The sequence below is a fragment of the Macaca mulatta genome, chromosome 9 (assembly GCF_049350105.2).
Source record: "Macaca mulatta isolate MMU2019108-1 chromosome 9, T2T-MMU8v2.0, whole genome shotgun sequence".
NCBI classification, from domain to species: Eukaryota; Metazoa; Chordata; class Mammalia; order Primates; family Cercopithecidae; genus Macaca; species Macaca mulatta.
In genome coordinates, this window is record NC_133414.1 from 52392361 (window position 1) to 52464449 (window position 72089).

Genomic DNA, 72089 nt, shown 5'->3' on the forward strand with positions numbered 1-72089 from the left:
GATCAAAGAAAAAATACAAAAATTTGTTGATGTTCTTTTAGGAATTTTGTCTTCCTAAGAAAGGTACAGAGAGACTAAATGTATTTCCATATAGTCAAGCAATTTTAATGTCACAGAGGAAATCATACGTGACATTTATTTTCTTCTTCTAGATTATGTCTATTTTCTCACTGAGCTACAATTCCCGTTTATTGCTTTAACGATTTTGATGAAGTAGCTTTCCGAGGCACCTCCCCCTTTCCTCCGCTCCCCCCAAAGAATCGCCGATAGTGTCAGTCTTTTAAACTGAATCGAGATCTACTTCCTAACATTTAACGTGAAACTGACACGCACCTGTCCCTTCCTTGACGCGTCTGTGTCTAAACTGCACACTCACTGCCCACAGACCTCCCTTCAGTGCATCCCTTTGGGGCGCCCCAGGAGAGCCAGGGCTGCGGGTAGCTCCCGCACCAATTCAGACCGCATCCGCTCACTGCCTAACGGGGGCACCTCTCCGCCAATCCCGAAGGCCTGCTCGCGCTGCCTCACGGGAAAGTTAGTTTCCAGGTTGGGCGCCTACAGCGCCAGGCTTTGCGCGTGGGCTCTGCGCATGCTTGGGCCGCCGGCTACCTCTTCTGCGATTTTGCGTTTCCGTCTTTCCTTTTGTTTGTCTCAGGTTTTGCGTGGGAGGCGGTCCCGGGATTTCAAGGGTCTGTGCGCTCTTCTATGGCTAATGCAACCGGATGAGGAAGCGGGGTAAGCCTAGGCGGGTTGGGCAGGGACGGAGAGAGTACCTCGCGCGACTCCGGGGGCGGGCGGCAGGGGACCAGTGCCAGGTGGTGGCCAAGAGTACCGGGGACCTCACAGGGGAAGCCGGGGAGGGCGGGGCTGCAGCACGTCTGCCAGGACGCTAGGCCGGTTCGTCAAAGGCGCAGCCTCTGTACGGAGCGGGCTTCGCGGCGTGTGTTGCCCCGTTTGCTGGGGTCCGGAGGAGGGCATGTGCGCTTGCGCGATCCGCGCGCTGAGCCCTGCGGGAGGGGCAGTTGTCTGGTCTAGCGTGTGCGCGTGTGCTAGGGCGGCGCGGTACCTGGGTGGGGAAGGGCGGGTGCAGTCGCACCACCACCCCCCGACCTACGAACTCCCTTCCCAGTTCTGCATTCATCCTAAGTCCCAAACTGCCCTCCGGTCATGTCCATCACTGCATCTTGGTATTTGCTGTTCCTCTGTCCTGACTTGATCTTGCACTCAGGAAGGATCTTAAAGAATTACATAATTTTGGCCTGGCTGGGTGGCTGTCTCCTGTAATCCCAGCACTTTGGGAGGCCGAGGCGGGTGGATCACCTGAAGGCAGGAATTCGAGACCAACCTGACCAACGTGGCGAAATCCCCTCTCTACTAGAAAAATAGGAAAAGTAGCCATACATGATGGCGCATGCCTATAATCCCAGCTACTGAGGCGGAGAATTGCTTGAACCCGGGAAGCGGAGGTTGCAGGTAGCCGAGATCGATATCGCACCATTGCACTCCAGACTGGGCAACAAGAGCGAAACTCCATCTCAAAAAAAAGAAAAAAAAAGAAAAAAAGAGAATTTCCTAATTTTGCTTCATTTGTTAGAAGAAAAATTTTTTTTTGTTTGTTTGTCAGGGTTAATGACTTGTTCAGGATCACAGTTTGTTAGTAGGGAAGACTGAAAGTCACATCTCCTGACCCCTGAGCCAGTATTGTCTACTTTTCCACATGTCAAAGCAAGTTTAAAACATCCTTTTGAGAAATAACAAAGTTAGATGAAGAAATTAAAACTGATTTTTTCCTTGAAGCACTGCCGCTTGTGGCTTTCTGTGGAGTCACTCACCAGAGGTTAAGTAATATTACTGGAAAATCGATAGCTTAGTCCTATTTTTTACAATGGTTTTAGTGTTAATGTTCCTTCATTAAATGTATTAACTTGTTTGGCCAATATTATCATTTTGCATTTTTTTGTGAACACCGAGGCAGATTGAAATCCTTAAGGAAGTAAATATTTACTTTCACCAGGTGAAAAATCTTGTGCCCAAGAGCCACATGATTATGTTGGAGTTATATTAGGGTGGTCTTTCACTATTTCTACCGCCTATTCTGAAGTGTCAGAGGACATTGATATTTTCCCAGGGGGAGCATTTTACCTAGTGGGTGTGTATGGCTTCTTGGGGCAGAAGAATCTGGGAGTTGCCAGGCGGGCCTAATCTTTCATGACCCCATTCCTCTTTTTCTGACTCAGCTGTATCTTCAGAGTTGTCTCCATCTTTCCAAGAACAGAACAAAATGAACAAGGTAAGTTGTTTATTAATTCCCTACTTTATTTTGCAGTGGACTTTGTGAAATTTGTAAGAGTCAATAGGGTTTTTTGTTGTTGTTGTTGGTTTTTGTTGTTTTTTTTTGTGAGACAGAGTCTCGCTCTGTCACCCAGGCTGGAGTGCAGTGTCACCATCTCGGTTCACTGCTACCTTTGCAACCTCTGCCTCCCGGGTTCAAGCAATTCTCCTGCCTCAGCCTCCTGAGTAGCTGAAACTACAGGCGCACGCCGCCACGCCTGGCTAATTTTTTACATTTTATTAGAGACGGGTTTTACCATGTTGCCCAGGCTGGTCGTGAACTCCTGAGCTCAGTCAATCCTAGGCCTCCCAAAGTGCTGGGATTACAAGCGTGAGCCACCGTGCTGGGCCAAGAGCCAATGTGTTAAGATGAGAAATTAGTAATAGATAAAAATTGAACAGAAAATAACAGATCAATAGCAGGGCCAAGTTAGAGTCAGTAAGTTGAGCTTCATACGTTCTTATGTCTCCAACAACCGTGGCAGAAAGGAAGACACTGGATACAGACAGACTGACTCTTCTGAAGACACAAAGACTTCCTGGCAGATGCATAGAGACCCACAGTGAATAACCTTCCAGTGATAGCCCTGAAATGAGTACAACCTATTCAGTCAAACTGCTTTTTCCATTTTTACTTTACACAGGTTCCGATTTTCTTTTGTATGTAGTGTTTGATCAATTAAGTTAACATGTATTTTATTTATTTATTTATTTATTTATTTATTTATTTATTTATTTATTTTTTGAGAAGGAGTCTTGCTCTGTCGCCTGGCTGGAGTACAGTGGCGTGATCTTGGCTCACTGAAACTTCTACCTCCCGGCTACAAGCGATTCTCTTGCCTCAACTTCCCGAGTAACTGGGACTACAGGCATGTGCCACCACACCTGGCTAATTTTTGTATTTTTAGTAGAGATGGGGTTTCACCATGTTGGCCAGGATGGTCTTGATATCTCGACCTCGTGATCTGCCCTCCTTGGCCTCTCAAAGTGCTGAGATTACAGGCGTGAGCCAGTGTGCAGGGCCAATAAATTAAAATGTATATATTTATTTATTTATTTTTTGATACAGAGTCTCGCTCTGTCACCAGGTTGTAGCACAGTGGTGTGATCTCGGCTCACTGTAACCTCCGATTCCCTAGTTCAAGCGATTTTCCTGCCTCAGCCTCCCGAGTAGCTGAGATTACAGGCACACGCCACCACGCCCAGCTAATTTTTGTATTTTTAGTAGACACAGGGTTTCACCATGTTGGCCAGGCTGGTCTCAGTCTCCTGACCACATGATCCACCTGCCTCGTCCTCTCAAAGTGCTGGGATTACGTATTTTAATTTTTAATGAATCTTATTTCTACATGTGTAGCAGATAGATAGAAAACCCCCTAAATTTTAAATATGGAACTTAATGAATTATTACAAATCCATGGTGCAAGTAATGAATACATAGGTCAAAACGAACATTGCCAGCACTCCTGAAGCTGCCATCTTGTCCCCTTCACAATCCTGACACCTCTCTGCTCATTCACTCATTTACATTTAATCTGTGGCTTCAGTGACAGAGTTGACTAGTTGTGACAGGAACCTTTTGGCCTGCAAAGCCCCAAGTTTAATATCTCATTTTTTCTTTTTTTTTTTGGAGAGAGTTTCACTCAGTCACCCAGGCTAGAGTGCAGTGGTGTGATCTTGGCTCACTGCAGCCTCTGCGTTCAGGGCTCAAGGAATTCTCCTGACTAAGTCTCCCAAGTAGCTGAAATTACAGGCACGTGCCATCACACCCAGCTAATTTTGTATTTTAATAGAGATGGGGTTTCACTTGGCCAGGCTGGTCTTGGACTCCTGGCCTCAAGTGATCTGCCTGCCTTGGCCTCCCAAGGGATTACAGGTGTGAGCCACTGTGCCTGGTGAAATATTTAATGTCTGACTTTTTACAGAAAAAGTTTACCAATCCCTAGATTAGTTTATTAAGTTTATTTGTTGGTGTTGTGTACTATTTTAGATGACTTTTCCTACTTCGAGGTCATGAAGATAATCTCTTTTGTTATCTTTTAAAATATTTATTGTTTTGGCATTCATATTTACGTCTCTTTCATTGGAATGAGTGTCTACTTTTGTATGAGGTAGATGTCAGATTCCTTTTTTTCATACAATTAATGTAGAATTATTTTTGAAAACACCGTCCTTTCCCCACTGTTTTACATTGTGATATTTGTTGTCAATTGTGTGTATATATATGTCTGTGTGTTTTTTGGACTGTGTTCTGTTGGTTGGTTGTGCCAGTACCACACTTGGTGAAATATCTTAGCATCTACTAGTGGGTTTAACACATTTTTTTCTTCAGCAAGATCCTGGCTCGTCCTAGTTTCTTGCATTTCCATACAAATGTTGTTAGTATTCATAAAATAACTTGCTGAGCCTTTCTTTGGGGTTGAATTGAACCTATATATAAATTTGGGAAGAACTACTTACCTTTTTTTTTTGAGACAGAGTTTCCCAGGCTGGAGTGCAGTGGTGTGATCTCAACTCACTGCAACTTCCACCTCCCGGGTTCAAGTGATTCTCCTGCCTTAGCCTCCCAAGGAACTGGGATTACAAGCACCCGCAACCACGCCTGGCTAATTTTTTTGTACTTTTAGTAGAGGTGGGGTTTCGCCATGTTGGCCAGGCTGGTCTTGAACTCCTGACCTCAAGTGAGCCGCCTCTCTTGACCTCCCAAAGTACTAGGATTACAGATGCGAGCCACCGTGCCTGGCCTCCAATTCCATTCTTGATTATTTTTTTTCCCCAGTTTTCTGACAACCTTCTGATTTTCTCTTGATGGCTTTGAACACCCACTATATTATAAATGTCTCTGTAGTCCTTATTTCATTCTTGATCTTTGATCTTCATATTATGCTTCTTTTTTTTTTTTTTTTTTTGAGATGGAGTTTTGCTTTTGTTACCCAGGCTGGAGTGCAATGGTGTCGACCTCGGCTCACTGCAATGTCTGCCTCCCAGGTTAAAGGGATTCTCCTGTCTCAGCCTCCTGAGTAGCTGGGATTACAGGTGCCGGCCACCATACCTGACTAATTTTTTGTATTTTTAGTAGAGATGGAGTTTCGCTATTTTGGTCAGGCTGGTCTCGAACTCTTGACCTCAGGTGATCTACCTGCCTTGGCCTCCCAAAGTGCTGAGATTACAGGCATGAGCCACTGCACCCAACCTATGTGTCAAATTTAATATATTTAGGACATTTCTTGCTAGAATACTGTGTCCAACCTATTTTGCCCTAACTTTCCTGGTTTACATTGTGGCTCTTGTATCTGGGCAGCTGTTCATGGGGATAGGCAGAGGAAACATTTTTTTTTCTTAATGAATTGGTGACTACATTTTGTTGCTCTCTGTCTCCTATTATCTGTGCCCTATTTGCAACCTGGTTTCTTCTACAGTAGTTTATGTAAATGTTGTTTTGTTCTTTGCCATTCTCAATAGAATTGGTTCTGTAAACAAAACCTGGTCACGTAATTTCAGTATATGCTCACATCTCGTCTTTGGCTCTCCCTTTTTCACAGCAGTGATCCCTAAAAGATGCGCCCTAGAGGATATCCAGAACAGTCCAATTGGATATCTTCTCCTATGTACCTTACAGATGTTTCAAGTATAGTAGTTCCAAAATCTTTCCATTTTCTACACATCCTTATTATTATCTCTGAATTAAAGGATTAGAACCCAGAATATGTATTGTGATGAAGAAAACGTCAGGCTCTTTTTCTACATTTTTAAATCCAAATGAAAATTAAATTAGAATTCATAATAAATGTACTGACAATTTATTTCTGTGATTTGTAAATACAAATCTGTAGTTCACAGTAATATTCTTGAAAATGGTAAATGATCAAATACTTTGGAGACCATTGGTCTAAAATTACTCTATAACCCATTTGCTTGGCTTTTCTTCTCAAGACAGCACCAGGCCATCTCCTGTGCTGTCTGCCCTTTTGTTGAAGTCTGCAGTGTGTTGCAGGCCCTCACTTTTGCTTGTGTCATCGCCCCACGCTTATAAAGAACATAACAGAGTGTTCTTCATAATTCAACCAACAGTTGTACTTCCTCAGTGAAGCTCAAAGCAGAGCTAACTTTGCTCCTAACATTAGTCTATTGGGTTTGTACTTTCACCTTAGTACTTATAACGTATTACCACATATATTTTCTTACCACTCTGTGTGTTCTTTGAACACAGGAAGATTTTTATTAATCTTAGTATTTCTAGCAGTGATGATAGTTTCAGGTACATTGTAGGAACTTGATTTTTTTTTTGCATGAATTAATATCTTAATGCATTAATGGCAGAATATTTCTGTTATGATCTTTTTTCCCTAAAAGTATAAAGCAAAACAAATACTCTGAATAATAATCATGGTAAGGATTAGCCCATACTTCTTTTTTCATGCCACCTAATTCTGAACATTTCAGGTAGAACAGAAGTTCCAGGGATCAGTATCATTTGAAGATGTGACTGTGGGCTTCAGCCAGGAGGAGTGGCAGCACCTGGATCTTAGTCAGAGGGCTCTGTATAGAGATGTGATGCTGGAGAACTACAGCAACCTTGTCTCAGTGGGTAAGGTCGGTTCACTGTATCATTCTAAATAGCATTTGTTTATTCTTTTGATTATGAAACATATGGGCAGTCTGTATAGTTTAATGATATTTAAGGTTAGGCTTCAGGAGTCAGTGTTGATTGATCACCTCTGAGCACCGGAAGATACTTGTGTTCACCTCTCCAGTGAAAATGTTCCACTGGCAACTTGAAGCAGCCCCAGAAGCTTCTTCCTGCTTCAAAGGCCTGAGGTCTAGACTGCTTTGTCCAAATCCTAAATTATTTCCTGTCAACAGGGTATTGTGTTCACAAACCAGAGGTGATCTTCAGGCTAGAACAAGGAGAAGAGCCATGGAGACTGGAGGAAGAATTCCCAAGCCAGAGCTTTCCAGGTGAGTTTAATATGTACTACACAGATTGACATCAGGGGATTTGTTGTTTCCCAGTAGTTAGTTCAGGGATTGGCAACTTTGGAACGTTTTTCAAGAACATCTCCATAGGGGTCCTAACCTCTGAAAGTGATGGAGAATACTGATACCTAAATCAAACCTCCAGATACGACTCACAAAAAATTTCTTCTTCTTGAATCATTTTTTGAATCATTTTTTGAATGTTTACCATTCTTACAACTGCCAATAGTTCAGTCTTTGCCCACCTTAACTTTATTATTGTTGGTTATTTTTCTCAAAGCACTTTCAGTGTCCCATCTTAACCTCCATTGTTTTGTGTTTATTCTGTCGTCATAATTTTTTTATACACTCATTTTTAAGCTCAGCAAATAAGTTTTGAGTACTTGCTGTGTGCTGAGGATAATGAAAAAAATTAGGCTGGGCCGGGCGTGGTAGCTCATACCTGTAATCCCAGCACAGGTCGAGGTGGGCAGATCACTTGAGGTCAGGAGTTCGAGAACAGCCTGACCAACATAATGAAACCCCATCTGTACTAAAAATACAAAATTACCTGGGCATGGTGGCAGGTGCCTGTAATCCCAGCTACTTGGGAGGCCAAGGCAGGAGAATCACTTGAACCCAGGAGGCAGAGGTTGCAGTGAGCTGAGATTGCACCACTGCACTCCAGCCTGGGTGACAGAGCGAGACTCTGTCTCAAAAATAAGTAAGTAAATATATATATATATATAAAATTATGTCTCTAAGTATATATACTTACATGTTTATGTGTATTAAGTGTTCTGTGGTTTTGAAGACTATGACAGAAATTAAAGCAAGTTAGATTGGCTGAATGTAGTACTTTCAGGAACAGTCGGGGGAAACCTTAATGAGGTCAACATTAGAGCAGAAACTTGAATGAAATGACTGTGTGAGCCATGAGGATTCTGTCCCTTTTCAGCAGGAGTAGTTGCAGCTTCTAGCCTTGGACAGGAATGTGCTTGGTGGTTTTCAGGAATAACCAAAAAGTCACAGTGACTGAAAGGAGGAGTTGATTGGAAGAAGGGCAGGAGGTGAGTTGAGGGAGGCAGCTAGAGTCCAAAGGTGAGCCTATCATAAGCCTTACTCAGTTAATTTTATTTTTAATTTAGTGGTAGATTTTCAGCAGATGAGCAACATCTGATTTATATTTCTATAAGATGTTTCTCACCTGTGTAGAGAAAATGTTGGGCGGGGCATAGGGCATAGAGAGCTCATTAAAGGCCTATGGTAGTTTTCCTTATGGTAGCTTAGACAAAGCCAGAAGGCAGGAGGGAATGGGATGAGGTTTGATTCTCTTGGTATTTGGAAAATGGGGCAATAACAAAAGAACTGACATTTGTAACATCAGAAAGAAGGGAAAGAGGTGTTTAAAGTATTTGAAGAAGTAATGGCTGGACCTTCTCAAATTTAGCAAAAGTTATAAAACTACACTTTCCCAAGTCTGAAGTAACATCAAATAAGTTAAGTCCATGGCAAACTCCCACTGTAATTAAATCTTTGAAAACTGAAGACAAAAAAAATATTCAAGGTAGCCAGGGAGAAGCAACACATTCCCTACAGGGAATGACTGTGGATTTCTCTTCTGAAACTGTGGTAGCTGGAAGGAAGTAGTATATTTTCTCAAGAACTGAAAGAGAAGCACTATCAAATAAAAATTCTGTATCTTTTGAAACTATATTCATGAATAAAGGGGAACTAAAGGCATTATTAGACAGGGAAGCTAAGAGAAAATGTTGCTAACAAACCTACCTTTAAAAATTGGCTAAAAGTTCTCTAAATAGAAAGGAAATAACAAAAGAAGGCTTGGAATTCAGGAAAGAAAGAAGATTGGAGGTTGGCAGAAATGGGGATAAATATATTTTTCTCATGAGTTTCTAGAATCATTTTCGATGGTTGGAGCAAAATGCTCTGTATGTAGGGGAAACACTTAACACAATTATATTTTAAAAGTGGGGAGGGTAAAGGGGCCTAAGTGGAATGAAACTTGGTACATTTCACTTGAAGTGGTAAAATGCCTGACGGAGTGTGGTAAGTTACATACGTACATTTTTATACCTGGAACAACTACTGAGAAAACTATAAAATGTGGTACACTTAGAAACACTGTAAATAAACCAAGATGGAATCTAAAATTTAGGAATATTTATATTCCATAAAAAATATTTATAGAAAACAAAACAAATAGCAGCCTAACAGAGCAATATTTACCTTAAATGTAAAAAGTACACTAATTAAAATATATATTGGCAGAATAGAAAAAACATAAAGCATGATTCTAAAATTTTTAATTTTTGTGAGTACATAGTAGGTGTATATGTTTTTGGGGTACAGGAGATGTTTTGATACAGGCACGCAATGTCTAATAATCACATTAGGGTAAACTGGGTATCTATTCCCACAAGTGTTTATCTTTTGTGTTATAAACAATCCAGTTATATACTCTTTTAGTCACTTTAAAATGTACAATGAAATTATTTTTGACTATAGTCACCCTGTTGTGCTAGCAAATACTAGGTCTTATTCATTCTTTCTAACTATTTTTTTGTACCCTTTAACTATCCTCACCTTCCCCCTACCCTACCCCATTATCTTTCCCAGCCTCTGGTAACCGTCCTTTCACTTTCTACCTCATCTCCATGAGTTCAGTTGTTTTAATTTTTAGCTTTCACAAATAAGTGATAACATTCAAAATTTAATATTCTGTGCCTCCATTTCCGTCTAGGTTGTTGCATATGACAGGAGCTCTCATTTTTTATGGCTGAATGGTACTCCATTGTGTATATGTACCACATTTTCTTTATCGGTTTATCTGTGAATGTACACTTGGGTTGATTCCAAATCTTAGCTCTTGTGAATAGTGCTGCAGTAAACATGGGAGCAGAGATGTCTCATTAATGTACTGGTTTCTTTTCTTTTGGGTATATACCTAGGAGTGGGATTGCTGGATCATTTGATAGCTCTATTTATAGTTTTTTTAGGAACTTCCAAACTGTTCTCTTTCAGCCACATGAAGTGAAAACCATGGTCTGTAAGTGCTCACCTGACTTTTAGTTCCCGTGAAACTGCTTCTTTTGTGTATAGTTGCCAATCTTAGTCTTCCTGCAGGGGAGTGGGTATGATCGGTGGCGTTTTCTATTCTACCATCTTCCTCCACCCATCCTAAAAACATGTTTTCTTAGGAAACTCATAACATAGTGAACAACATAGGTTGATAAAGTATATAAAAAGATAAACTGTACAAACATTAATCAAAACAAAGAGTGTCACTATTAATATCAAATACAGTAGACTCCAGAGCAAAGAAAATTATTAGACAAAAAGAACATTATGTAATGACAAAAGGATCAATTCAACAAAAATGCAGTGATCCTAAATGTGTCTCTAGCAAACCTCAAAGTACATAAAACAAAACTGATTGAGCTGAAAAGAGAAAAGCACATTTTTAACTGTAGTTGGAAAATTCATCACTTCACTCTTAACAGTTGGTAGAATTACCAGCCATGATTACTGGCAGATATAGAAGAACAGGACAGCAACATCAGCCAACAGGACTGAAGCAACACTGTAGAACAGTGCTCAACAAGACTGGGTGCGGTGGCCCACGCCTGTAATTCCAACACTTTGGGAAGCTGAGGTGGGCAGATTGCTTGAGGTCAGGAGTTCAAGAGTAGCCTGGATAACATGGTGAAATCCTGTCTCTCCTAAAAATACCAAAATTAGCCAGACATGGTGGCGCATGCCTGTAGTTCCAGCTACTTAGGAAGCTGAGGCAGGAGAATCGCTTGAACCGGGAGGCGAAGATTCCAGTGAGCCAAGATTGTGCTACTACACTCTAGCTTGGGTTACAGCAGAGTGAGACTCTGTCTCAAAAAAAAAAAAAAAAAAAGAAAAGAAAAAGAATAGTGCCCAACAACAGCAAAATACAATTTTTTCCTGAAGTGTCCATGGAATATTCAGAAAGATAGATCATATCCTGGGCCATAAATAAGCCTTGACAGATTTAAAATAATTGAAATCATTCTGAGTATGTATGTTTTCTGGCCATAATGAAACCAAACTACAAATCAGTAATAGAATGACAATAGGTAAATATCTAATCATTTAGAAATTAAACCTCAGACTTCTAAATAAAGTCTAGAGTGAAGAAGAGGCCTCAAATTCAATAGTAGAAGTGCATAGACTTAATGAAAATGAGACCATACCGTATCAATATATGTGGGAGGTAGCTAAAGCAGTGCTGGTAGAGAAATGTGTAGCACTAAATGCTAACTCTAAAGAGGATAATAGGTCGCAAACCCATAATTGACTTTCTACCTTAAGAAACTAGCAAAGAGCAAAATAAAACCACTGTTAAGTGGAGGGAAGAAAATAATACTGGAAGCAGAAATCAGTAAAATTGAAAATAGGAAAAAGTAGAGAAAACTAATGAAACAGAGGGTTCTTTGGAAAAAAATCAATAAAATTGATAAACGTCTAGCAATATTGATTAAAAATATAAAATGAGATGACAAATCATCAATATCTGGAATGAAACAGGGAATATCACTCCACCATCCATTTAATAGTATAATAAGGAAATCTTGTCAACAACTTTATGCTCATAAATATGACAACATAGGCCAGGTGTGGTGGCTCATGCCTGTTATCCCAGCACTTTGGAAGGTCAAGGCGGGTGGATCACCTGAGGTCAAGAGTTGGCGACCACCCTGGACAACATGGTGAAACTCTGTCTCTACTACAAATACAAAAATTAGCCTGGCGTGGTGACGCATGCCTGTAATCCCATCTACTCAGGAGGTGGAGGCAGGAGAATAGCTTGAACCCAGGGAGTGGGAGGTTGCAGTGAGCTGAGATTGCGCCATTGCACTCTAGCCTGGGCAGTAGAGCAAAACTCTGTCTCAAAAAAGCAAAGCAAAACAAAACAAAATGACAACATGGAAGAAATGTATCAGTTCTTCAGAAATCACAGACTATTACAACTCAAATCAGGGTGATACAGGTAATTTGAATGACGCATAGATATTCATAAAGGTTGACATACTTTGAATAAAATAATTTAAATTTTAAATAAAAACCTCCAAAAAACCAGTTTCCGAGTACAAGAGAGCTGCAGTCCTCACTAGAGAATTCTAGCAAACATTTACACAAGAATTAATGATGATTTTACACAATGTCCTCAGAAAATAGAAGCGGGAACATTATTTTATTTTATTATTTATTTATTTATTTATTTATTGAGACAGGGTCTTGCTCTGTCACCCAGGCTGGAGTGCAGTGGTGCAATCTCGGCTCACTGCAATCTCTGCCTTCCAGGTTCAAGTGATTCTCCTGCTTCAGCTTCCCTAGTAGCTGGGACTATAGGCGCATGCCACCACACTCGGCTAATTTTTGTACTTTTAGTAAAGACGAGGTTTCACCATATTGGCCAGGCTGGTCCCGAACTCCTGACCTCGTGGTCCACCCACCTCGGCCTCCCAAAGTGCTGGGATTACAAGCGTGAGCCACTGCGCCCAGGCAAGAGGGAACATTTCTTAACACATTTAAAAAATTATTTTGATGTCAAAACCATACAGACAGTACAAAAATAATAAAACTACAGACCTATACCTCCCATAAATTTACTAGCGAAAATCTTTAACAAAATACTAGCAAACAGAAAACAGCCATGTAAAAAGTATACACCATAACCAAGTGGGATTTACTTGAGTTATGTAAGCAAGACTGGTTCAACATTCAGAAATCAATCAATGTAATTAACCCACCATAGGCTAAAGAAGAAAAATTATATAGCCTTAGTTAATGTAGAGAAAACATTTGACAAAATGGAATATCCATCCATGGTAAAAACTCTCCATACAAGACATTAAGAAGATCTTCCTCAGTTTGATAAATGAACATGCACAAAATATCTATAGCAAATGTATTTGCTGGTAAGTGCTTTCCCTGTAAAACTGGAAACGAGGCAAGGATGTTTGCTCTTGCCAATCTTATTCATTGCAGTATTGTAACTTCTATCAAGCACAATGAGGCAAGAAAATGAGATAGAAAACATATGCATAGAGAAGAAATAAAACTTTATATTTACATATGACATGATTGTATATGTAGAATATTACAAGGAATCTTAGAAAATAAAAACCTCAGGCCAGGCGCCATGGCTCATGCCTATAATCCCAGCACTTTGTGAGGCTGAGGTGGGTAGATCACCTGGGGTTGGGAGTTCAAGAGCAGCCTGACCAATATGGAGAAACCCCATCTCTACTAAAAATACAAAATTAGCTGGGTGTGGTGGCGCATAGCAGTAATCCCAGCTACTCGGGAGGCAGGAGAATCGCTTGAACCTGGGAGGCAGAGGTTGCGATGAGCCGAGATCACGCCATTGCGTGCCAGCCTGGGCAACAAGAGCGAAACTCTGTCTCAAAAACAAAGAAAAGAAAATGAAGACCTTCTAGAATGAATGAATGATTTCCAAAAAGTTTCAGTGTCCAAGATGAACACATATAATCAATTTCTCTCCACTAACAACATATGCAAATTTAAATTAAAAACATAATACCACTTATTCCATAGAAAATTAAATACTTTGGTATAAATTGAACGAAATATGTATAGGACTTCTGTGCTGAAAATTAAAAAATGCTGATGAAAGAAATAAAAGACTACTGAAATAAATGAAGACGCATGGTCTCTTGATAGATTGGAAAACTCAGTAAGTATGCTAGTTCTCTCCAAATTGATCTGTAGGTTTTTTTGTTTGTTTATTTGCTTGTTTTTTTGAGATAGAGTCTCACTCTGTGAGACTCACTCAGTGGCGTGATCTTGGCTCACTGCAAATTCCACCTCCTGGGTTAATGCCATTCTCTTGCAGTCCCAGTAGCTGCGACTACAGGCGTCTGCCACCACGCCTGGCTAATTTTTTGTATTTTTAGTAGAGACAGGGTTTCACAGTGTTAGCCAGGATGGTCTCGATCTCCTGACCTCATGATCCGCCCGCCTCGGCCTCCCAAAGTGCTGGGATTACAGACGTGAGCCACCGCACCCAGCCAGATCTGTAGGTTTAATGGCATTCCTGTCAAGATTCCAGTAAGGTTTTTCTCAGCTTTAAGCTCATTCCAAAATTTGCATAAACAGTCAAAGGAACTACATATATATATTAAACAATTTTGAGAAAATTTTTCTCAGAAGTTTTGAGAAAAAGAATAGTAGGAGGAATTACTGTATCCAGTGTTAAGGCTTATTACATTAATCTCCCCTTTTCTGTGGTTTTGCTTTCTGCAGTTTCAGTTACCTGAGGTCAACTCTGGTTCAAAAATATTAAATAGGAAACTTCAGAAATAAGTAATTCCTAAGTTTTAAATTGCACACTGTTGTGAGTAGCATGATGAAATTTTGCACTGTCCTGTCCCAGGACATGAGTCAACCCTGTGTCCAGCATACCCAGGCTGTATATGCTACCCATGAGTTAATTACTTAATAACTGTCTTGATTATTTACTCTCATGATATGTGTTCAAGTAACCCTTATTTTACTTAATAATGGCCCTAAAATGCAATAGTGATGCTAGCATATTGTTGTAACTTTTCTATTTTATGATGTTGTTAATCTTTCCCTGTCCCTAATTTATAAATTAAACTTTATCATAGGTTTGTATATTTAGGAAAAAACATAGTATTTATAGGGCTCAATACTATGTGAGGTTTCAGGCTTCCACTGGGTGTCTTGGAATGTATCCCCCTTGGATAAGGAATGACTACTGTATGTATATATTAATAGCTATAATAAGAGGACAGGATGTTGGTAGAATATACACATTAGTAGAACATACACATAGAACAATGGAATAGAAAACCTCAACACTGATTATGCTGTTATAGACTATATGTTCATGTAGTTGGAGCCCTCACCCCCAGTGTGGTGGTGTTTGGAGATGTGGAGCCCTTGGGAGGTAATTAGGGTTAGATTAGGTTATGAGGGTGGGGCCCTCACGATGAGGTTAGTGCCTTACAGGAAGAGGAAGTGAGAGCTTGCTCACTCTCTATGTGCACAGAGGAAAGGCAATGTGAACATGCAGTGGCCGTCTGCAAGCTGGGAAGAGGCCCTCACCATGGCTGTCTGCAAGCTGGGAAGAGGCCCTCACCAGGCCCTGGCCATGCTGGCACCCTGATCTCAGACTTCCAGCATTCGGAACCGTGAGGAAATAAACTTCTGTTGTTTGAGCCACACAGTCTATGGTATTTTGTTACAGCAGCCGAAGCTAAGACATTTGACAGACTGTTGACAAAAATGCAAAAGAAATTCAGTCAGGTATTCAGCAAAAGATGTCGAAGCATTTTGACAATATCTTGTTTTATGTGTGGTAGAATATATATAACATGACATTTGCCGTTTTAACAGTTTTTAAGTGTACAGTCCAGTGGCATTGCACTCACAATGTTGTATAGCCATTACCACAATTTCGAAAACATTTTCATTACTTCAAACAGAAACTCTATTGCCGTTAAGCAGTAACTACTCATTCCCCCTTCCCACCAGTCTGTGGCAACCTCTAATGTGTTTTGTCTCTGTGAGTATGACTGTTGTGAATATTTCATGTCAGTAGCGTGACAATATTTGGCCTGCATCAACTGAAAGAAAAGGCTTTTCTTTCTCCCAGTGAATAGAATTGACACCCTTGTCAAAAATCAGTTGGCCATAGGTAGTGTATTTTTGGGCTCTCACTTGTATTCTGTTTGTATGTCTATACCTATGCCATGACCACACTGTTTGGATTACTGTAGCTTTCTAATAAGTTGTGAAATTGGACATTTTGAGCCCTCTGACTTTGTTCTTGTTTCTAAAAATCGTTTTGGCTATTCAGGGCCCTTATAATTCCATGTGACTTTAAGAATCAGCTTTTTATTTTGGTAAAAATGCTGATGGAATTTTGATAGGGATTGTGTTAAATCTGTAAATCATTTTGGATGGTATTGTCCTTTTAACAATATGACATCTCTCAAACTATGAGCATGAGATACTGTTTCCTTTATTTATGCCTTCTTTAATATTTTTCATCAGTATTTTGTAGTTTTCAGTGTACAAGTCTTGCACCTTCTTGGTTAACTTTATTTCTAGATAGCATTTTATTTTAGATGATGCTATAGATAGAATTGTTTTCTTAATTTTCTTTTCAGATTGTTCTTTGCAGGTGTGTAGCAACACAACTGATTTTTGTGTGTTGATGTATCCTGCAACTTTGCAGAATTCATTCATTAGCTATAGTATCTTTCTTGTAGATTCTTTATAATCTATCTTTAGGATTATATCACCTGTGAGTAGACATAGTTTTACATCTTCCTTTGCAATGGATGCCTTTCTTTTTCTTGCTTGGCTGGAACATCTACTGCAGTGTTAAATAGCACTGGCAGAAGTGGGTATTTTTGTCTTCCTGATGTTAAGAGGAAAGCTTTCTTTCATCAGTGAATATGATGTAAAGCTGTGAATTTTCGTTTTTTTTTTTTTTGAGACGGAGTCTCGCTCTTTTGCCCAGGCTGGAATGCAGTGGCGCGATCTCAACTCACTGCAAGCTCCGTCTCCCAGGTTCACACCTTTCTCCTGCCTCAGCCTCCCGAGTAGCTGGGACTACAGGTGCCTGCCACCACGCCCAGCTAATTTTTTATGTTTTTAGTAGAGACGGGGTTTCACCATGTTAGCCAGGATGGTCTCGATCTCCTGACCTCAAGTGATCCGCCCGCCTCAACCTCCCAAAGTGCTGGGATTACAGGCGTGAGCCACCGCGCCGGTGTGAATTTTCCATAAATGCCCTTTGTCATGTTGAAGAAGTTCTATTCTGTTTTGTGTTTTCTGAATGTATTTATCCTGAAAGGGGGCTGGATTTTGTCAACTGCCTTTCCTGCATCAGCTGCGATGATCATGTCCTTTTTTTTACTTGTTTTATTAATGAAGTATATTGCATTGATTTTCTTTCTTTCTTTCTTTTTCTTTTTTTTTTTTAAACATTGATTTTCTTATGTTGAACCACACAAGCATTTCCAGGATAAATCCCCCTTGCTCACTTGGTCATGGTGTATAGTCCTCTTAATATACCATTAAATATATTTTACTAGTATTTGTGTGTGTGTGTGTGTGTGTGTGTAGCTTTGTATCTGTATTCATATGTATCATTCATTCATTTTATTCATTTGCATTTGTATTTTTTTTTTTTAAGAGACAGAGTCTCACTCTGCCGCCCAGGCTGGAGTGCAGTGGTACAATTATGGCTCACTGCAGCCTCGAACTCCCAGGCTTAAGTGATCCTCCCCACTCAGCCTCCTGAGGGGACTACAGCTGTACACCACCATGCCCACTATGCCCAGCAATCTTTTTTTTTTTTTTTTTTTTTGGTGGAAACGGGGTCTCACTATGTTGCTCACGCTGGTCTTGGACTCCTGGCATCAAGTGATCCAACTTGGCCTCCCAAACCTCAGGGATTACAGCTGCTATCTGCTATGCCCAGCCTCAGTCTAAAACTATTAACTGTAAGAACTGTCAGTTTCTCCCTTGGATTCTGTCAGTGTTTGCTTTACATATTTCAAGATGCTGCTTGGTACATATGTAGTTACAATTTTTATATCCTATAAAGTATCCTTCCTTGTCTCTTGTAACAGCTTATGACTTAATCAGTTTTGGGTGTAATTAGTATAGCCACCCCAGTTCTCTTTTGGTGGCTATTTTCTTGGAATATCTTTTATCAGCCTTTCAGTTTTAATTTATTTGTGTCTTTGGATCTAAAGTCAGTTTGTTTTGGACAACATGTAGTTTGATCATGTTTTTAAAAAATCTGTTCTGAAGCTAGGTGGTTCACAGCTGTAATCCCAGCACTTTGGGAGAATCTCTTGAGACCAGGGGTTGGAGGCCAGCCTGGTCTACAAAGTGAGACTCTGTTTCTATTAAAAAAAAAAAAAAAAAAAAAAAAAAAAAAGGTTGGGTGTGGTGGTGTGCACTTGTGGTTCCAGCTGCTTGGGAGGCTGAGGCAGGAGAATCCCTTGAGCCCAGGAAGTCAAGGCTGCAGTAAGTCATGTTTGTGCCACTGCACTCCAGCCTGGGTGACAGAACAAGACCCTGTCTTTAAAAAAAAAAAAAAAATCAAATCAAATCCATTCTGCCAGTCTCTGCCTTCTGATTGGTGAGTTCAGTCAATTATTTAAAGTAATCACTGACAAGGAAGCACTTCTGCCATATTGCATTTTTGTTTTCTGTATGTTATATACCTTTTTTGGTCCCATATTCCCTTTATTACTACCTTCTTTACGTTTCATTTTTTTTTTTTTCCCAAGACCAAAGTCTTGCTCTGTTGCCCAGGCCGGAGTGCAGTGTTATGATCTTGGCTCACTGCAGCCTCCTCCTCCTGGGTTCAAGCAATTCTCATGCCTCAGCCTTCCAAATAGCTGGGACTACAGGCACGTGCTACCACACCCAGCTAATATTTGTGTCTTTAGTAGAGATGGAGTTTTGCCATGTTGGCCAGGCTTGTCTTGAACTCCTGGGCTCATGTGATCCACCCCTCTCGGCCTTCCAAAGTGCTGGGATTACAGGTATGAGACCATGCCTGGCCTGATTTTTATATTTATTCCCTTCTCATTTCCTTCTGTGTATATTTTTTAGATATTGTCTTTGTAATTAACCATGGGGATTACTTTCATGTTCGTGACAATCTAGTTTAAATTGATTCCCTTGTAACTTCAATATCATATGAAAAACTTGCTTCTACCTAGCACCTTTCTCATCCCCTTTATGTTGTTGTCACAGATTATGTCTTTATACATTATGTGCCCATAATGTAAATTTATATTTAGTTCTTATCCGTTTATCTTTTAAGTCCTGCAGGAAGTAAAAAAAATGGAGTTACAAAGCAAACATACAATGATTCTGGCTTTTATATTTTTCTATATAGTTAACCTTATTGGAAATCTTTATTTTTTCATCCAGATTTGAATCTAATTTCTTTTTATTTCATCTTGAAAGACTCCCTTTAGTGTTTCCTGTATAGCAGGCCTAGTAACATCAAACTCTCAGCATTTGTTGATCTGGGATTATCTTCATTTCTCTTTCATTTTGAAGGATAGTTTTACTAGCTAGAGAATTCTCAGATAGTTGTTTTCTTTCAGCAATTTATATATGTCATCCATCTGTCTTCAGGGCTTTAATTGATCTCTGAGGAGATATCAGCTCATAATATTAATGAGGCTCTCTTGTAAAGTAAAAATGCCACAAAACTTTGCCACCATTTGAGGTTGCCTTTTTCCTGATTTAGCATTCACTTGGTTACTGTAAACCTTTAATTGTCTTCCAGAGTTCTAACAAGGTTGGTTTTTGTAGTTCTTGGTTTTTGGTGTTTCTGTGGGGAGACAGGTTGGAGCTGTGTACTCCACCATTTGATTATGTCACTCAACATTGTTAACTGAGTGGACCTGTTGTCCGTTCAAGAACAACAACAAAATGAGATATGCAAAGAAATAGGAAAAATGTGACCCATGCACGGGACTATCAACAGGCAACACAGTAATAACTGCCATTTAAATTGGCAGAAACCGGATTGTTTGGTGCAGATCAATGTATATTGTGTAATTTGAGGAAAAGCCAGTAAAATAATGAAAAATGAACAAAACCTTAGGAAATAGATATCATTAGTTGCACCAGCATATACAAATGGGAGTATCAATATGAGAGAACGGAAAGGGAAAGAAAAGTTTTTTGAAGAATTCGCAGAAACACCCACATTTTGTTGAAGAACACTAATATATTCATCCAAGAAGCTCAACAAACTCATAGGAGGATAAATGCAAAGAGGTTTATAGCCAGACTTGTCATAATGAGAGATGTTTTTATCATGCTCTTATTTGACCTGCCTTATAAAAGTGATAATACAAGTGCTGGTGAAGATTTAGAGAAATTGAATTGTTCGTACATTTTTGATGGTATGTAAAATGCTACAGTCATTCTAGAAAATAGTTTTGTCAGTTCCATTTAAAACTAAAAACAAACTTAGCATGTGAACCACTAGTTGCACTGTTAGACATTTATCCTTGAGAAATAAAAACTTATGTTCCATCAAAAAAATTTCATAGCAGTTTTATGGGTAATAGCCCAAACCTGAATAATCCAGATGTTTTTGAATGATAAATAATGTGTGGTGTGTCCATACCATGAAGTATTACCTGGTATTAAAATGGAATGAATGACCAATACATGTAACCTTATGGATGAATCTCAAGAGATTAAGCTGAGTTTTAAAAAAACCCAATCTCAAAAATTTACATATTTGTTCTGGTCCATCCCATAGAGTTGGGATGAACCCTCCTACCCCCCACGTTTGGTTTAGATATCAAAACTGGTAATGATATCAAGAGTATAATAAAGTTTATCACTTATAGAGACAGGTTTCTAGGGAGACCAGAGAAGGCTCCTAAGCAGGTCTAAATGTGGATTGAAAAAGAAGGGAGAAAGAATGGCTGCTTGTCATTAGGAATTTGGGGTGGGGTGAGCGCACACAGAAAGGATGGAGTTTGTTTGGTTTGAGTTTCCTACTGGTGTTGACGGAGGGACCACCTAGGCTTTTTTATTGGCTTGCCCAAATGTAGGGTAATAGGGGAGATGGGTGGGATTTGAAATCTATTAGCAACCAATTATCACAAATGCAGTTAGGCTGTTTATCATAATACCTCATGATTTTATTTGTGTAACAGTTTTGAATGACAGCATAGAGATGGGGAACAGATTCGTGGTTGCCAGTGTTAGGAAGGCAGAGAGGGTGGGAGATGGCTGTAGCTACCATGTGTGGGATCCTTGTGATGGGACTGTTCTGTATCACCAATGTTGTGATTTTCACAAAAATCTATACGTGTGGCAAAATTTATAGAACTAGATATATACATCTAATGCATGTGAAACTTGCGAAGTCTGAATAAAGTTGATTGAATGAATTAATGTCAGTTCTTGGCTGATATTGAACTGTAGTTCTGCAAATTGTTACCATGGAGAAAACTGTGTGAGGGATATACAGAATCTTCTCATTATTTCTTCGAGCTGCATATCAATTTAAGAATTGTGTCCAGGCTGGGTGCGGTGGCACATGCCTGTAATCTCAGCACTTTGGGAGGCCAAGGTGGGTGGATCACTTGAACTCCAGAGTTTGAGACCAACCTGGGCAACATGGTGAAACCCCATCTCTACAAAAAGTAAAGACATTAGCCAGGTGTGGTGGTGTGTGCCTGTGGTCCCAGCTACTTGGGAGGCTCAGGTGGGAGGATTGCTTGAGCCCAGGAGGTCAAGGCTGCAGTAAGCTGTGATGACACCATTTCACGCCAGCCTGGGTGACACAGTGAGACCTTGCCTCAAAAATAAAAAAGAATTGTCTTCAAATAAAAAGTTTTGTAAATTGCCTACCAACTATAAATAATTCAGCTTCTTAATCTTTAATAAAGGTAATAGGCTGGGTGTGGTGGCTTACGCCTGTAATCCCACCACTTTGGGAGGCTGACGTGGGCAGATCATGAGGTAAGGAGATGGAGACCATCCTGGCCAACATGGTGAAACCCCATCTCTGCTAAAATACAAAAAATTTAGCCGGGTGTGATGGTACGCGCCTGTAGTTCCAGCTACTCGGGAGGCTGAGGCAGGAGAATTACTTGAACCCTGGAGATGGAGGTTGCAGTGAGCCGAGATAGCACCGCTGTGCTCTATCCTGGCGACAGAGCAAGACTGCATCTCAAAAAGTAAAATAAAATAAAATAAAATAAAGGTAATGGCCAAAAACATTTTGTACACTATTTGTTGAAAAATCACAGCACACTTTCTATATGAGAGATGCTGGATCTCTTCTATCAGCAGTTTTACTGAATCTCATATAGGATCTACTGTCCATTACACAGACAAGAAAAAAATAAAGGTTGGGAAGTCAAATTCTCATTTTGTGTGCAGACGATTTGATTATCTGTACAAGCAAAAGTAAATGTTACACAGAAGTGATTTAAATTACTAAAATCAGTTAGTTTAGTGAAGTGGTTGGCTGTAAGAACAATGCATAATATCAGTTGTGTGTTATTTACACACCACGAAACAAGTATATAAGAAACAATTTTTTTGAGAATTATATGAGATATAATCACATACTGTACTCCACCAGTTTTACGTGTATAAATCAATCATTGTTAGGGTATTTGCAGGATTATGCAAACTTCCTGACAATTTTTTTTTAACTTTTTTTGAGATGGAGTCTTGCTTTGTTGCCCAGGCTGGAGTGCAGTGGCGTGGTCTCAGCTCACTGCAACCTCTGCCTCCCAGGTTTAAGCCATTTCTCCTGCCTCAGCCTCCTGAGTAGCTGGGATTAGACAGCCTCCTGAGTAGCTGGGATTACACGCACATGCCACCACACCCAGCTGATTTTATATTTTCACCATGTCGGCCAGGCTGGTCTCAAACTCCTGACCTCAGGTTATCCATGCACCTCAGCCTCCCAAAGTGCTGAGATTACAGGCGTGAGCCACCACACCTGGGCGACAACTGTTTTTTTGAGACAGAATCTTACTCTGTCGCTCAGGCTGGAGTGCAGTGGTGCGATCTCGGCTCACAGCAACTTCCACCTCCTGGGTTCAAGCAATTCTTCTGCCTCAGCCTCCCGAATAGCTGGGATTGCAGGCATGCAGCACTATGCCCAGCTAATTGTTTGTATTTTTAGTAGAGATGGGGTTTCACCATGTTGGCCAGGCTGGTGTGGAACTCCTGACCTCAAGTGATCTGCCTGCATAGGCCTCCCAAAGTGCTGGGCTTATAGGCGTGAGGCACCACGCCCAGCCGACAGTGTTTCTTAGAACATTGTCATCATCCCTGAAACAAAGCCAATATCCATTAGCAATTACTTTCTCTTTCCCCTTTCCTGTAGCCCTTGGCAACCAAAATTGAATTTTCTGTCTTTGTGGATTTGCCTAATCTGGATGTTTCATAAAAATGGAACTGTCTGTGACCTTTTCTGCCTGGCTTCTTTTTCTTAGCATAACATATTCAAGGTTCATCCATGTTGTAGCATGTATCAATATTTCATTTGTTTTTTATGGCCATATAACATGGTGTATGGATATACTACATTTTATGTATCCATTTGTCAGTGGATGGACATTTGGTTTTAGTTCTATTTTTTGACTATTATGAATAATTCTGCTGTAATTGTTCATGTATACGTTTTCACATGGACATGTATTTTCAGTCATTTCAGATATATACCTAGAAGTAGAATGCTGGTTATACGGTATCTCTGTGTTTAGCTTTCTTGGGAACTGCCTGATTGTTTCTCATAGCAGCCACAATACTTTACAATCCTGCCAGCAATACATGAATTTTCCAGTTTCTCCAGTTTGCCAACACTTTATATTAATATTATTATTATTATTTATTATACCAATCCAGTAGTTGTAAAGAGGTATCTCATTGTGGTTTTTTGCATTTCTCAATGGCTAATGATGTTGAACATCTTTTTTTTTTTTTTTTTTCTTTTTGAGATGGAGTCTCGCTGTGTCGCCCAGGCTGGAGTGTAGTGGTGCAATCTCGGCTCACTGCAACCTCTGTCTCCTGGGTTCAAGCAGTTCTCTGCCTCAGCCTCCTGAGTAGCTGGGATTACAGGTGCCCACCATCACGCCCAGCTAATTTTTGTATTTTTGGGAGAGATGGGGTTTCACCATGTTGGCCAGGCTGGTTTTGAACTCCTGACCTCGTGATCCACCTGCCTTGGCCTCCCAAAGTGCTGGGATTACAGGTGTGAGCCGCTGCTCCCGGCCTGATGTTGAACATCTTTTTACATACTTGTTGGCTATTTATGTATCTCCTTTGTCTATTTAAAACATTTACTTTATTTCATGACTTACAGAAAAATTGGGGAGATAGTAGAGAGAATTGCCATTTACCCAGTTTCTGCTGTTACTAATATATTAGGATGGTACGTTTGCAACAGCTGTTGAAACAACATTGGTACATGATTATTGACTAAAGTCTGTATTTTTATTTAGGGTCTGCTGATTTTTACCTAATGTCCTTCTTTGTTCCAGGATCCTTTCCAGGGCACCATATTACATTTAGTTGTTATGTCTCTTTAGGCTCCTCTTGGCTATGGTGGTTTCCCAGACTTTCCTTGTTTTGGATGACCTTGACAGTTTGGAGGAGTCCTGGTGAGGTATATATAAATCCCGTTTATTGGAATGTCTTATGTTTCTCTCAAGATAAGACTGGGATTATAGGTTTTGGGGAAAAAGGCCACAGTGGTAAAGTACCTTTTTTGTCACATATCAAGCATGCATACTGTCACCATGTTTTATGACTTTTGATGTTGGCCTTAAATGTCTCGGCAAACATACAGTTTGTCCGCTATGAAGTTACATCTTTTTCCTATTTTCCATATTGTACACATTGGAACAATGTTACTCTGCACAACTCACACATAAGAAGTGGAGATTTATGAATTTTGTTGCTGTTGTTTTTTAGAGCACTTTCTTTCTTTCACTACAAGATGGTCCAGGCTCATCTTATATATTCCCTTTCTGAAATCAGCCACCATTTCTTCATGTAACCCTGGTTCCTATTATTTGAGAATGGTGTTAGAAACCAAGATAGGGGCTAATGGTGTGCTAGGGTGTGGCCATCTCAGCTGACAGAACAGGGAAATATGCATATGTATAATCCATGTAATATACCTACTTATAAATAGTTCTACATGTAACCATCTGTATCTCTCTTAAGCTAAACATGTGTTTATACTTATACCTTCAACTCTTCGTTACCACATGGATCATTCTAACTTTCTTCCCTTGCTTCACTGTAAATTACCATATCCAACAGTAAGAAATCTGGCTCTAACCATCCATCATCCATTTACTTTCTTTCTTTTTTTTTTTTTTTTTTTTTTGAGGTGGAGTCTCACTCTGTCACCCAGGTTGGAGTGCAGTGGTGTGATCTCAGCTCACGGCAACCTCCACCTCCTGAGTTCAAGTATTTCTCCTGCTTCCGCTTCCGAAGTGGCTGGGGCTACAGGTGCTTACCACCATGCCCAGCCAATTTTTGTGTTTTTAGTAGAGATGGAATTTTGCCCTGTTTGACAGGCTGGTCTAGAACTCCTGATCTTAGGTAATTCACCTACTTCGGCCTCCCAAAGTGCTGGGATTAAAGATGTGAGCCACTATGCCTGGCATTCCATTTACTATCATTATTCTTTCCCTGTATACGTGTATAGCACTGTCAGAATTGTTAATCATACCCACGTGGAAAATAATTTTAAAATTTTGTCAACTAAAATACAGTACTTATGTGCAGATTTGCCTTTAGTCTCACAGACTTCTATCTCTTTCCGAAGTAATTAAGGTCAAGACTTCCTCCTGCATTGAAGGGGTTCCTTCATTGATACTATTTTTTTTGCGTTTGTAATGCAATTAGATAGTTTTGGTACAGGATGCCTTTATTCCTGGCTTCTCCTGAACCCATGACTTAGGTGAAATGGGTAATTCCTTGAAATACACGAACTACCAAGACTTACATAGAATAAATAAACCATTCAAACAGACCAATATCAGTAAAATAAATTGAATCCATAAAGCTTTCAGAAAAGGAAGAAAAGAAAGAAAGAAAATAAATTATCAGACTTTTTTGGTTTCATTGGTGATTTCTGTGCAACATTTAAGGAAGAAATATACCAGTTCCCCACAGTGTCTTTCAGAAAAGATATGCAAAGGGAATCTTCCTAACACTTTTTTAAAAAGTTGTTTTTTCTCTTATCCTAAAAGCATATGAAGACCTTGCAAAGAAGAAAAACCACACGCTAATATCCCTTATGAATATAGATGCAAAAATCCAAATAGAATCCAACATTGTATAAAAATAATTTGATGCCATGACCACTCAAGGCTGATCACAGTTTGAAAATCAATTAATGTGGCCAGGTACAGTGGCTTACGCCTGTAATCCCAGCACTTTGGGATGCTGAGGCGGATTGATCACCTGACGTGAGGAGTTGGAGACCAGCCTGGCCAATGTGGTAAAACCCTGTCTCTACTAAAAATACCAAATAAGTTGGGCGTGGTAGAGTGTGCCTGTATTCCCAGCTCCTCTGAAGGCTGAGGCAGAATTGCTTAGAACCTGGAATGCAGAGGTGGCAGTGAGCTGAGATTGCACCACTGCATTTCAGCTTGGTCAACAGAGCAAGACTGTCTCAAACAAACAAACAAAAAAATCAATTTATGTAACCTGCCACATCAACAGGCTACAGAAGAAAACCATGTCATGTCAATTGATGGACAAGAAGCATTTGATAAAATCCAACACCCATTCACGATAAAACTGAACACAATAGGAATAGAGAGGAACTTCCTCAACTGAATAAAAAAAAAATCTACAAAAAAATTATTACTAAGATCATAATGGTGAGACACTGGGTACTTTCTCCCTAAGATAAGGAAACAAGATGTCCCGTTTCCTTACTCTTACTCAACATCTCATTGGAAATTGTAGGTAATGCCATAAGACAACAAAGTAAGAGGCATACAGATGGACAAGGAAGAAATAAAACTAACTTTGTTCATGCCGCCATGATTGCCTAAGGAGGAAATTCTAAAGAACTCCCAAAACTATTAAGTCTTTATAGCAAAGTTGAAGGATAGAAGCTTAATATAGAAAAATCGGTTCCTTTTTTCTTTAGGTAGTCGTGTTATTTGTCCTTTTATTGTTGAGTTGTAAGAGTTTTTTACATACTCTGTGTACCAGTCGCTAATTACATATGTTATTAGCCAATGTTTTTCTCCCATTTGTGGGTTGTCATTTTATTGTCTTTGTACTTGATAGAAAAATAAGTTTTCATTCCATGAAGTCTAATTTGTTTTTTCTTCTGTTGCTTGTATTTTTGGTATGTTATCTAAAAGGGCTTTGTCTATCCCCAGAGCATGAAGATCCACTCCTGTATTTTCTTTAAGTAATGGCTTTTAAATGTAGACCTGTGATCCATTTTCAATTAGTTTTTGTATATGGTGTGAGGAAAGGAATAATTTTGATTGTTTTGCATACAAATATTCAGTTGTCTCAGCATCATGTCTTGAAAAGGTGATTTTTCTTTTTTCTTTTTTTTTTTTGAGACAAAATGTCACTCTGTTGCCCAGGCTAGCGTACAGTGGCGTGATCTTGGCTCACTGCAACCTCCGTCCTCTAGGTTCAAGCAATTCTCCTGCCTCTGCCTCCTGAGTAGCTGGGATTACAGGCATGCACCACCACGCTTGGCCAATTTTTTTGTATTTTTAGTAGAGATGGAGTTTCACCATATTGGCCAGGCTGGTCTCAAACTCCTGACCTTGTGATCTGCCCGCCTCAGCCTCCCAACATGCTAGGATTCAGGCATGAGCTACCACGCCCAGCCGAAAAGGTGATTTTTCAACATTAAATTGTCTTGTCTTGGCATCATTGTTGAAAACTAACTGAACATAATATATAGTAGTGTTTATTTATGAATTCTCAATTTTATTTCACATTTACCTCTATGCCAGTATCATACCATCTTGATTATTGTAATTTTGTAGCAAATTTTCAAATTGAGAAGTGTATGTCTTCTAACTTTCTATTTTTTTTTTTAAGATAGTTGTGATTATATTCAGTTCCCTAAATTTCCACGTGAAATTTTAGACCAGCTTGTTAGTTTCTTCAAAAAGGCAGATGGGATTTTGGTAGGGATTGTGTTGAATTTAGATATTAATTTGGCAGTTATTGCCATCTTAACCGTATGAACACTATTCAGTGCCTTTCCATTTACTTAGACTGTCTTTAATTTCTTCCATCATTGTTTTGTGGTTTTCAGACTATAAGCTCTGTATTTCTTTGATTACAGTTATAAGTATTTTATTCTTTTTGATGCTATTGTAAATGGAATTTATTTGTTTGTTTGTTTGTTTATTTTTTGAGACAGTGTTTTGCTCTTAATGCCCAGGGTGGAGTTCATTGTCACTATCTCGGCTCACTGTAACCTCTGCTTCTGGGATTCAAGCGATTCTGCTGTCTCATCCTCCCAAGTAGCTGGGACTATAGGCACATGCCACCATGCCTGGCTAACTTTTTTTGTATTTTTAGTAGAGATGGGGTTTCACCATGTTGGCCAGGCTGGTCTCAACCACCTGACGTCAGGTGATCCACCCACCTCGGCATCCCAAAGTGCTGGGATTACAGGCTTGAGCCATTATGCCCCGCCAGAATTCTGTTTAAAATTTCATTTATGATTTGTTTGTTGTTAGTGAACTTGCACCCTGCAACATTGTTGAACTCTTTTATTAGTTTTAATATTGTTTTAGTAGATTCTTTAAGATTTTCTATATGCACGAGGAGTCAACTGCAAATACAGATAGTTTCACTTTTTTTTTTTTTTCAATCTGAATTCCCATTCCCCTTGCTTTTCTTGACTAGAATCTCCTGTGTGATGTGTAACCAGCAAGAGGACATTCTTGTCTTTTTTTTGTTCTTAGAGTAAAATCATTGTACCTTTCATTATTTAGTGTGATGTTAGTGGTGGACTTTTTGTAGATGCCTTTAATCAGGCTGAGGAAGTTTAACTCTATTCCTGGTTTGCTGATAGTTTTTATAGAGAAGATGGGCATTGGTTTGGGTTAAATGCTTTTTCTCGATGCCGAGATGATCACGTGGTTATTGTTTCTTTTCTACTTAATGTGTATTAATTGACTTTCAAATGATAAACCAAACTTTCATTACTAGGATAAATCCCACTTGATCACTGTATGTAATCCTTTTTATATACTATTATACGAAATTTGCTAGTATTTTGTTGAGGATTTATAGGTCTGTAATCATGACACATGGATCTGTAGTTTTTTTCATGTCTGATTTTGGTACCAGTGTAGTATTGGGATCATAGAATGAGCTGGCAAGTGTTTCTTCTTCTTTTTTTGGAGTTTTTGAGTAATTGATAATTCTTTTTAAATGTTTGATAAAATTCTCCATTGAACCCATATGGATCTGTGTTTTGTTTTTGTTTTTGTAGTGGGAAGTTTTCTTGTCTGTATTTTGTCTTGAGACAGGGTCTCACTATATTGCCCAGGCTGCAGTACAGTGGTGCAGTCATGGCTCACTGCAGCCTGACTTCCCAGGCTCAGGCAATTTTCCCACCTCAGCCTCCCAAGTAGCTGGGACTACAGGCATATGCCACCACACCCAGCTAAATTTTTGTATGTTTTTTTGGAGAGATGGGGTTTCACCATGTTGCCTGGACTGGTCTCAAACTCCTGAGTTCAAGTGATCCGCCTGCCTTGGCCTCCCAAAGTGGTAGGATTACAGGCATGAGCCACTGCATCCCACCTGTAATGGGGAGTTTTAAATTTACAACTTCACTCTTTTTACTTGCATAGGTCATTTCAGATTTTTCTTTTTCTTCTTGAGTTGGTTTTAGTCGTTTTTGTTTTATGGATATTTCCATTTTGTTGAAGTTAATTTGTTGGCATACATTGTTCCTATCATTCTTTGTAATTATTTTTAGTTCTGTAAGAGTACTAGTAATAAATACATCGTTAATCTCTACGTTTAGTAATCTGAATCTTCTTTTTTTTTTTTTTTCAATGTCAGTCTAGTTAGAGGTTTGTATATTTTGTTGATCTTTTCCAGGAATCAGCTATTGTTTTTCTGTTCTCTAATTCATTAATTTTTACTCTATAATCTTGATGCTTTCCTGCCTTCTGCTTGCTTTGGGTTTGTATTGCTGCTCCTATCCAGTGTTTTAAGGTGGAAAATTATTGATTTGAGATCTTTTTTAATATGGTTATTACAGATACAAATCTCTCTCTAAGCATTACTTTATCTGTGTTCCATAAGCTTGAGTATGTCTTCATTTTTATCTCAAAGCATTTTTTAAAATTTCCCTTCTTATTGCTTGACTCTTTTTTTTTTTAACTTTGGAATGTGTTATATAATTTGTGCACATTTGTGCAGTCTCACAATTCCTTTGTCTTACTGATTTGTAATTTCCACTGTGGTCAGAGAATCGTTTGAAATTTATTCTGCGGAATGTTTCATGTGTACTTTTGAAGAATACTTTATTCCATTGTTTTTGAGTGGAATGTTCTGTCTACATCTCATAGATCTGGTTTGCTTTAGAGTGTCGTCTATATTTTCTGTTTCTGTGTTTATACTGTGCCCAGTTGTCCTAACTATTATTGAAAATGGGGTATTACAGTTTGCAGTTAGTATCGTAGACTTGTGTATTTTTTCTTTTAATTCTGTCAGTTTTTGCTACACATGCTTTGAGGCTCTGTTAGTAGTACATATGCTTAGAATTGTTATGTCTTCTTTATTGATTGACCCTTTTATTGTTATATTAATAAAATTCCCCTCTTTATCCCTAGTAAAATTTTTGTATTGAAGTGTATTTTGTGTGATATTAGGATAGCTACTCCAGCCTTATAGGTGCCATGTGCCTGATATACCTTTTTCTGTTTTCAAATTTTCAGTCTCTTATAGACAGCACATGTTTGGATTTTCACACTTTCAACAACCTGAGAATTATTACTTTTTGATTGGATTTTCAAATCATTCCCTTTTTCCTGTTGTTATTGCTATACAAATGGTTCCTGACTTACAGTGGTTTGACTTATGATTTTTTTTTAACTTTTCAATGAGTTTATTGGGTTGAAACCCCTTTGTATGTTCAGTATTTATGAAGGTTCAACTTATATTTTTTCTAACTTTACTAGAATGTATTCCCATTTTAAGTGGAAAAACAGTATTTTCAACTAATTTGACTATTATCAGGATGTAACTTGATTGTAAGTCAAGGAGCATCTATAGTTGGATTTACTTCTGCCATTTTTGTTTTCGGTCTTGTACTTTTTTGATACTTAATTCCTTTTACTTCTACTTTCTTTTACATGACATGAGTATATTTTATTTTATTATTTTTATAGGTTTTGAGAGTACAAGTGCAGTTTTGTTACCCAGACATGTCACATAGAGGTGAAGTCTGGGCTTTTAGTGTGGCCATCAACAGAATAGTATACATTGCAGCCATCAAGTAATTTCTTATCCTTCACCCTCCTCCCCACCCCTCCAAGTCTCCAGTGTCTCTCATTCCACTCTGTATGTTTATGTGTACACAACATGAAATGAATATATTTTAGTATAACGTTTTAATTTTTAAAATTACTGTGTCCCTTTGAAAATTTATTTACGTAGTGGTTGCTCTAGAACTTACCTAATAAATCTTACCTTATCAAAATCTACTTCAGATTTCTACTACCTTAACTCTAGTAAAATACAGAAACAGTACTTATACATAGCTCTATTTCATCTTCTCCATTTGTTATTTTTATATGTAGTACATGTATATTTAAAATCCAACAATATATTGTTATACAGGCTGAGCATCCCAAATCCGAAAATCTCAAATGCTCCAAAATCTGAAACTGAGTGCCAGCATGCTCAACATGCTCAAAGGAAATGCTTGTTGGAGTAATTCAGATTTTAGATTTCTGGATTTGGGAAGCTCAACCAGTAAGTATAATGTAAACATTCCAAAATTTGGAAAAAGTCCAAAGTCAGAAACACTTTTGATGCCAAGCATTTGAGATAAAGGATACTCAACCTGTAATTGTTACTTTATGTCATTTGATGTCTTTTTTTTTTCTTTTTTAACTTTAAGTTCTGTGATACATGTGCAGAACGTGGAGGTTTGTTGCGTAGATATATGTGTGCCATGGTGGTTGACCCATCCTCTTAAGTTTCCTCCCCTCGCCCCCAACCCTTCAACAGGCCCCAGTGTGTGTTGTTCCCTTCCCTGTGTTCATGTGTTGATGCCTTTTAAAGAAGCTGAAAGAAAGATAGGGAGTATCTATTCATAGAGTTTGTTATACTAACCTCTTTATTCATCATTTCTGCTTTAATTCATTTGTTTGTGTGGATTCTGAGTTACCATCTAGGGTAATTTCCTTACTCTAGCACAGATTTGTTCCTCTGTCTTTTTTTTTTTTCCCCGAGATGGAGTCTCGCTTTGTCGGCCAGACTGGAGTGCAGTGGCATGATCTGGGCTCACTGTAACCTCCGTCTGCTGGGTTCAAGTGATTCTCCTGTCTCAGCCTCCCGAGTAGCTGGGATTACGGGCATGCGCCAACACACCCAGCTAATTTTTGTGTTTTCAGTAGAGACGTGGTTTTGCCATGTTAGCCGGTCTGGTCTCTTAACTCCTGACCACAGGTGATCTGCCTACTTGGGCCTCCTAAAGTGCTGAGATTACAGGCGTGAGCCACCACACCCAGCCACTCTGTTTATTTTTTTGCTTTATTCTTTTTTTTTTTTTTTGCTTTATTATTTGTTTCCTTGTTTATAAATGTATTTATTTATTTTTGAAACAGAGTCTCTCTGAGTCATTGTGAGGCTAGAGTGTAGTGGTAGGATCACAGCTCATTGCAGCCTCAGCCTCCTGGACTCAAACAATACTCCCACCTCAGCCTCCTGAGTAGCTGAGACTATACGTGTGTGCCACTATGCCCGGCTAATTAAGCTAATTTTATTTTTTAGAGATGGGGTCTCAGTATGTTGCCTAAGCTGATCTTGAACTCCTGGGCTTAACTGATCTCCTGCTTCAGCCTCCCAAAGTGTTGGGATTACTGGCGTGAGCCACCGTGCCTGGCCTGCCTTATTGTTAAATATATTGCATTTATATATGTTATAGGTCCAACAATGCAGTTATAAACATTGACTTATACATATTTGCTTATTAAATTGGGTAAGAAAAGAAAGAAAAATGTGCCTTTTTTACTCTCTCGTATCATTGCCTTTACCCACAATAATTGTGGATTTGAACTAGTGTTTGGACTCACTTGTTTTCACCCTAAAGAACTTCTTTTCTTTCTTTTATGGTTAGTCTACTAGCAGTGGATTCTCAGGTTTTTTTGGTTTCTATTTGTTTTTTAATTTGAGGATTTTAAATTTTCACCCTCCGTTTTGCAAATAGTTCTGCTATTTTAGGGGACAAGTTATCAAAAAAAATTTTTTTTCAGTACACTGAATATGTCATCCTGCCTCCTTCTGGCCTCTACTGCCTCTGATGAGAAGCCGTATGTAAATCTTAGGACATTCCCTTGCATGTGAGGAATTGTATTTCTCTTGATGCTTTCAAGATTTTCTCTTCGTCAACAGATTTGCAAGTTTTTGGCGTCTTTTTTTTTTTTTTTTTTTAATAATGGAAAACTTCACGAACTTGTGTGTCATTCTTGTGTAGCTGCTATGCTAATCTTCTTGGTATTGTTCCAGTTTTAGTATATGTGTTACAAAGTGAGCATAGCCATTCATTTGTTTGAATATTTTTTCTGCTACTTGATTATTTCTCCACTCCTTCTGGTACTTCTGTTATGAATATATTGGTGTAGTTAATGGTGTTCCTCATTTTTTTGAGGGCTTCTTCATTTTTCATCACTCTTATTTCTCTCTGTTCTTTAGATTACTTAATCTCTATTGAGCCATCTTCAAGTTTACTGATTATTTTGCCAGCTACAACCTTTTTTTTCTATTTTTTTCTTTTTTGAGATGAAGTTTTGCCCTTTTTGCCCAGGCTGCAGTGCAGTGGCACTATCTTGGCTCACTATAACCTCGGCCTCCTGGGTTCAAGCAATTCTCTTGCCTCAGCCTCCAGAGTAGCTGGGATTACAGGCACGTGAGCTACCATGCTCAATTTTTTTGTATTTTTAGTAGAGACGGGGTTTCACCATGTTGGTTAGGCTGGTCTCGAACTCCTGACGTCAGGTGATTTGCCTGCCTCGGCCTCCCAAAGTGCTGGGATTACATGCGTGAGCTACCCCGCCCAGCCCAATCTTTTGGTGAGTCATTCTAGTGAGTTTTCCATTGCAGTTATAATATTTGAATCCAGAATTTTCATTGTATTCTTTTCTGTCTTCTTACTGATATTTTTCTGTTTGATGAGGCATCATCATACCTCCCTTTTCTGAGTAGTGTTTCTTTGTGAGCATATTTGTTTTCATTTTTATTTTTATTTTTTATTTTGATGTGGTCTCGCTCTGTCTCCCAGGCTGGAGTTCAGAGGCATGATCTCAGCTCACTGCAACCTCTGCCTCCCAGGTTCAAGCCATTGTCTTACCTCAGCCTCCAGAGTAGCTGGGATTATAAGTGCCTGCCACCACACCCAGCTAATTTTTGTATTTTTAGTAGAGACAGGGTTTCACCATGTTGGCCAGGTTGGTCTTGAACTCCTGACCTCAGGTGACCTACCTGCCTCGACCTCCCAAAGTACTGGGATTACAGGTGTGAGCCACTGTGCCTGGCCTGAACATATTTATAATAGCTGCTTTGAGGTCAGCTAAGTCTGATATCCAGATCTTCTCAAGGGCAGTTGCTATTGCCTACTGTTTTTCCTGTATATAGGTGACAGTCTCCCATTTGTTTGTATGTCTTGTAATTTTTTTGTTGAAGAATAGACATTTTAGAGAATACTTTGTGCTTTCTCTAGATAGTGGTTTTTCTATTCTCTCTAGGCTTGTTGTTGTTTCTTATTAGGTGACTTGACTGTACTATTTGAGAGAAGCTTTTTCACTCCCATTGGGTTCTCACTGATGTTGCTTGTCAGAGGGCTCTGCCTTGGAAATGCACACTGCCTTTAGGATGGCAGTGGTGTTAACAGTGCTCTCTTTGAGTGTCTCTTTCTGTGATGGCTGTGTTAGCCTGTCTGCCTCTGTTGGTGTTACACTTTGCTGATAGCCTCTACTGATTGCTGACATACTGCTCTGTTGTTTTCAACACTGTCCTGGACCATATGTTGCTCTTAGTTTGCTCTTGTTAAATTTGGGTTCTTTCTAGAGGGTTGTCTTTGAGGCTTTGAGTTTGCTTTTTATGTTGCCATTCTGAAAGTCACCTCCTAGAAAACATAAATTTAAAAATCATTACTGTGGAGAATCTGTGTATGCATTTGTGTGAGTGTCTCTGGTAGATAGGAACACATCTAATTACCCTGGATGTCTCTTCTTAGCCATCTCTTTCCCTTGCTCTCTCCAGTAAACTTTCAGTTGGTCTGTGGTTTAGCTTGTTTCTGTCATAGAACTGCCACCCTCTTCTTAATTGGTTATCATTGAATTTCCATCCTTTTTGAGGGTGGCCTCAGGCTTGCACTCACCCACACTCTGTTCTGAACAAAGTGAGTTTTCTGGAGGAGAGTTTTGGAACTCTCTGTCCTGTCCTGACAGCTGGCCCTAGGTGAAAGTCCTGCTCCATTATTTGGGATCTGGAGGCTACAGCAGTGTTTTGCTTTTCTCTGATGGATGACACTGTACTTAATGATCAGGGATCTGGGTTGGGGCAGTAGTCTCTGGTATTCTTGGTTTATTTTGGAATCTGTTCTCAATGAGCTAGGTGGGCATTGTACTCCACTCTTCTCAGACTGCCATGACTGGGCTGGATATTTTAATTGGGGTAGTGGAGGAAGCTGGCTCAAGGCCTTTTGGCAGTTCTTTCTTAGAACTTGAAGCTGTGGGGATTGAGAGGTGCTGTTGCCTTGCAAGAGATAGATGCACACAGAGAGAGGTCTGGAGATCTGCAAAGGGGCCTCCATGAATGTTCAGCAAAGTACTAATCAGCTCATGTATATGAGGAAATGAGTGAAATAACTTTTGAAAAGAATCAGAGGAAACAGTACGCAGTACTCACATAGGGCCTGGAAAAGGACTGATCCTGCCAGCCAGAGTGGAAAAATTCGTAATTCAGAGTATTGGGTAGAGTGTTCAGAAAGGTCTTTTCTCCGTGGTGAGGATTAATGTTCCCCAAACTGAGCACTGCTTCAGATTTGCCTAACAAATCATAAAAGCAAGACCTGAAAGTGTCACATTGTTTCCAAGAGACTTGAGTGCATCCTAGAGCAAAGCACAAAAATATTTATTGGAAGCCAAAAGTACCCAGCATCCAACCAAGTAAAACTCTCAGTCTTCCATCCATTGAAATATTACCAGACTTACAGACATATGAGAAAACATGAGCTTTCTCAAAGAGACTAACCAGGAAATTGAAATGGACTCAGAATTGCCATAGATAGTAGAATTAACTGACAAGTTCATTGAAAACAGTATTATAATTGGGTTCTATATGTTCTAAAACTTAAGTAGAGACACGGAAGATTTAAAAAAAGAACCCAAATCAGAATTCAGTATAACAGAAAAGATAGAAATCAGATTTCTAGAAATGAAATGAAAACTATAATGCTTGAGATGAAAAATACATGGCCAGCCTTTGGTGTCTCACACCTGTAATCCCTGTACTTTGGGAGGCCAAGGCAGGTGGATCTCCTGAGCTCAGGAGTTTGAGACCAGCCTGGGCAACATGGTGAAACCTCGTCTGCAGCAAAAATGCAACAACAAAAAAATTAGCTGGGTGTGGTGGTACATGCCTGTGGTGGTCCTAGCTACTTGGGAGGCTGAGGTGGGAGGATCACTTGAGCCTGAGAGGTAGATGTTTCAGTGAGCCGAGATTGCACTTCTGCACTGCAGCCTGGGTGACGGAGTGAGACCCTGTCTCCCCGCTTCTGAAAAAAGAGTAACACATAGGGCAAAAACTGATGGCAGTTTAAACATTACCGAAGAAAAAGTTTAGTGAACTTGAACACAGAGTAATAGAAGCCATCCAAATGAAACAGAGAAAAAGCATATTTGAAAAATAAGCAAGCCCTTGTGCCGGGTGCAGTGGCTCATGCCTGTAATCCCAAACTTTGGGAGGCCAAGACGGGTCGATCACGAGGTCTAGAGATTGAGACTATCTTGGCCAACATGGTGAAACCCCATCTGTACTAAAAATAGAAGAATTAGCTGGGCATGGTGGCAGGTGCCTGTAGTCCCAGCTACTCGGGAGGCTGAGGCAGGAGAATCACTTGAACATGGGAGGCGGAGGCTGCAGTGAGCCGAGATTGCACCGCTGCACTCCAGCCTGGCGACAGAATGAGACTCTGTCCCAAAAAATAAAAGCAAGCCCCTGTGAGCTTTAGGAGAATTTCAAGTAGTCTCTAACACACATGGAATTGGAGTCTCTAAAAGGAAAGTGGGAAAAGAACAGCAAACAATATTTTAAGAATGATTAAAAAATTTCCAAATGTGATGGGAACCTACCAATCTAAGAAGCTCATCAAACCCTGAGCACAGGAGGCATGAAGAAAACTACACCAAGCCTCATGAATCATAACCAGAATGCTCTAAATCAGTGTTAAAATGAAATCCTCAAAGCAGCCAGAGATAAAGGACATGTTTTATGGAGGAACAGAGGTAAGGATGATAGCAGATTTCTCCTTAAATGAGGCACCAGAGAAAATAGTAGAACATTAATTTTAGTTTTAAAAGCAAAAAAACTCAATGTAGAGTTGTATACTTGGTAAAAATAGCTATAAGAAACAGTGAAGAAATAAGGACGTTCCAGATAAACAAAGCTGAAAGATTTCCTCTCCAGCAGACCTGCACCACAAGAAGTGTTCTGATGTCTGATGGAAATCTGGATCTACCCAGGGGGATGAAGAACAGGAAATGTTGACTACTTGGATATGTATACAAGATATTTTTCTTTATGTAAATCTCTAAAAGATACTGACTTTATACAAAAATAACATCAAATGTATTGTGGGATTTATAACATATTTAAAATATATGACAATCACAGCCTAAAAAGGCTATGAAAAGGAAGTATATACTATTGGAAGATTCATATATGTACTATTACTGAAAAGTACAGTGACTAAAGGTTTTATAAACATTGATGATCACAGAAAATATAAATGGTCTAAAACACCCCATTTAAAGGCGGAGATTTCTGGATAAGATAAATAAAAATAAGATCCAGTTATGCTGCCTATAAAGGCAACATGTTAGATTCAGAGACAAATAGATAAACAAAAAGAATGGGAAAAGATATAGAATGGTAGAATTATTCACAAGGCTGCAGTGCTCTGACAGCCAGATGAAGTAGCTTTCAGAGCCAGGAATACCAGTGATAAAGTTTTTTTCTTATTGATAGAGATCAGTCTATCAAGAGGATTTAACAATCCTAAACTTAGGTTAGTTACAGATTTGCAAAATATTTGAAGCAAAATCTGATAGACGTGGAAGGATAAATAGATCCACAGTTACAATCAGAGGTTTTAGCATCCTTTTAATAATTGATAAAACAGGAAATGAAAAAGGAGCAAAGATATAATAGACTTAACCCTAAATAACTTGACATTTATAAAATGTCTTCTGCACCCTCCTCCCCAAATAAAACAGTGGAATATACATTCTTTCCAAGGGCAGATGAATGTATATATTTACAAAGGTAAATCACATTCTTGATTACAAAACAAACCTTAATAAATGTAAAAGGATTGAAGTCATATATTTTCTCCCACCATAAGCGGTTTAAATTTAGTTAAATTAAAAATCAGTAACAGAAGTATCTAAAATTTCCCTAATAGTTGGAAACTGAATATACTTCTACATAATGGATGCCTCAAAGAAGAGTTAGAAGAGGAAATTAGAAAGTATTTTGAACTTTGGGTTAATGAAAACAGAATTTATGGGAAATTTACTTGTAAGAAATTTAGATATAGGAAATATAAAATACATATAATACTCATTGATTTCATTGTTTTCCATTTTGATCCTTACTCCTTTTTTCTACTTATTTTTGAGTTTAATTTACTTTTTTCTAACTTTTTAAGGTGGAAGCACCTAAAGTCATTAATTTGAGATCTTTCTTATGCAACACAAATAAGCATTGTGTGTGCTTGTATTATGTGCGTATATATCCACTATCTGTAAATGCATATATGAAGTTTCCACAATATGTAAATGCATATATGAAGTCTCTCATATATGGGATATAATGTATTATGTGTAATATATATTAAACATATTATGAAGATTAACTTGTGTTGAATAAGAAGAAAGGTCTAAATCAATGGTCTCAGCTACTTGCACTTTGAGAATGTAGAAATGAAGACAAATCCATATAGTAGTAGAAGAAAAGAAATAACAAAAAACAAAATGGAGAACAATATAATCTGTGAAAACAGAAAAACAATTGAGAAGATCAGTGAAATCAAAAGCTGTTTCATTAAGATTGATAAAATGGATAAACTTCTAGGTGGAACAGGTTATCAATATCAAAAATAAGAATGATGTATCACTGAAATTCTATAGATATTATGAAGGAAGTGAAGGAATACTATACCTGTAAGTTATCAATTTGACGATTTTGATGAAATGAACAGTTTACTCCAAATAAACAGCTACTACTGCTTACTCCAAAACAAATAGATAACCTTTCCACAAAGGTCCCCAGATGCTTCAGTAGTGAATTCCAGCAAACAATTAATAGTACCAATTCTATACAGACTTCTCCAGAAAATTCAAGAAGAGGGAGTACTTCCTAAATCATTCTTTGAGTCCAGCATTGCCCTAATAACAAAACCAGACAGAGACATTGCAAGGAAAGAAAGCTGTAGACCTGTGTCCTTCATGAACATAAATTCAAAAACTCTAGGGATTGGAAACCAGTAGTATATAACAAGGTTATTAATACCTCATGACCAAATGTGGTTAATCCCTGGCAGGCTTTTTCATCATTTGAAAAGCAGTCAGTGTAATTCCCTGTGTCTAAGCCAACTTCATGGTTAGGTAACCTGTGCAGTCACATGTTGCTGCACTCTTGTAAGAAGGGATCCTGTGCTTCGCTTAATGCCCTGCTGTTGCCATCCTGAAGTTCTTCACAGTTTTATTTTTGAACTTGTGATTTGTATGTGAAGTTTGATGGACACTGGACTATGTGTGCAAGTAGACAGGATACTTGAGAGGCAGTGCCCTACTAAGCTGTTGGTCTGTGTAGTATGGCCTGGGAGTGTCCTGGAATTGTGTGTAGGTGGCTAAGGCAATGACCTTTGTCTGCATTGGTTGCAGCAGCAGCAAACTCACAAACAGTTGCACCCCAAAGAGGAGGACCCACAGTGTGAGGCTGGCTTGCTTGTCTCTCCCCTAAGTCTGTCCCTCTGACATTCTTAGGAAATACTAATTTTCTGGGCTGAGTACTGGGACAGTAACCTCCAGCTTTCAGGCAGTCATCATTGTCAGTAAAGTATTAGAAAATAAAAGCATACTTGTGGACATTGTGTTAAGGGACACTAGGCAGTTACTAGAATTCTTTGGAGTGCAGATTCTCTGGTCTTAAGAACTGCTGCAACATTGCAAAGCAAATATCCACAGGCTTAGAAATAGGAATTTCATTTGATGGGAGAGAACATTATTTTCGTATAAAATTTTGGTTGAAACAAATCAGTTTTAAAAATAGGCTTTTTTTGCATTTGAAAATACAGCAATACACTGCATAAACAGGTGTTTCCAATTATATGCAAATCATGAAGCCATTTTTGGTTTCTTATACAAGATGTCAGAGGAAACATTAAAATGCCATTGTATAAATTTACATGTAAAATTGAATTCAGTTTTGTACAAAACTAATATTCATGAAGAATTTCAGAGAGCTGCTATTCCAGTCTTTGTCTATATTTACCAAAACTTGTATTTTTTTTAACTTTTATTGTACAATAATGTATTAGAAATCAGAAATTTAGCCCATATTGCCACAACGTATAAAGAACCAACAGGTCCCTAATGATTGCATCAGCTGAAAAAATCAACCTTCTCAAATAAAAAATAGCAAAAATTACTTATCTTGCATTTGCCAAGAATATATATTACTTTCAATTACATATTGAAAATGAAGTTGCTAAAAATATAAATTTTGATGACTTAATAAATGAATTTGCAAAAAGAGTGCCAGAAAATCTTATGATCAGTCAAGATATATTAACAAACTATTAGTAATTATTGTATTATTTAAAGTTATTACAACAAAACTTTTTTGTGATTGTAAATTTATGTTGTTTTGTATTACTATTATACCTATATTTTACAAGTAATAAAATATATTAAAAGAAAAAAACATAATTTATTTTACTTTTTACTATACTTCTTTTTATACATTCTGAGTAACCTCACATTTTTATTTTCCACTGGCCCCATCAATTATGTAGTCATCTCTGCCCTGTATTAAAAAGAAAAATATAGGAAAAAAGTCAAACCCATATGACCATTTCAATATAAGCAGAGAAAACATTTGACAAAATTTAGCATCCATTTCTAATTAAAGCTCTCAAATGAAGAATAGAAGATAACTTTCTTTAATCTGATAAAAGTCATCTGTAGAAAATGTACAATTGACATTGTATATAATTGTGAAAAACGGTATGGTTTCAATATCAGGAACATGACAAGGATGTACACTCATACTTGATAGTGTAATATATACTACCTAGTATAACCAGGGAAGAAAAAGAAAGGAGACTAGAGTGGAAAAGAAGTAGAAATGTCTTTATTCACAAAAGATATGATTATCTGTGTAGGAAATCTAATGGAGTCTCCCAAGATATGGGAAAAAGATGACTAGAATTATTAAGTGTAGCTAGGTGGCAGGAGAAAAATATGTAAAAATGAATTTTACTTATATATATTAGCAATGATCAATTGGAAATTGAAACTTTTGAAAGTTCTATTTGCAATAGTATCAAAAATTTTTTTTAAATAGCTATGTCTGGCAAAAGATGTGAAAGGCCACACTGGAAACAATCCACTGCAGAGAGAAATTGAAGACCTAAACAAGTGGAACTCCCTGCTTATGTCAGAAAGCTCAATATTGCTGACATGTTTTGTTGTTAAAATGATTTATAGATTTACTATAATTCCATGTAGTAATTAGCAGGATTTCTTGTAGTAATTGAGTACATAATTCTAAACCTTATGTGGAAATACACGGGAACCAGAATAACTAAAACTTCGAAAAATAAAAGCTGAGTTGTATGGATAGTATTACCTGATTTCAAGACTCAAAGTAAAAGTTTGCTGAGACCTGGCATTTTTGTCCAGAGTACTTTTTCTTCAATTTCAACATCTAGTAGTTTTATTAAGATATGTTTTAGAGAAAACTGTTGCTGAACAGTTTTCCCAGGTTCATGATGGTTCCTTTGAATATGTGGATCAGGTCTTTTATTTTTGAACAGTTTTCTTAGATTATACTTTTTAATATTAGATTTATTCCATTGTTTTCTTTTTTCTTCTTTAAGGACTGTAATATATATACTATATTATAATTTTATTTACTTAATTATAGACCAACTTTATCCAGAACTTACTTTCTGATCCCATTTTCTTTTTTCTTACTCTTTTAAAATTATTGCTGCTTCTCTTTTTTCTTGTTTCATTCTCCTTTACAATGCTGTTTATTCAAGTTTCAGTCAAATGTAGTTTCCCCTTTGGCTCTGTTTTAGTTTACTCAGGCTGCTGTAACAAAATTCAACAGACTGGGTAGCTTAAATAAATTTTCTCACAGTTGTGGAGGCTGGAAGTCTAAAGTCAAGGTGCCAGCAGAGTTGGTTTCTGGTGAGGTCTCACTCCTTGGCTTGCAAATGGCATTTTCTTCTGGTGCCCTCACACAGCCTTTTCTCTGTGCATATGACCAGTGGTTGGGGGTGGTGAGTGGGGGGAGAAAGAGAGCTCGTGTGCGTGCTTTCCAGTTTCCCCCTCTTCTTATAAGGACACCAATGCCGTTGTATTAGTTTCTTACCCTTATGCCCTCATTTAACCTTAGTTAATCTCCTTAAAGTCCCCATCTTCAAATATAGTCACACTGGAGGTTGGGGTTTTAACATACACATTTTTTGAGGGGCACAGTTTAGTCCATCACAGATTCCTTAATTAGGAATGTCTTTAATAAGTCTTTAATAAGACTTGATTTACAGTCTTATTTTCTGTGATTACTCTGTCCTCTTTACAACTTCATTCCTGAGTTTGATTACCCTTTGCCTCTTTAGTTTGCATACAATCCAAGTCTCTTCTCTTGGATTTCCCAGTAGCCTGAGCTTTAGTCTGCATGAACTCAGACATCTTCTGAGTATTTTCCCACTCATAGTGCAACTTTCCCTTTCTGGGAGTAGTTTTGTGTTTCACCCTCTTTGGGCTGTCTGTCTCTATTCCATGTGATCACCACAGTCTCTGGCTGATTCTCTTTGTAGGCATGGACTGTCACTTTTTGCTATATTTGAATATCTGTTGCTTAGTGATATTTGAAATTAGTAATATTTTCCATCTCCTAGTTATGCTAAAGTCATGGGTTGTTATAGATAATATTATTTGCTCCACTTATGCTGATGTTTATAGTTCTTGGGGGGATGCATGGAGAAATGCAGATGTAACTAGTTGCTATTCTTCTTCTTACGTTAGAAACCAAATGTGTACATTCAAGTAGTTAAATTCCCCTCTGTTTTTCCACTAGCCTAGGCCTTTTGTTTCTGGTTTTTGTTTTTGTTTTTTTCACCCCAAACCCATGACATACAAAAAATATGCACTTGCAGTTACGTTCATCTCTGGAAATTGGCCAAAAAACCAGGTCAGCTACAACATAGGGCATTTGTATAAAGATTTCATTCCCTAAGAAATGTTTCAGTATTTATATGGTAAGATTAATTTTGCTTGTTTCTAGAAGTCTGGACAGCTGATCACCTGAAAGAGAGGAGCCAAGAAAACCAATCTAAACATTTGTGGGAAATTGTATTCATCAATGATGAAATGCTGACTAAGGAACAAGGTAATGTAATAGGAATACCATTTAACGTGGACGTAAGTTCTTTTCCTTCCAGAAAAATGTTCTGTCAGTGTGACTCGTGTGGAATGAGTTTCAACACTGTTTCACAATTGGTTATCAGTAAGATGAACTATTTAGGAAAAAAGTCTGATGAATTTAATGCCTTTGGGAAGTTGGTACTCAATATTAAGCATGATGAAACTTATACTCGAGAGAAAAATGAAGTTTTGAAAAATAGGAACACTCTGAGTCATCATGAGAACACTTTGCAGCATGAGAAGATTCAAACTTTAGAGCACAATTTTGAATACAGTGTATGTCGGGAAGCCCTCCTTGAAAAGGCAGTATTCAATACACGGAAGAGAGAGAATGCAGAAGAGAATAACTGTGAATATAATGAATTTGGGAGAACTTTCTGTGATGGTTCATCCCTCTTGTTCCATCAGATACCTCCATCAAAGGACAATCACTATGAATTTAGTGATTGTAAGAAGTTCTTATGTGTGAAGTCCACCCTTTCTAAACATCACGGGGTACCTATGAAACACTATGATTGTGGTGAAAGTGGGAATAATTTCAGGAGGAAATTGTGTCTGTCACAGCTTCAGAAAGGTGATAAAGGAGAGAAACACTTTGAGTGTAATGAATGTGGGAAAGCTTTCTGGGAGAAGTCACATCTCACTCGACATCAGAGGGTGCACACAGGAGAGAAACGCTTTCAATGTAATGAATGTGGAAAAATGTTCTGGGAGAAGTCAAATCTCACTAAACATCAGAGATCACACACAGGGGAGAAACCTTTTGAATGCAATGAATGTGGGAAAGCCTTTAGCCATAAGTCAGCTCTCACATTACACCAGAGAACACATACAGGGGAGAAACCCTATCAGTGTAACGCGTGTGAGAAAACATTTTACCAGAAATCTGATCTCACTAAACATCAGAGAACACACACAGGGCTGAAACCCTATGAATGTTATGAATGTGGAAAATCCTTCTGTATGAATTCGCACCTTACGGTACACCAGAGAACTCATACAGGTGAGAAACCTTTTGAATGTCTTGAGTGTGGGAAATCCTTTTGTCAAAAGTCACATCTTACACAGCATCAGAGAACTCACATAGGAGATAAACCTTATGAATGTAATGCATGTGGGAAAACTTTCTACCACAAGTCAGTGCTCACCAGGCATCAGATAATTCATACAGGGTTGAAACCTTATGAATGTTATGAATGTGGGAAAACCTTCTGCTTGAAGTCAGACCTAACAGTACATCAGAGAACGCACACAGGTGAGAAACCATTTGCATGTCCTGAATGTGGGAAATTCTTTAGCCATAAGTCAACCCTCTCTCAACATTATAGAACACACACAGGGGAGAAACCCTATGAATGTCATGAATGTGGAAAAATCTTTTACAATAAATCATACCTAACTAAACATAATAGAACACATACAGGGGAGAAACCCTATGAATGTAATGAATGTGGGAAAACCTTCTGCCAGAAGTCACAACTCACTCAGCATCAGAGAATTCACATAGGGGAGAAACCCTATGAATGTAATGAGTGTGGAAAAGCTTTCTGCCATAAGTCAGCTCTCATTGTACATCAGAGAACCCATACACAAGAAAAGCCCTATAAATGTAACGAATGTGGAAAATCTTTCTGTGTGAAGTCAGGACTTATTTTACATGAGAGAAAGCACACGGGGGAGAAACCTTATGAATGCAGTGAATGTGGGAAATCCTTCAGTCACAAATCATCACTCACGGTACATCACAGGGCTCACACAGGAGAGAAATCTTGTCAATGTAATGAATGTGGAAAAATCTTTTACCGTAAATCAGACCTTGCTAAACACCAGAGATCACATACAGGGGAAAAGCCCTATGAATGTAACACATGCAGGAAAACTTTCTCTCAAAAGTCAAATCTCATTGTACATCAGAGAACACACATAGGAGAAAAACCTTATGAATGAAATGGATATTAGAAATTTCCAGCCACAAGTGAGCCTCCGTAATGCCTCAGATTATTCACACTGTGGAGAAAGCCCTGTAGACATCCTGAATGTTCAGTAACTATCCACAAACTCACCTTATGTTACTCCAAAGTAACAGTAGGGGATAAACCCAAGACTACAACAATTATAGGACAGCTTTTGTTAGGAAGTGATATTCTGTTGAATATTAGATGATTACTACTGGCATAAAACCTCATAGATTTTTTTGAATTTGTGAAAGTTTTTGGCAAAAATACAAACAAGATTATGTTTGAGTTTGCATCGAGGAGAAAATTGTCAATTTAAGAAATCTGAAGTGAAAATGTTGCTTAGAAACACAATATGACAAATTCTGTTTTGAGTTTGATGCCATAATAGTTTTTAGGGCACCTAACAATAATTTATAGATGTATATTGTGGAATGTAAAACTTTAAGAACTTAAAAAAAGTAATAATTAAAATAACCTCACAAGAAGTTGTAATGAGTACAGAGAATTCCCAAGTACACTTCACCAAACTTCCTGTAAGGATAATATACAATCATAGTATATGGTCAAGTCCAAGAAATCGATGTTACCTTGCTAGTAGATACAGACTTAACTCAGATTTTACTATGGTTTGTGTGCACCGGGTGTGTTTATGTGTGTGTGATTATATGAAACTTTTACCACTTTTACATTTGAGTAACCATCAACACAATTGGTTTGCAGAACTGAAAAGGAATCTGAGATCTGTATTGTATCAGGATTACAAAGGAATCAGAATTTAGCCTCAAGTAGTTCCCTTGTTGTATTAATAACCACATCCTTTCTGCAACCTTATCCCTTGCACCCACTTGACTATGAAGCTTCTTTTAAAGCATAAATTGAATAATTAGAGCAATAGCATTAAACACATTTGTGAATTATCCCTGAAGTTCATAGGACTTACATATGTACAAGTGGTATGTGATATAAATTGTTTCATATGCATAGTGGAATTTAACCTAATTGTGAATAGAAAGTAGGTATCCTAATTTAGTAGTGGTTACATCATCAGGCCCATCCTAGATGTTTGTCATGTCTTGAAACAGTTTAAAAGGAGACCACAGAGCTAATGTTTATCCATTTAAAAGTTATAAATCAAAATAACAAATTATCTAAAACAAAAAAAATCTATCCTGTACATGTGAAGATCTAGACCTGCCTCTGTGTTGCTCCCTTTCTCTTCCTACCTGTGGCTCATCCCATGCCATGAAGTGCCTAGGGTACATATGTGAACACTCCCTTCAGCGTAAGTGATACTCCAAATTTTCTTTAAGCAGCTGCTCTCCAAGACAGGGCCCTGGAAAGAGGCCCACACATACAGCCCATTTGCTGCCTAGGGCTCTTGGACTGTCATTTCAAGGCTCATTGTGCCCAGACAGGGATCTCGGCCCTCAGAGACTTTTGCGAATATGAAGAGGAGGGTTGAGGCTGGAGCACAGCCAGAATCAAGCTGGTGTGGGGCTGTTATTGACAGTGTGAAGATTGTACATTATATTACATTATCAGATCATACAAATAATCTAAGATTATACAGTCTGGTGATCCTAGATTACACAAGTAATCTAAGTTCTACTTTAGGAAACTAGAAAAAGAAGAGCAAATTAAATCCAAAGTAACCTGGAAAAAAAGTAAAAATCAGTGACATTGAAAGAGAAAATCAGTAAAACCCAAAACTGGTTCTTTGAAAAAGTCAGTAAAATTGATAAACCTCTAGCTAGATTAAGAAAAAAACAGAAGACACATATTGCTAATACCAAAAAAGAAAGAGGCCATCACAGCTGATCCTATGGTCACCAAAAGAATTAGAAAGAAATATGGACAACTCTGTCCATAAATTTGATAACTTAGCTAAAATGGACCAATTCCTTGCAAGATGCATTCTCTCAAAGCTCGCACAAGGTAGACCTCAATAGGCATATATATCTATTAAATAAATCTAAGCAGTAATTAATAATCTTCCAAGACTGGGCACGGTGGCTCACACCTGTAATCCCAGCACTTTGGGAGGCCAAGGCGGGCAGATCACGAGGTCAGGAGTTCAAGACCAGCCTGGTCAACATGGTGGAACCCTGTCTCTACTAAAAATACAAAAAATTAGCCGGGCATGTTGGCACATGTGTGTAGTCCAGGCTACTCAGGAGGCTAAGGCAGAAGAATCGCTTGAACCTGGGAAGTGGAGGTTGTAGTGAGCCAAGATTGTGCCACTGTACTCCAGCCTGGGTGACAGAGTGAGACTCTATCTCAAAAATAATAATAATAATAATAATAATAATAAAACCTTCCAAAACAAAGTGCCAGGATCAAATGGCTTCACTGATGTGCATTTTTTGAGATGCTTAAGGTAGAAATGATACCAAGTCTCTACCATCTTTTTCAGAAAATAAAAGCAGAGATAGGACTTCCCAACTCATTTTGTGCACCCAGTATTACCCTAATACCAAAACCAGGCAAAGGTATTACAAGAACGGAAAACTAGAGATCAATATTTCCAGTGAACACAGGTGCAGAAATCCTCAAAATATTAGCAAATCAGGAATGCAAGGCTTGTTCAACATTTGATATTCAGTGCAGTCCATTGCATGCATTAGCAGCTCAAAGATGAAATATCATATCAATAGGTACAGGAAAAGCATTTTACAAAATCCAATATCCATTCATGATAAAACCTCCAAACACAGAAGGAATACAGGAGAATTTACTCAATTTGATAAAGAACTACTACAAAAAACCCTACAGCTAACATCATCCTTGATGTTTCCAACTAGATGCTTTCCTACTAACATCAGGAACATGGCAAGGAACACCACTGCTTTTCAGCATTGTACTGGAAGTGCTATCTAATGCAGTGATACAAAAAAAAAAAAAAAAAAAAAGGAAATAAAATGCACATAGATTTGGAAGGAGGAAATACAGCTGTCTTTGTTCACAAAAAACATGATTGTCTTTGTAGATAATTCTAAATAAACAGCAAAACCCCTGCTGACATTAATAAGCAATTATAGTGGGGTTGCAGGATATAGTCCTCAGGTAGATGATAAGGAATTAGACATCAAGTCATTAAAAGACCTGGAGGAACCCTAAATGCTTATTAAGTGAAAACCAATCTGTAAAGGCTTTCTATTTTTTTTATTGCAATTATATGATATTCTGGGAGAGGCAAAACTATCAAGCCAGTGAAAGGACCAGTGGTTGCTGAGAGTTGAGGGGAAGGGAGGGATGGCAGGTAGAGAGGTGATTTTTAGGGCAGTGAAAGTACTCTCTAGGGTAATGTAATTTGTCAAAATGCAGAGAATGGAAAACAGTGAAGGGAAAACAGTAAACCCTAATGTCAACTCTGGAGTTCAGTTAATAATATTGTATCACTATTGGCTCATTAATTGTAACAAATGAACCATAATGATGCAAGATGTTAATAATTGGGGAGCCTGTGGAGGATGGGAGGGGTGAAGGGTTATATGAGAATTCTCTGTACTTTTTGCTCAATTTTTCTGTAACCCTAAAGCTACTCTAAAAAATGAAGTGTATTAAGTAAATAAATAAGTAAATAACCAACCAACCCTGAGGAACATCTTGTTTCTGTACTAAGGTGTTCTTTTGTTAGTCGTGTGTTTCTGACTGAACCTGTAAATCACCATTAAAGAACATTTGAATTGCTTTTATACATCCTTAATATATTTTAAATTATGGTAACTGTGATCTGAAATTAAGGACTAGTATTCTTGGTTCTCTTGACATCTGAAACCAAAAGGGCCTCAAATGACCTAACCTCATTTCTATCCCCACTCTGCTTCCACAGGTGAGGTACCTTAGCAAATAGTCATCCCTGTCAAGGGGGCCAGGCACACTTCCTGCTTATTCCTAAGTAGTAGGATCTGGTTCCCTGCCAGCTCTTGGAATTATTCACCAAACCCCTCACATCCTCCCACAGCAAACAGTGGTCACTGTACGCTCTGGATAATACAGCTGTTTACCACAACCCCTCCTTTTCCACTCTGCTCCCAAGTAGAACCCTGTGTGGCTCTGTCCGGCATGTGGTGTCCTTCTCACCTTTCTGAGAGTTGGTGTGACTGACAAACTGACTTAGATCTTATCTGTCCAGTGTCAGGTGTTCAGTGTTCAATCTTTCTATAGCATCAGAGTGGGGATCCTTCCTTAACCATCAGGGTGAAAAGGAAGCAGTTACAACCATTGGCATAAACAGGATGGCCCATCCAAAGCCAGTGTCATCTAGTCTAATTTTAACTAACTGCTCTTGGCTAACTGACAGGTTCCATATTATGGCAAAAGGCTTCTTGGACAGAACCACCAGCTGCTGGCAGGTTTGCACTTGTCCTGTGCTGTAATGCACTTTTCTTGGGGAAGGTGAGTGTCTCATCTCTTCCCATCCTAATATGCACTGTGTGCAGGACAAGAGTGCTCGCCCATTGACTGTATCCCTGCATAACTTAACTTGGGCTCAGCCTGTTTGGCAGGTGGTCTCTGAGGTTCCTACCTGTAAAAGTGGTGACCACACTGCACACAAAGTGATCAGCACTTTAGCACCACTTTCCAAAGGTCTGGCTGGAGCTCTCTGATTATCATCACTGGCTGCATGGAGCATCCCTACAGACTATTGTTTGTTATTGAACACCCCTGGGTTGTGCGTGCAGATGGCCTATTGTGAGGTTTGTGGAAAGGCAGGAGACAACTGAGGGAGGTGAGTGTGGCACTCCGGTTGCCTAACGAGGCATTCAGGAAGGGTAGTACCTGCACCCCTCTCCTGTGCTGTTCCTTCACTTGCTGCCACCGCACATGCTTTCCTGACCTCTAAGAGTGTCAAGATGCACATGCGTGGTGGCCCATGGTCCAGGTGCTGATGAGAAGAGAAAAAGGTACCAGTTCTCCCCAGATTACCAGAGGAAGTAGCTCTCCTGCTCTCCCAATGCAAAACCCCTCTCCAGTGTACCTGAGCATAGCCTGGCATTGCTGCTTGCCAATATGCCACAGGGTGAACCTTGCAATCATGGGGTCTGATGGCCTGCACCTGGGCCACAGACTATACGACGTTACCCTGAGCATAGGGAGAGTGACTGTGACATCCGCTGTGCTTTGAGAGTTTGTCCCCTCTCCAAAAGTCATGTTGAGGCCGGGTGCAGTGGCTCAACAAATCCCAGCACTTTGGAAGACCAAGCACAAATCCCAGCACTTTGGGAGGCCGGGACAGGAGGATCACTTGAGGTCAGGAGTTCCAGACCAGCCTGGTCAACATGGTGAAACCCCATCTCTACTAAAAATACAAAAATTAGCTGGACGTGGTGCGTGCCTGTAATCCCAACTACTCAGGAGGCTGAGTCAGGAGAATCACTTGAACCCAGGAGGCAGAGATTGCAGTGGGTTAAGTTGGCACCACTGCACTCCAGCTTAGGCAAGAGAGCAAGACTCCGTCTCACAACAAAACAAAACAAAAAACAAGTCATGTTGAAACTGAATCCTCAGTGCAACAACTTGCAAAGGTTTGGCCTTTGGGAGGTGGTAAGGTCATCATGAGCGCTCCACCTCATGAATGATTAGTGATCTTAGGAGCAGGCTGGATAGAACACACTAGGTCTCTTTTTGCTGCCCCCTGTCCCCCCATTCTGACATGTGAGGGCCCAGTGTCACTCCCCTCAAGAAGAAACAGCAAGGAGGGTCTGCCTTGGAAGCCGAGACCTGGTCCTCACCGGATACTCACCTTTCTGGCGCTTTCATCTTGGACTTCCCTGCCTCCAGAGCTGTGAGAGGTAAATTTCTATTGTTTTAAATGACCTAGTCTCAGGTGGTTTGTTATGGTAGCACAAATGGACAAAGACAAAATGTCTCTTGGAAATTTGGCATTTGGCCATGCTAGAGTCTCATCTCTGCACATGAGGAATATGTTGGGACACTATTGAAAAAAATCAAACTCAACTCCTAACAGCATGGTCCCAATGCTGCCTAAGACATTTATCAGATTACATTCAGGGGAAACTGTGAGACTTTTATGAGTGTGTGTGTGTGCATGTAGCCTATGTGTATGTAAGGTGGGGCTGGGAGAGAGATTTATAATACCCCAGTTAATAGTTATCTAAATGATTGCTTGAGCCCAGGAGTTCAAGGCTGCAGTGAGCTACCGTGGTGCCACTGCACTCCAGCCTATGTGACAGAGTGAGACTCTGTCTCTTTGAAAAACAAAAGGCCGGGTGCGGTGGCTCACGCCTGTAATTCCAGCACTCTGGGAGGCTGAGGAGGGCAGATTGCGAGGAGATCGAGATCATCCTGGCTAACACAGCGAAACCCCGTCTCTACTAAAAGTACAAAAAGCTGGGTGTTGTGGCAGGCGCCTGTAGTCCCAGCTACTGCGGAGGCTGAGACAGGAGAATGGTGTGAACCTGGGAGGCAAAGCTTGCACTGAGCTGAGATGACGCCACTGCACTCCAGCCTGGACAACAGAGCGAGACTCCTTCTCAAAAAAAAAAAAAAAAAAACTGAGGAAAAGTATCCTGTGTCGATCATCTGGAAGAAGTAAACAGTGGGTTTGGAATATGCACACCGTAGAGAAACCCCAAAGCAAAATGCATCTATGTCTGTGTGTAGTAATAACAGACTGGCATCTTTGCAGATTCAAACTGTGAACTAGAGCAAGGCGTCCTGACTCTGGTCCCACAGGTTCTCATGGAAAGAGACAACACAAATGAATGAAGGAATTGTGGGAAAGATAGGCATCTTGATAAACCACATTTCTTTTTTAAGAATATTTTTGAGGCACCAGTGGAAGCAGACATAGGTTGGTAATCTGTGATGTATTCTTGGAAGGTACCACTTGAAGAGAGGAGACACAGACAAAAATAAATTTTGCCAAAAATTAATTTATAACAAAAAGGGCAGCGAGGTGCATGTAAATATATACAAAATATTAACAGTGTCAGAAGATGAACATCCTGCTTTGTTCAGTGATTTCATGGAGTTGCTGTTTTGCATTTCTTTGTCATAGTCTCTGTTTAAAGGGAGGATTACATGTGAACACTATTCAGTATTATGCATCTAAGCTTATGCTATCAATCATTGGTAGATAGATAACTTCTAGTTCCCATCTCCCCCAGTAAGAGCTAAGATGCAAACCCTCTGTGATGAACTGACATCAAGACAAAATATAGCACCCCCGTTTTCTCTGCATCAGCTTGCCTTCAGGCTTGCCCTGTGAACTCACCAAAGGGAGTGAAGTGTGGATGTGCCTCTTATACCTATTTTCACTTTGGTTCAGTTCTAGTTTGTGCATTGTCCAGACTGCCCAGGATGTGACGATTGCAGGGAGGAGGTCGTGTTATAAAAACTCTTTGGCTCCTTAGGATTCAGCAAAGGTATCCACTGCCTGGTGTCTGTGGTGCCTGCAGGACAGTGTGGAGCTTGGAAACAATCACGTAGGCCATGAAGGGAGGCCAGAGACTTAAGCGGTGTCCACAAGGCAGAGAAAAGACGCTCCTTTTGGGTTTCCAAGTGGTCAGTTTCCTCTTGCGTTAGTCTTGTTCCAGGACATGGTGTGTCCCCTTGTTTATCCTCCTGTGGATCACGCTAGTTCTTCATCCTGAGGAGGAGCTGGATGGGGTGGTGAGAAGGATGCCTTCTCCCTCCTAAACCCAAAGCCCTAGTGAGCTCTGCAGGGCATCAAGCAGATCCTGAAACTTTTCCTGGCTGCAGGCTGTGGAGGGTTCTCCTGTCCTAATCCTAACTGGTGATGCTGATTTCTGAAACTCTGAGGTTGTCAGGAGTTAATCTAAAAGGCATGAAGTGAGGCCGGGCACAGTGGCTGACGCCTGTACTCCCATCACTTTGGGAGGCCAAGGTGGGTGGATCACCTGAGGTCAGGAGTTCGAGACCAGCCTAGCCAACATGGCAAAACCCCATCTCTACTAAAAATACAAAATTTAGCAGGGCTTGGTGGCAAGTGCCTGTACTCCTAGCTACTTAGGAGGCTGAGGCAGGAAAATCCCTTGAACCTGGGAGGTGGAGGTTGGAGTGAACTGAGATGGCACCATTGCACTCTAGCCTGGGTGACAAGAGCGAAACTCTGTCTCAAAAAAGAAAAAAAAGAGGCTCAAAGGAAGGGGATGGCCCCTTGCTCGGCCATGCCCTAGGCTGCTGCAGGTGTGTCCATGTGAGCATGTTGTGGAGCAGCTCCCTGTCCCCAGATGACGATTTGATCACCACGCCCTGGGGCTGCTCACGCCACCATTGCCTAAGGTGGGCTGTGTCTTGCCGACCTTGTTGTGATCCTCTCTCAGGATGACCAGATGGAGGCTGAGTAGTGTCCTTGAAGGGCAGAACTGCCAGGCTAGTGCCGTCACTGTCCTTGTCATTCTGGCAATTTCCTTGGTACACATGCCAGAAAGGAGACAAGTGGGTGAGATCACCCCTCCAAGAGTTGGTCCTGTTGACACATGGGTCCTGAGAGGAGAGATCTCCTGGCACAACCCAGGTGGACTAGGGCAGCATGGCCCTTGGTGCCTGGCTCACACAGCCTCCACAGACCTGCTTAGTGGAGGATGGGCTGGTACAGATGACCAATGGCTGCTGGGGGAGTTGGAGGGAGACCTGTGCGCCGAGCTCCTTGGGCATTGCACAGGTTGCTGTGCTGCAGCTGAGCAGTAGGGCAAGGTCTGTGACTGGGGCTGCCGGGGAATTCATGGGGCTGCCTCTGCTCTGGCCTGGGTGCCGAGCTCTTCGGTTCTGAGCCCACATCTAAGAGAAAGGGAAACAAAGATGTCGGAAGATGTAAGAGGTTCCAGCTTCATTTGCTCGTCTGTGAGGCAGATGTGACCATCTGTGGGGCTTTATCTTGGTGATTCTGTACATAACATTTAGTCTGCAAAATATGGATGAGTTAGGGGAATTATTGCCATTCCACGAATGGATCCCACATTGATTTGCTAGAATGTCAGGATTTTCCCACAAAAGAGAGGACCCTAGATAATTAGATTATTACACCTGGGGGTTAGTGGAGGGGCAAGGTCTACACTGTTGTCTAGTGCCTAGAAGCCTAGCATGGAGATAAAGGTCACAACACATAAGACATAAGACAAATATGACATAAGACGAATAAGATACATAAGACAGCACCCTCATAACAAAACTCTCAACTTCTTTCAAGATACCTGCTCCCATTTCTCTAGTACCATCTCAGCGGGCAATACCACTTCCAAAATTATGGGACAAATTGTGCACCACAGACAGAAAACTTACCTAGATTCTGGATTCTGGAATGCTTGTTTGTTTTGCCAGCTCTTCCTTGATGGCATTTCCAGGGAATTGGTTCCTTTGAAAAGCTTGAAGGAGGACATCTGTCTGTGGTTTCGTGATGGCGTCACTTTTGTCTCCCTCCTTTGGTTAAGCATTCTATAGGAAAACACAAGAAAAAAAGAGGGCTTTCAGGCCATCTTCACATCAACCCTAAGACAGACATTTTCAAATATTGTTCTTACCACCCTTACTCCCTCCCAGGACCCTGAGGTGCTCATGCTCTGATCCTGGCCCTTGGATTAAACCCCTGCAGTGCTGGAAGAAGAGGACTCTGCACTGCCTGCCACACCAGGACTGGAAGATCCATGGCCTTCCTTTCTTCCTAATTGCCTTCCCTGCTTCCTAACTACCTTCCCACGAGATGGGGATGGTGGTCACGTCTCCAACACTAGCGTGCTGTGGTAGAGACATCAGCATTCTCTGCAACAAATTTGGAAACAGCCTAGAGAGACGTTTCTACTTCAAAGAGTTATGCTGAGGATGTGCACTGGCACTGTTGGGGACTCACCTGGGGCCCAGGGCTGAGGCTTCTCATATCCTTGGAGCTGCTGTCCTCCCGAGGAGTGTCCTCATTGCAGCCAGCTCAGCCTCAGGTGTCTTCTCTGGTTTTGAAACCAAATCTAAGTGGGAAAAGAAGATTCAAGCTTTATCGGATTTAGTCTACATAATATTAAGTATCTATTTGAGCCCAATACCAGGAATCACTTCCTTCTCTGTCCCATCTGTGGTCTCCAAACGAAAGGTCCCTGGGTTAGGAGGCACTGACTGGCATCCTAAAGCCAGAACTGGCCAACGGGTGTGTGTCCACTCTTCCTTCACCTCTTCCCCACCCCACACTTGTTTTTGTCTCACTCCCACTTGCTCTCTCTGCCTCCCTCTCACTCTTTAGGTCTCACAAAGGCTTTGGTTAAGGACTGACTGACTTGCCTTGGCTCTCTGTCATCTCCCCAGAGTCAAAGGCATTTCATAACACACAATCCATGTGAAGGAACATCTGATGAAAATTCATTTAAAGAGAAGCTCACTAATTACCAGTACTTACTGCTGAGCCTGGAATCATTCATATATACATTAGAGTTCATTCATTCCAGATGCAATACTAGATAAAGAGACCCCTGTAAATCAAATAGCTGACTGAATAGATTGTGACTGCCATAATCAAACCCTGTGGCTGCCTTCTCCTTCCTGGAGGGCATGGAGGAATTTGTTTTGAGACAGAGTCTCACTGCAATGCCCAGGCTGGAGTACAATGGTGGGATCTTGGCTCACTGCAACCTCCGCCTTGTCACTTGAAATACGATCAGGAAAGAAGTCTTAAACACGGCTGGAAATGTGGAGGCAACAAATACATTAGTGAACACCCTGGCAGATCCAGCCTCATTCTACATGGTTTCTTGTGCTTTCCTTCTGAACCATCAGTTCTAGTGGGCCAGTTGCCAGTAGTCCAGCCAATCTCCATGTCTTCCCATGGGACACACTTTTTTATTTTTTGAGACAGATTTTCGCTCTTATTGCCCAGGCTGGAGTGCAATGATGCAATCTGGGCTCCCTGCAACCTCCGCCTCCCAGGTTCAAGCGATTCTTTTGTCTCAGGTCTCAGCCTCCCGAGTAGCTGGGATTACAGGAACATGCCACCACGCCTGGCTAATTTTTGTATTTTTAGTAAAGACGAGGTTTCACCATGTTGGCCAGGCTGGTCTCGAACTCCTGCCTCGGCCTCCAAAAGTGCTGGGATTACCAATGTGAGCCACTGCCCCCAGCCTGGGACACACTTTCATTTTGGGATTTGATGTAGCACTCTGACACCTGGACTGGGTGCATAAAGAGAAGGAAATACGTGTTCACCTGGCCTACCTGAAACTCAGATCCCTGTATTTCAGGGCTTACTCAGGATTATGGCATTTGATGTAAAACAGTGACTGTAGGCTTTTCTTCAACAGAGTCCCTTTTACTTAGTTGTTGACAGTCTGGATACACTTCTCCTTGTGTGATTGTGATCTTTCCATCTATTTCTTTCTTAACTGGAGAAACAGAATGGTTTTACTTTATTCATTTATTGAGACAGAGTCTCACTCTGTCACCCAGGCTGGAGTGCAGTGGCGTGATCTGAGCTCACTGCAACCTCTGCCTCCCGGGTTCAAGCAGTTCTCTGCCACAGATGCCCACTACCATACCTGGCTAATTTTTGTATTTTTAGTAGAGACGGGGTCTCACCATCTTGGCCAGGCTGGTCTTGAACTCCTGACCTCGTGATCCACCCGCCTTGGCCTCCCAAAGTGCTGGGATTACAGGCATGAGCCACCGCGCCCAGCCGGTTTTATTTTTATATCATTATTCCACTCGAAATATTCCAAAATGGGATCAGACATTAAACTCTGCAGTGTGTAAAGCCCACATAAAAACACTTAGTAGAGGCTAGGCACAGTGGCTTACTCCTGTAACTTCAGCACTTTGGGAGGCCAAGGTGTGCGGGTCACTTGAGGCCAGGAGTTCGAGACCAGCCTGGCCAACATGGCAAAACCCCATATCTACTAAAAATACTAAAATTAGCCAGGTGTGGCACACACATGTAATCCCAGCTACTCGGGAGGGTAAGGGATAAGAATGGCTTGAACCCAGGAGGTGGAGGTTGCAGTGAGTTGAGATTGCATCACTGCACTCCAGCCTGGGTGACAGAGTAAGACTCTGTCTCAAAACAAAACAGTAGAAAGAAACAAAAACCATGGGATGAGAAACGGGACTTTATGGCAGCCCTGACCTCACTGTCCTTAATATTACCTATTAAAGAACAAGCATTCTGAGCATTCTGTAATATTGGTTCCAGGTATCAATGACAACCTATCATGATCATGGTGACCATATTACCTATATTCTCTAGAGCATGCAAATATGATTTAATTTTCTCCTGTCAGGAAAAAGGCCCAATTGAACTTCCTCCCCCTCCCCCCACAATGAATACAGCAGATCACGTGTTCCATGATTGGTAAAAGGCAGAGATAGGAGTCTTTCAGTTCATTCTTAACATGGTATGATTGGAGACTGCTTATCCCAGCTTGTCTTTTCTTTGACCCCAAGGAAATGAAATGGAAATACAAGCCCACCTGTATCCTAGACTCCAGACTGCCGATTTCTTTGGCCAGTTGTTTTCTGGTTGGTATGCCAGGGTAGGCGTTCTGCTTAAACAATGCTTGAAGGGCATCCTTTTGACTTGAGTTCCAAACAGTTCTTTGTTGAGATTCTCTTGGGAGACAGCCTGGTATAGAGAAATGGGTCAAAGCCATGGGAAGGATTTGTTGTGGATTCATATTTGTAATGCAGATACAGGCCTTCTATTGATACCAGGTTGAAGGTGTTGAGTCCCAGGGGTCACTCTGTGTTTGTACTTTTTGGATACACACTCCATGATTAACTGGGTGCAGGGCATTACACAGATTAGAAAGGGTAATAAGCCTTCATCCAGAGATCAACACCAAAAACTGAATCTCATGCCATTCATAACATTACACACAAACGACTGAGAAACCAGTTGAAAAAGGGGACATGAATGAAACATTTAATTTCAAAATGTGAAAACCAAATTTGGACTTTCTGGGTTAAACATATAATAGGGCAAGGGTTGAAAAACTGCCTGTTGCTCTCTGTGCTCTCTACATGAGTAACAGAATCAATCATTCCCCAACCCTCACATCACACAGTATACCCACGTAACAAAACTGCACATGTACCCCCTGAATCTAAGATAAAAATAGAAATTATTTTTTAAATTGTCAAAAAAAAAAAGATGTTATCTTCGAAGGGTGGTCATTAGGCTGAACCTTGATGTTGTAGGAGGGAGGCATGTAGCTGAATCCCAGTGTTTATATCTGGAGAGGAGAGTGAATGGACTTACGTCCCCCATGCAGGGACAATGACCAGCAGGGGTGTCAAGATCTGTTGTAATATTTGCAGCATTACTGAAGATCTGTGTAGCACACTGGTTTCCAGGGTACTCTTGGCAGGAATCAGGATGCATCTATGTCACTCCTTGTAAAATTGAAAGGGAAACAACAGGAACAACAAAAAACCCGCCAACATTTCCTGGAATTTATGACACCAGACATTTTCTGAGAGCTGTGTGGCAGCCTTCGTAGTGGAGAAAACAGTTTTTGTCCCACATCTGCATTCATCTGGGTCACTGTGCTTCACTCACATGGCATTGCAGTGCTGTGAGATACACCACAGATACAGTCAGCTTTGTCCTGGGGCTGGATGTTAGAGATGGTTAAGGAGTGGTCAGCCTCAGACCTGGAGCCTAAGAAGTGATCAGGGATCCCCTCTCCCTTGCTGTGGTTTCCATCACTCTTAAGACACATCACACACCAAGGGGCTTCCCTGACCATGCTACCGTGCAGTGCTGTAGGTGCTACGCTTACTGCTCAGCTTGCAGGTGAGCTTGGCTGAGGCTCCCAGGCTGGGAGAGGGACACTGAAAAACTCATTACATCCTGGAGGAAGGAGAAGAGGGGACAGTTCTGTCATGAATGTGAGATCAGGATGCTGAGGGCCATCTTGACCTGTGCCATGAAGGAGGAGGATGAAGAGGAGGAGTAGGGTGTATGCCACAGTCCAGATACTCCAGTGCTCTACCGAGGCGGCCTTGCTGCAGGCCTCTTAACCACCCTCCAGACCCTGGAGAAACAGGGGCCCTTCCTGCAAATCCTTGGCCAACCAAACCCTGGCTGGGTCTTTCCTGCTGCCCTGTGGCGGGGTGTCATTTCTGGGAGGCGTGTGCCTGTGCTCAGCCTGGCTTGAGGCTCTGCAGGGGCCCAGGGAGGACTCAGCTGCTAGTCCTGAGCGGAGGCCAGGATCAGTGTCTGTTTCCCCATTTCCGAAGCTGAGAGCCCCACAGGTTCCCTCAGGGCAGGCCCACAGGCTCTTTGTGACTAGAGGAAGGGTGGTTTTCACAGAGGCTCCTGCTTCCACCTAGGCCAGGACCCCTGCCCACTTCCTGCCCAATGACAGAACGAACGAGGTTCTTCCTCAGGGCAGCTCCTGATGTCTCAGTCTTTAGTTTTCTATGTAGGCCTCCTCAGTGGGAACAGGGTGCACAATTCTCACTTTTTATTAAAGAGTTCTTAAGGGAAGGGTTATCTCATATACAAATCGCACCTGAAATAAGCATACATTATCTATAAGCAGGGGCGATTCAGCCCTGAATCCACTTCCCAGGGTACTCATGAAGCCAGGTTTCTCTCTCCCCACTTGATTGCTCGAGAGATCAGCACATAGTGAGCAGTCTGGTGAGTGCTAGGGAGGACACATTCACTGGATTGATAGATCCACTGAATTCTCTGTCAAGTGAGGAGAACCCCGGGAGTGGAAGGAGAAAGTACTGGAGAATCAGAAGCCTTGGGGCGTTTTCTGAAGTGAGGGGTTAGAGAGATTCACTAAAGGAAGGGGATGCGAGTGACAACTTCCAGGGTCTGAAAAACTTCCCGTGACTTTTTGGACATAGAGAACTTGCTGACTAAGTGAGGAGGTCACAGGGGAGAAGGAGATGATAGGAAAGAAAGAGAGACTGAAGAATCAAGATGGAAAATTGTGAATCAGAGATGAGGAATGGGAGAGGGTGAGGATGTTCCACACTTTAGCAAAGACTGGAGGAGGCGCCAATGGGGAGATTGAACAGGAGTCAGAGGGGAGATCGAGGTTTGGAGTGTATTTACTTTCATTTCTGGTGTTTCTTAAAGTGGCACCTCTGTCAGCTTCTCAGCTGTCCTCTCTAGCCATCTTCTGGCCTGGACTGGGAATTTTTTTTTTTTTTTTCCTGAGACGGAGTCTTGCTGTGTCACCCAGACTAGAGTGCAATGGCATGATCTCAGCTCACTGCAACCTCCGCCTCCCAGGTTCAAGCAATTCTTCTGTCTCAGCCTCCTGAGTAGCTGGGACTACAGGTGCCTGCCACCACAGCTGGCCAATTTTTGTATTCTTAGTAGAGACGGGGTTTCACCTTGTTGATCAGGCTGGTCTCAAACTCCTAACTTCAGGTGATCCAACCACCTCGGCCTCCCAAAGTGCTGGGAATATAGGCATGAGCCACAGCACCCAGCCCTGGACTGGGAAAATTTTAAGTCAAAAGTCTTTAGTTCTCTCTGCAAGAGATTACTCTTTGGTTTCTGTCTGCTCATGGCTTTCCTTCTTGTTTTCCACAGTTCTTATGAATTTGAGGATATTAAAATATGTATGGGAAAATATGGGGGAAGGACCCTTTAGAAATGCAACATCAGATCCTATTCCAGACCCACGGAATCAGAATTCACACTTTATATGATCTCAGATGATGTGTACGCACAGTAACATCTGAAAAGCTCTGGTCTGACTCAGGCATGAAAACACTGGTGGCTGTTGGTGACAGACTGTTTCTCATGCCTCAGTCTAGTCTCCTTCCTGCAAACTTGCCCAGCAAGCTCCCTGCCTGCGCTCTTATCTTGAGCAGTAGATGCCAGGCATGCTGCACCTGAGGCTTCCCACTGCACACGGAGGCATCTCCCCTGAGCTCACAGATCCATAGAGCTTCAATAACAAGATGATCTGCACATTTTTATTGATATTAATAAGCAATTAGAATTAGCTAAAAATCAGTATATATTAGAACCTATGCTAAAAATAATATTGTGGTTGGGCGCAGTGGCTCACACCTATAATCTCAGCATTTTGGGAGGCCGAGGTGGGCAGATCACCTGAGCTCAGGAGTTTGAGAATACCCTGGGAAACATGGTGAAACCCTGTGTCTACTAAAACACGAAAAATTATTGCGAGGCTGAGGTGGGCAGATCACCTGAGGTCAGGAGTTTGAGACCAGCCTGGCCAACATGGTGAAACTCTGTCTCTACTAAGAATACAAAAATTATCTGGGCATGGTGGGAGGCACCTGTAATCTCAGCTACTTGGAAGGCTGAGGCAGGAGAATCGCTTGAACCCTGAGGTGGAGGTTGCATGAGTTGAGATCGCACCATTGCACTCCAGCCTGGGGTACAAGAGTGAGACTTTCTCTCAAAAAAAAAAAAAAAAAAAGCCAGGCATGGTGGTGCGTGTCTATAGTCCCAGCTACTGGGGAGGCTGAGGCACAAGAATCACTTGAGCCCTGGAGGCAGCTGTTGCGGTGAGCCGAGATTGCGCCACTGCACTCCAGCTTGGGCTACACAGTGAAACTCGGTCTCAAAAAAAAAAAAAAATATATATATATATGTGTGTGTGTGTGTGTGTGTGTGTATATATATATATATATAAAATTATGCAGGCGTTATATACTTATGTTGTCTTCACGACCAGGGAAATTATTTAAATTAACCTAAAATGACACTAGTGGTATATAAAATATAGAAAGATAAAAATAATTATAATTGTGTAAATATTAGGGACATGCATGAAAGAAATGCATGCAAATTCAAAATATAGGTATATTGATTTGTCTTGGTATATTAGCTTCCTAGGCCTGAAATCACATGACCATAAACTGGGTGGGTTAAAACAACAGAAATGTCTCAGTTCTCGGAGCCAGTAGTGCAAAATCCATAGGCAGGGCCAGGTTTCCTCTGATGCTTCTAGGGGAAACCTGTCCTTCCTGGCTCCTGGTGGTTTCTCATTTCTTTCCTGCTGCTCCTCTTTGCCATCCTTCCTCCACCCAGGAGGATGGCCCTGTGTCAACTCAGTCCATGCATGTGAACCCACCACCTCCACACACCACATTAAGCACAGCTCCCTGAGTGATCCATAATCTCCAACCTCCAGGACACCGACAGTCACTCTGTGTCCTCCCAGCTTTTGGAGAAACTTTTGGACAAGTCATCTCCAAATAAAGAAGACCTTGTCAATGTAAGACGATGCTTCTTTCTTACACAGAGCTTTTACTTTCCTGGTTTATTTCTTTTCCAATCAAATCTAGAGATAAAAATCTGACAATGTACATTACGGGAGACACACAATACCCTTGAATGAGGTGGTATTAGGTGGGCATCTCTTACCAACTGACAGTTTCCATTATAAACTGTAATGTAGAGGCATTTCCCTCAGCACCAGTTTTCTCCCTTGAATTAAGGACCGTGCCACTGCGAATCTAAATCAATTTGAAAGATCAATGTGGCAGGAAAAGATCTTATCTTTTCCACAGGTATCCTCTGTGCTAGTTTGGGGACCTTTGATTTTTGACTTAACCACTGTACCCTTCTGGGTTCCTAAAGTCATCAAGAGAAAAAACAGACCTGTGTGAAGTGCGCAGCATAATATAATCCTCACAGTGCTTTTAAAATATTATTACAGATGTCATCAGCCTCAGGGGAGGGTGGTATGTACCTTGAAATAACTCACTGAGGCACAAACTTGCTTACTTCCTGTCCTCCATCTCGGAGAAGGTATGGAAGATATGAAGGGTGGAGAAAAAGAGGAAGAGGAAATGTGATGGTGGAATGGGTAACATAAAAAGGGAAGACAAATAAGTATATGTGTTTTCAGTGGCTTCTCACTTCCTTTTGGCCCATCAAGGAGACCAACACATCTGAGGAGAGTGCTGATGAGGCTGCTCTTAGCTGGGACCACACTTGTGCTTTGAAAACAACCCCCAAAATCCCTGCAGGCAAATGAAGGCTGTCCTGAGAACACCCTCCCAGGGAGCAGATACCCATTGTGTAGAAGCTCTAAGCCTGCTGGGCTAAGCCCTCCACAGGCCACTTTAATGAGGAGGAGAGGCTGTAGGTGGTGGTAGGACCACCATGTTGCATGACTTCTGTGTGCCCTATTGTTTGACTCCATCTCAAAAAAAAAAAAAAAAAAAAGTGTGTTTGTTGCTTTGAAACACAAGTGCAGATGCTTATCAGCAGCCTTTGCCTTTGTGGGAGTTGACTAAAAATAAAATTCTAACCCTTCACTGACTGAACAGGCCCTCCCTTGGTCAAAGAGACCCCAGGAAAACCTTAAAACTGAGTTTCTGGCCATGATGAGATGGGAGGAGGTTCAGACACATCTCATTATACCCCCTCATGTTCATGGTTTAGACACAACTGCCCAACATTAATGTGAAATTAGAGATCATAAGACATAATGGACTCTTTGTGGCAATGAGATACCAAATTATAAACAGGACTGAAGACCACAACAGGCAAGGGTTAAGTCATGCACCCTAAACTTAGGAATAAACTGTGTTCTAACTGCCACAGTTAATTTTTCTCTAGCAGCTAAACAAGCACTGACCTCAAGATCAGCAGTATTAAAATAATTGTAGCTCACCACCAGATACTGATTAACCTCCAACCCCTGTTCCACAAGCCATTACTGCAGCTTTGATTGGTCAAGAGACTGATTTCAGTAACTTTCTCCTGATAAGAAGACCACCTATAGTTTGTCAAGCTCCTGTAGGGCCAGCATAACCATGGCAATCCTGAGTAGTCCGTGAATGGTTGCAGGCCCCTTGCTGGTCTGTGAGAAGTCTGAAGTACAACAAGAAATGAAGCCAGCATGTAATGGAGAAGTAATGTCACATACACTAACATACGATACAAATATTGATGAAGATAAAACTGTTACGCTCCTACCAAATGGAAAATTAATCACTGGATACATACAGTTATGAAAAAACTGGACATCAGGATTGTCCATCTCTACCTCTATGCCAAACTCTAGACTTTCATTAATAAGGATGTATCAATATTAGTTCAGTCATTGTAACATTTACCGCACTCATGTAAGATGTGATTACAAAAAGGATGCTGAGGTGGGGGAAGGGTATATGAGGACTTTCTACACTACTTCAGTTTTTATGTTAATTCAAAACTGTTTCACATAATGTCCATTAATTTAAAAAATATGGCAGCATTGTTCAGCAAGTGTTTCATTTTAGCTAATGGTTAACAAGCAACTAAATATATAAATACTACATTGAGATATTCTATGCTATTAAAGCTGAAGCAATTTTGAAGTTGTAAATATATCTTCTGTAGTTGTAGCAGTAGTGTTTGACTTAATAAACTTAAATTTGCACACATGAAATAAAGAATATAGCATAGCAGTTTTAGAGTAGTCTGAAATATGAGACACTGAATAATCTAGAATTGTTATGCTTGAATGAACTTAATTTAATTTCCACAATACTTTCAGTTGACTGCTTTCCAGGGTGCACCGAACTATGAGGCCAGTGGCAGATTATTCTCTTCCTCCGCTTGGTGTGGACAGTAGGTTGCCTTGATCCCTCAAGATCTACTCTCATATCCTGGAGGCAAGATGCTGGGAAATGTACTATGAAAAAGACAACTGTTGACATCTTCCTGCCAAAGACCATAGAGAAATGAGTAATCATTTATTGACAGTTTAAATATTTGACCCATTGTTCACCATCTGCATAGCGAAGCCCCCTGAATCTCAGTTGGATTTTAACAAGAACCTGCAGTGCGAGTTGCACTAATAACCAACAGACTGACTGCATATGCAAACACCTGTATTGAGGTGAGACAATATAGAAATATTGGAGTGATCAGGAACACTGGGCCTGGTGCATAAAGGTGTGGGTTCAAGTCCTACTTAGAAGATGCACAAACCTGAGAAAGTTATAGAGACCTCTCTGTGCCTCAGTTCCCTGTTCTGAGGTATTGAAATGTTAATATGGCCTATGTTATGTTATGAGGCTAAAAGTAGTGAAATGGAGGTAAAGTCTTTAGAAGACTGGTGATTCGTAAGTGCCCTGAAGTGTTCAATGATTATATGTCTAGAATAATATGCCAGAACCTTGGTAGTGGTTGAATACAGAGAAGAAACGTGGGTGGCTCCAGGGCAGTGGAGGATGGAATTTTCTTTCTTTCCATGGGTATGATGCTTTACAGCTCACGGAGAATATCTATTATTTCTTGTGATGCTTACATCAGCCTGGAGGAATGCACAGAGTAGGGACTACAACCCATATTTGACAGCCTAGGGAAGTGAAATGGAAAGATTTGAAGTGGTCTGCCCAGAGTCACAGCACTGATGAGTGATGGATCTGGCACAAGAAGGTAATTGGTTTTCTGGGGACTGAGGTCTCTGAAGACCCAAGACCTTGAAATAATTACCTGAACCCCGAACAAAGAGTTGTTTTCACTTGCTTTCTCAACTGCTCCTACCCCAGAATTTCTTCAGGAATCTAATGCCCTGGAAGAGGTGGCTAAGTCAAAAGAAGAGCTGAAACAATAATAAAAAAAGAATCAACCTAAACAATAATAAAAAAAGAATCCTTCAACTTCTAGGTTTTAATCCCTGACCTCACCTTGCAGTATAAGCCACCTTATAATCAGCTGACCATCCTAAGGGACCATGGTCTGCTTGGCCCTGTATTAGTCCATCCTTGCATTGATATAAAGAAATACTTGAGAATGGGTAATTCATAAAGAAAAGAGGTTTAATTGGTTCGTGGTTCTGCAGGCTGTAGAGGAAGCATAGTGGCATCTGCTTCTTGGGAGACTTCCAGAATCTTCCAATCATGGTGGAATGTGAAGGGGAAATAGGAATCTCACATAGCAGCAGCAGAAGCAAGAGAGAGTGAGAGCAAGATGCCCCATACTTTTATGTAACCAGATCTCGTGAGAACTCACTTTTGCAAGGACAACACCAAAGGACTGGTGCTAAACCATTCATGAGAAAACTACCCCCATGAGCCAGTCACCTCCTATCAGGCCCCACCTCCAATACTGGGGATGACATTTTAACATGAGATTTGGGAAGGGACACATATCCAAACTATATTATTCCACCCCTTGCCACTCCCAAATCTCATGTCCTTCTCACATTTCAGAATACAGTTATGCCTTCCCAACAGTCTCCCAAAGTCTTAGCCCATTCCAGCATTGTCTGAAAAGTCTGAAGTCCAAAGTCTCAAATCTCTTCCACCTGTAAAATAAAAAACAAGTTAGAGTTACTTCCAAAATACAATGAGAGTACAAGCATTGGGTTACAAACCCTATTCCAAAAGAGATTAATAGACCAAAAGAAAGGGGCTACAGGTTCAATGCATATTCAAAGCCCAGCAATGCAATCATTAAATCTTAAAGCTCCATAATAATCTCCTTTGACCGCATGTCCCACATCCAGGGCATTGGTGCAAGCAGTGTGCCTCTGAGGTCATGGGCAGCTCTGCTTCTGTGGCTTTGCAAGGTTCAGCCCCCAAAGCTGTTCTCATGGGCTGGAGTTTAGTGCTTGCAGTTTTTCTATGTGCAGGGTTCAAACTGCCAGTAGATCTGCCATTCTGGGGTCTGGAGGATGGTGGCTTCGCTAGCAAATGCCCCAGTACAGACTCTGTGGGGGCTCCAACCCCACATTTTTCCTCTACAGCACCCTAGTTGAGGTTCTCTGTGAGGGCTCTACCCCTGCAGCAAGCTTCTGCCTGGACACCCAAGCTTTTCCACACATCCTCTGAAATCTAGGTGGAGGTGCCAAGCCTCACTCACTCTTGCATTCTGTGCACCAGCAGACTTAACACCATGTGGAAGCCACCAAGGCTTATGACTTTAACACTTGTCAGAGCAACAGCTTAAGTTACCCCTGGACTCCTTTAAGCCACAGCTGGATCTGGAGTTGCCAAGAGACAGGGAGCAGGGTCCTGAGGATGTGCAGGGCAGTGCAGACCTGGGCTTGACCTCCAAAACAATTCTTCCCTGGGCCTCTGATCCTGTGTTTGGATAGGCTGCCTCTGAGATTTCTAAAATGCCTTCAAGGCTTTTTATTATCTGGGCTATCAGCACTTGCCTTCTTTCTAGTTATACAAATTTCTCTAGCAGGTGGTTACTCAGCAGCCCACTTGAATTCTTCTGAAGACAGGCTTTGTTTTTTTGTTTTTGTTATTTTGGTTTTTTTCCTACCACATGGCCAGGCCGCAGGATGCAAATTTTCCAAATTTTTGTGCTGGTTACCTTTTAAATGTGAGTTCCAACTGATTTATTTGCTTCCACATCCAAGCATAGGCTGTTAGAAGCAGTCGCACCAGTTTTTTTGTTTTGTTTTGTTTTTGAGACAAGGTCTCATTGTGTCACCCAGGCTGAAGTGCTGTGGCACGATCATGGCTCACTGCACCCTAGACTTCCCAGGCTTAGGTAATTGTCCCATCTCAGCCTCCTGAGTAGCTGGCACTATGGGCTCATGCCACCACACCAGGTATTTTTTTATATATTTTTAGTCAGAGATGGGATTTTGCCATGTTTCCCAGGCTGGTCTTGAACTCTTGGGCTCAAGCGATCTACCTGCCTTGGCCGCTCAAAGTTCTAGGATTACTGGTGTGAGCCACCATGCCTGGCCCATGCCACTTCTTGAACACTTTGTTGCTTAGAAATTTTTTTGCCAGATACTCTACAACATCATTCTCAAGTTCAAACTTCCATAGATCCCTAAGACATGGATGGAATCCAGCCAAGCTCTTCGCTAAGGCATAACATGCATGACCTTTGCTCTAGTTTCCACTAAGTTCCTCATGTCCATCTGAGACCTCATCAGCCTGGACTTCACTTTCCATATCACTATCAGCATTTTGGTCACAATCATTTAACCAGTTTCTAAGAAGTTCTAAACTTTCCCTCATCTTCCTGTCTTCTTCCAAGTTCTCCAAACTCTTTCAACCTCTGCCCATTACCCAGTTCCAAAGCTGCTTCCACATTTTCAGGTACCTGTATAGTAATGCCCCACTCCTTGGTACCAATTTTCTGCATTTGTCCATTCTCACATTGCTATAAAGAAATTCCTGGCCAGGCATGGTGGCTTATGCCTGTAATCCCAGCACCTTGGGAAGCCAAGGTGGGCAGATCACGAGGTCAAAAGTTGAGACCAGTCTGACCAACATGGTGAAACCCTGTCTCTACTAAAAACGCAAAAATTAGCCGGGCATGGTAGCACATGCCTGTAATCCCAGCTACTCAGGAGGCCAAGGCAGGAGAATCACTTGAACCCAGGAGGTGGAGGTTGCAGTGAGCTGAGATCACGCCACTGCACTTCAGCCAGGGTGACAGAGCGAGATTGTCTCAAAACAAACAGCCCCCCCCCAAAAAAAAACAAAACAAAACAAACAAAAAAATTCCTGAGACTGGGTAATTTATATAGAAAAGAAATTTAATTGGCTCAGTGTTCTGAAAACTTTACAGAAGCATGATACTGACATCTGCATGGCTTCTGGGGAGGCTTCAGGAAACTTAGAATCATAACAGAAGGCTAAGTGGGAGCATGCACATCACAAGGCCAGAGCAGGAGCAAGGTGGGAGGAGGGGTCACACACTTTTAAACAACCAAATCTCACTCACTGTTGCAAGAATAGCAACAAGGGGATGATGCTAAACCATTTATGAGACATACACTCTTGTGACCCAGTCATCTCTCACCCAGTCATTTCCAATACTGAGGATTGCAATTCACCATAAGATTTGGGCAGGGACACATATCCAAACTGTTTCAGCCCCCAAGATGGTTCAGAACTCAGGACATTTTAAACCAATTGCCACTTGAAGGCTGTGCCAAGAATCAACTTCCATTCAACTGGCCAACCCTTCATGAGCAGCTAATTGAAATTAACTGAAAATATGGCTATCTGGACTGATGCTTTAGTGGTTTAATGAATTAAATCTATGACCCCAACTCTCTCACTGACTTAATTGAGCAACTATCTGAACAACCTGGACTATGGCATACTAGAGAATGGGAAGTGCCTAAATAAAGTCTATTTAAATAATTTGGAAGTCAAACTTGATGAAAAAGATACTTGAATTTAATTAGACACAGGCACAATGTATTCAAGGTCATGAGTGAACACTGTATTATAGAGGAATGTAAACATGAAAACTAGCACCTTGAGCAGGCGGATATATGGCTCCTAGTATTAGGTTGGTGCAGTAATTGCAGTTTTTGCCGTTGAAGGTAATGGGGATTACAATTACAATCCCGTTGAAAGTAATGGCAAAAACCACAATTACTTGTGCACAAACCTAACAATAGCATGGTAAATTTCCTGATTACATGCAACAGTTCAGACTTATCAAAAAGTTAAGAGTATAAAATGTTGCATCTGAGAAAAAATTTTTTTGACCTTTGAGATCAATATTTTAGTATTATAAAAGCAGACATAGAATGTGAGAGAAAAGTTAAAAGCTGATGGAAAAGTTGAAGGACAAAGTTACCATTCTAGCCAAGTAAAAAGATATACCTTTTGAAGGGGAAAATAAACAGAGGGTAATGACGTGTGACCTGTAAATAATGTGTAAAAAAATATAGTAAAGGTTGAACTTCTGAGATATGAATCTCAAAAGTTTTAAAAAGAAACAGATTTGAGAATTAAAAATTATTACTGTGTGTAATCTCACTGAGAACAAATCTTTTTTTTTTTTTTTTTTTTTTCCTGGCTCCAAAGATCCCTTACTGATACCCATTTGAAACACTTTGGTCCTTAACTTGTTAACTGAGTTGACAGGCTGATGGCTGATCTAGGTAAAAGTTTCATGGTAGCAGAAACACTTCCTGCCTATAATATATCAAAACAGGTTCCTGAATAATGTGTGTGAATGTCATCAGGGTCTCTGTCCCATCTTCTTCAGGGTTCTATTAAGCTCCTCGAATTTGTGAATCTGACAGATGAAGAAATTCCCATAGCCCCTGGCAACCTTGGTGTACGCAATGTGGATCATGTCCTTATCAATGTAGAAGTCAACCTCTGAGGCTGACTGAAATTCACCATCCAGGATTGAGATGCCACTGGTCCACACCAGGTTCTTCATCTTGTATTTGAAGACAAGAAGCTGGATCCTGAACTCCTGCTCTGTGAGGTCCAGGAAGCCAGCCAGCTTGGCCACAGGCATGGTGGTGTGGAGCTTGAGGAAGCTGCAGATGGTTGAAAGCTGGGCCTGCTGCTGTACTTCATCAGAAAACACCTTCAGTTGCTGCAGGAAGGGCTCTTTGTGGTAGTTGGGGTGCACATTATCGTAGTTGGGCAATACAGACGACAGGAACTTGGGTCAGGAGTAACTGAAAAGTTCTTCACAGACTTGTGGGTCACCTTTCTGCATGTGCAGCATCTTGTCCCTGTATTTCTCCTGCAGCTGGAGGTGAATGCTCTCATCAGTACTCATGGGATACATCGTGAGGGCAATGGCCAGCAGTGCATGCATCTGCTCATTCTGCTTGTTAATCATCTCATACTTGTATGTGGTCCTCTGGAACATGCTCTTGGTCCTCTGGATGTAGAGGAGGATGCTGGTAAAGACCCAGATGGCATCCTGGTAGCAACACATCATCAAATATGCAAAGCCAACATAATAGTATGTGGTGACCTGGCACTCCGGCACATGGGAATACATACTCTTTGATTAGTTCGATGGAGAACAAATCTTAAACTTATTTAAAAAAAAAAAAAACTTTTAGTTGAGTATTAATGTATTTTTAATATTTTTATTTTTTATTTTTATTTATTAATTTTTTTGAGACGGAGTCTTGCTCTGTTGCCCAGGCTGGCACAATCTTGGCTCACTGCAAGCTCTGCCTCCTGGGTTCACGCCATTCTCCTGCCTCAGCCTCCCGAGTAGCTGCCACCATGCCTGGCTCCTTTTTATATTTTTAGTAGAGATGGGGTTTCACCTTGTTAGCCAGGATGGTCTCTTTCTCCTGACCTCGTGATCCGCCTGCCTTGGCCTCCCAAAGTGATGGGATTACAGGTGTGAGCCACCGCACCTGGCTGTATTTTTAATATTATGGCTAATTTTAATAAGACCTTATAAACAAATCTA

The 72089-nt window shown here is 40.6% G+C and overlaps 1 protein-coding gene, 1 non-coding gene and 1 pseudogene across 2 annotated transcripts; 1 reads left to right on the forward strand and 2 right to left on the reverse strand.

The window, feature by feature from the left end:
* The first annotated feature begins 585 nt into the window (after nt 1-585).
* LOC699759 (uncharacterized) lies at nt 586-46279 on the forward strand. Its single transcript, XM_077946259.1, is given in 6 exon segments — nt 586-735; nt 2238-2290; nt 6775-6919; nt 7195-7290; nt 43918-45989; nt 45991-46279. Coding segments are annotated over 6 exon segments (2493 nt in total). The 5' UTR covers nt 586-722; the 3' UTR covers nt 46105-46279.
* Nucleotides 33548-33653, reverse strand: LOC114670189 (U6 spliceosomal RNA). The gene has a single exon (XR_003719673.1). It is a non-coding gene; the product is annotated as a U6 spliceosomal RNA (small nuclear RNA).
* Nucleotides 46280-70745: 24466 nt separating the features above from the next.
* LOC107000101 (eukaryotic translation initiation factor 3 subunit L pseudogene) lies at nt 70746-71775 on the reverse strand (annotated as a pseudogene).
* Nucleotides 71776-72089: the final 314 nt, after the last annotated feature.